The 72,089-nt window shown below is 33.0% G+C and overlaps 1 protein-coding gene across 1 annotated transcript; it reads right to left on the bottom strand.

The window, feature by feature from the left end:
* Positions 1-53,092: 53,092 nt before the first annotated feature.
* LOC131636056 (uncharacterized) lies at positions 53,093-55,364 on the bottom strand. Its single transcript, XM_058906699.1, has 3 exons — positions 54,803-55,364; positions 54,426-54,671; positions 53,093-53,217 (listed from the first exon to the last, which is right to left on the bottom strand). Exons 1-3 carry the CDS (start codon positions 55,362-55,364, stop codon positions 53,093-53,095), a joined length of 933 nt encoding a protein of 310 aa, XP_058762682.1.
* Between the last annotated feature and the right edge of the window lie 16,725 nt (positions 55,365-72,089).

The following is a 72,089-nucleotide window of genomic DNA, read 5'->3' as shown; positions in this document are numbered from 1 at the left end:
GATTTCTTGAGGTGCATAATATTATACCAAAGTGATGCATAATGTTACTCTCATTAACCAACATCTTTCAAAGTAACCTAATCTAAGAGAAATGTACATGCACTTTAGAGCTGCAAGTTGCCTTACAGCACCATTCTAAACAACCGGAAATATAATAGAAGAAAGAAAACAACTGATTAGTGAAAATTCAAAACTGCATGTACATTAAACACTATTGAGTACAAGGTAAAATGCCAAAAATCCTTTCCAACTCTGAATCAGATAATTAATTCCTGGTAGCAGCTAATTCTAAGCTTCAGAGAAGATCTATAGACCACTTCAGCTGGTGCTAACATCAACTCCTCGTTGCTTCAAATATTCCTTGGCCTCAACAATATCCTGAAAAGTAACAAAATAAGCAACATTCTTTGGCATTCTTCGTCAGACAAAAGGCTTTTTAGAATTTGAATAATGATTCAGTATTATGATACAATCATCTGGTCATAATTATTCTGTAATTGCTTAAGGGTGTCATTTAGGAGGATAAGTTGGCATTTATATGACAATTGGAGTTAAGATTCAGTATTTGAATAATGATTCAGTATTATGCTACAATCATCATGCTCTTCTTCTCCACCATTTTTCATCGAATTCTTCTTCATATTTATCTCCACTTCCTTCCCCTTCTTGTTCCTTTTTTCCCATCATTACCTCCACTCGCGTCATCCCCTAATTTTTTGATAAAATGGTGTGTCCATATGGTACTTTTGACAATAACAAGGCCATGGGTTCAACCACTACTAAAACTTTTAGAAATAAAACTAGATAGAATTCAGGAAAGAGAACTACCAAAACATTTGGTTTAGTTTATAAAGGACATAATAGCAGGAAAAAATTTGAGAACTACCGTAACTTATCAATTTCAAGAATCTGTTAGAGAAATATTTCAACCACAACAAATATAATCATGTAAAGTATTTGAATTCATAAAACATAAAACATCAATAACATAAAATATATATTAACGAATCTTTAAATTTTCTATAAAAATTTATTTTATTACTTAATTATACTCTCATTATATTTATGGAAGCAAAAATAGTTTATCCAATGGCAACATCAAAGCGACTAATATATTTAAAATATAATAAAAACCTTCACTTTAGAGCAACCAAATATTCTTTGACAACATTAGTGTAAAGTGTAATTTTGGTTCTTATTAAGATAACAAATTAATAGAATATGAGAAGTGTAATAAGTAACAATTGAAAAAAGAAAGATCATTTATGTGCCAATAATCCATCCAATTTGGGCTAAAACTCATAGATTTACAACATAACCTAGGAAGATGAAAGCATATCTCATAAAGAAAATCAGAACATATTATAACGAGACGTATGAAAAGTGTTATATGAGAAGATTATATAACTGCGTTATGGAAACAAAAACATAATATAAACTGATTTTATTTTCATTAGAATGGGCTATGCGTTCATCAGAATGAGCTATGTTGTCAATGTTATGAACTATCCCCCAATTTGAATGGATTGTTGGCCCATAAAGTATCATTTCTTTTTAAATTATTACTTATTATAATTTCCATCTTCTCTTCACTAATTGTTATAATAAGAAACACAATTAAATTAATGTTGTCAGAGAACATATTGGAGCTTTAAGTTAAGGTTCTTAAATTTTTTAAATATGTTAATCATTTCGGTGCGACCATTGAATCAACTATAACTTCTATAAAAATAGTACTCTCAACTTCTGATAAAAACTCAACATATTCTCAATTGCCCAACAATAACAAGCAGTGCAATAAATTTTCTACAAATTATTTAATTGTTACATAACAATCAAATAAAACTTTAACAACGGAGAAATAAAATCACAATTTACCCATTAGTCACCTATACTCCAAAAATAAACACAGTAATAATTTGTCTACAGAACCTTAAATAACTCAAGTTCAGCTCATTCACTAAAGAATTCAAAATTTTCAACTCAAGATGAACTCAAAACTCAACTAATTTATTTTAATCTAATTAACTATAAACACAATGCAAGTATTATAATATGGAAATTAATAATTATTATTTGACCCTTTCATATAATTTAATTAACAAACGAAACTAGAAGGAGAATGTCATTACAAAAGCTGAAACAAAATGAAATTCAGCATGAGAGCTATATGTATTATAGAAAATAAAACCACATTTAAAATTGTTCAATGTTGGGCCTGAAATTCTCTAGTTTGAAGGAACAGCGAGAAAACAAAAGTGATATTACGTCTATCACAATATTAAACTATAGAATTAAAGATTTATTAGAGAGATTGGTAGAAAACATAAGTAAACAATCATATCCTTCAACAAAAATACAATAAAGATTTTGTTTACTCTGCCATCTCTGTTTCATCGAATCTTTGTTGACTTTGTGTTTTTTGGCAATTTGGTAGAACATATTTGACTATTATTTTTAATTGTTGTCTAAATATAGAAGGTATATTGTAGCCCAAATATAGAAGGTTTATTTCTATATTTAGACCACAATTAAAAAAAGTAGCCAAATATATTCTACGGAATTAAAAAAAATGCAAAGTCAAGAGAGATCCGATGAAACAAAGATGGCACAGTAAAATACAATGCATTGATGCATTTCAAAATAGTTGTAGGGCCATTTTAAGAATAGTAACAGAAGCATTCACAGAAATGAACATGTTATATATCATATCAAAGAGGATAACAAGGTTGAAAATATACCATTGGATTAAGTTCTCAAAACTCACTTAGAGCAAAATAGGTTTTTTTTTCACTCAAATTCAGTTCTGCAAATGTATCGAGAGATTGAATCATCATTATATTTGAATATCCAATTGTGCAATTGATGTATTTTGGAATTCAAGCTTTCACAGTTCTTATTGTGATGGTCATAATGAACGAATTAAATAATTAACTTTGGTTGAGAGAGAAGCTAGGGTTTCTTGTGGGCGAGAGTGAGTTGGACAACAGTTTCTCGTCAATGAACGAGTTTCTAGGACGCGAGGGAACGAGTTTTAAGGGAGTGAAGGAATAACAATTAATATTTAATAATAATATTAAGAAAAACGTACTGTAAAAAAATAATCATAAGAAAAGCTTTATCTCCGTTTTGTAATGTTTTTTTAAAGAGTATAAAAAGTTTATATAGTAAGAAATAAAGTTTTTTTATCGAGTTTTAATGAAATATTTGTTGTATGATAATAAAAAATATTCACATTTTTTATATACAAGTTAGTTTATGTTAAAAAAAACTAGCGTGATACCCGTGCGTCCGCACGGGTACCCGTTGTGGCCGTGTTATTTTGTTCAATATATATTATTCTAGAGTTAGATGTCATAAAACCAGAGGTGTAAAATATAGAAATTTCTTTTTAATAGGTTGGGGCAAAGTTTGGGTTATTTTCATCAATAAAAATTATTTTATCGTTAATATTCAATATTTCGATCAGTAACTTCATGTTCCCGTAAATATTTAATATGTTTATCAATAATTCATGTTCTCGTTAATATTGAATATTTTATTCAGTAACTTCATGTTCCCGTTAATATTCAATATTTTGATTAGTATCTTCATGTTCCCACTAATATTCATTATTATGATCAGTAACTTCGTATTCCCGTTAATATTCCAAACTTGTTCCCGCTAATATTCAATATTTTTATCAGTAACTTCATGTTCCCGTTAATATTCTTTATTTTGATCAGTAACTCCGTTTTTCCGTTAATATTCGTTATTTTGATCAATAACTTTGTGTTCCCGTTAATATTCAAAAATTGGATCTGTAACTTAATGTTTCCAATAAAGAATACACAATGTCGATTGTACAATGCAATAAACTTAGTCACATTTACTTTCAACGTATTTCAAATTTGTTCCCGTTAAAATTCAATATTTTTATCAGTAACGCATGTTCCCGTTAATATTCATTATTTTGATCAGTAACTCAGTGTTCCCGTTAATATTGAAAAAATTTATCAGTAAGTTAATGTTTCTGTTGATATTCAAAAAAATTATCAGTAACTTCGTGTTCTCGTTAATATTCAATATTTTGTCAATAACCCCGTATTTCCGTTAATATTTATTATTTTGATTAGTAACTTCGTGTTCCCGTTAATATTCAAAATTTTGATCAGTAACTTAATGTTTCCGATAATATTCAAAATTTTGATCAGTAACTTCGTGCTCCCGTTAATATTCAATATTTTAATCAATAAGTTTGTGCTCCAGTTAATATTCAATATTTTGAATATTAACGGGATACATGTTCATTTTCACTGGGACCAGTGTGGTAGGCTCATTTATTTTAATATTAAATATTTTGATCAATAAATATTATTTTCCCGTTAATATTTAATATTTCTATCAGTAACTTCATGTTTTCATCAATATTTTTGTTTTAGAATTATTTATAAAACTATTTAAATCAATTGTAAACTTATTATCGTTATTATTCAACATTTTAATTAAATGTGTTAATATCAGTATCATATGCGTGTACCATATAATTTCTCGTTATTATTCAACATTTATTATCTATTTGGATAGAATATTTTAATGTATTGATTCTATATCAATTAAATTATCCCCAACGTAATGATTTTAAAGTATGGGTCGTTAAAAAGGCTTTTATATCTTACAAAATTAGATAATTTTAGGTAAATAATACAAAAGTACAATATTTTCAGAAAATTATATTTTTTTTAGGTAAGTCATACAATATTGTAAAAACAGTATAATTTTGTAAGATATAATAGTACAATATTTTCTCAAATCTAATAATTTAAAAATACATGTGGTAAGTATTATATTTTCTTATAATATAATACATTATCTTTCGTAATCTTAAATTTTTAGTGCATTTCACCCATCTTATCTTATGCCTCATTCTATTAGTATTTACATATAAATAAAAACAAAATTATATAAACAAAAGAGTTTATTATTTTTTAAAGAAATATAGATTTTTCTGTCAATATAGGTTAAATATTTGAAAATATAATGTTATGTGTCAATATCAAAATGTTATCTAGTATCTTTATAAGTAATGTTATGTTGTCCTTAATATTCAATAATTAGTGATAGTAAAATAATTAATAATATTTCATATTATCAAATAATTTTGATATTAGTTAATTCAAAAATTATTTATGTAATTATTATAGATCACAATACTATACTTTATAATCATATCAAAAACTAAACAAAACAAAACAATTATATACTTTATACTCGTCACTAAACAACACTAATAATTATTGTCGAGAAATAATTATTTACTAAAAATAACTATCTACTATAATTATTTAAAATTAATTGAGTAATTTAATATTTTTGAAAATTGAAGATAATATTAATTCAATTTGTATATTTAAAAGATTACAAATATATTCAATTCTATAATTTGATGTTATTAATTGATAAATTTTTCCTTAAAAAATTATTTAATATGATTGATTAGAATTAATTATGTAAAACAACGATTGATTAAAATTAATATGATTGATTTTTTCTTTCCTCAAAATGAAATATTTATTAAAAAATATGAGGTATAACTTGATGACTTTTAAACTTGATTTTCATTGCAAAAAAATTAAGTGGGAGTAAAAAGTCAGTGTTATGTCTAAAAAAGGGCAAGGAAAATTAAATAAATAAGTATTTATGACTCTTAACATAACATATTTATATAATTTAAATAATATAATATAAATAAATATTAAAAAATATAAATTAAAAATTAGAGTAATATTTATGATAATTAATTTAAATGATTGTAAGTAATTTTTTTATAACAAATATGGAAATTTTTTATTTTATAACTAATATGGTTATTTTAAAAAAAATTAGAGTATATATAAATAAGCATTATATAGAAGTTGAAAAGTTAGCTGAATAACAAGACACGCGTCTATAATTTTTTTTTATTTAAATAATATCTGAATCACTATTTTTAAAAAAATATTTGTTCCCCATTTATAAAAATAACATTGTCTATATTTTATTTTTTATATAAAATAATTTTTTATATAACATTTAATAATTTATTTTTAATTGAATGTAGCATTTAATATTTTTAAAATATAAAAATGAAATATATCGTAGATATTAGAAAATTTTAAAAATAACTTATTATCATTTAAAAATAAAAAAAATAAAAAAGAAAACAAATCAAATGCATATTATATTATTGTTTCGTCGATTTTGCTGTCTAATAACACTATTACATTAACAAAATGCTAAATATAGACAAATTAATAGACCTATATGGATAATTATGTTAAAAAAATTAATTTTTAGTTTAAAAATAAATCTTATAACTATTAAATAATACGCATAAAAAATTAAAATTTATAATTAGTTGTTTATCAAAATATAACACATAATAACAAGTTATTTACAATCTTATCTCCATTCACTCATAAAATCATGTTGTGTCTCCCTAAATATTTTTGAAAAATCAAATTTATAAATATTTATCCATTTTAGAGTTTAATATAGCAATAATAATAATTTTACAAATAGAATTCTCAACTCAAAAATAGAAAAAAAAAATTATGTTTTATGTCTATCTTATTTATAATTTAAATTACTTGAATAATAACATAAAAGCAATACTTTTTTTCCGTTTATTTTTCTTATTTTAACTTTTTTTATTTTTGATTTGGATTTTGTGGATAATATTTTTTATTTTAGTTATTTAAAGTAAAATCTAATTTATTTAGGTTAAAAAATTTATAAATAAATAATTTGAGATTAACTAAATATATAGTTTATTAATGATCAAATCGTAATTATGCATCAGTAACATATATAGAAATAATAAAACAAATAAAAATTCATTAGATATAATGGATTAAATTTTATTTATTCTTTGTTGTTTTAGTCCTATTCTTTTTTTTCTTCTTTAAATTCTATCAAAAAAATATATCAACAACAACTGTGACCCAATATCACTGCAATTCCAGAAGAACTGGAAGAACGAATCAACACATTGCAATTCCAAAAGAACGGGAAGAACCAATAGTGAGTTGAAAAGACGGATTTATAATTCTAGAAGAACCGGGAGAACCGTTCAACAGTAAAGTTGGAAAGATGAGACTTATAATTACAGAATAACAGTTGAACAGTAAAGTTGAAAAGATGGGACTTTTAATTACAGAATAACCGGAAGAACCGTTCAAAAGTAAAGTTGGAAAGATCAGGTTTATAAAAGTGGAATCATTTCTAAGTTAAAACCAACGGAACTGTTCAACAATAAGATCAAAACAACGTAAAAAATGAAAATGAAAACTCATTAAAACCAAAACAGTAACAAACAAACCACTTCAATGAACCATATACAATCACTGTATAATTTATCTATTCTAATTTATCTATCCTCTTTTCAGCCTATTACAAAAATTAATTGCACTCTGATTACAAAAATTGTAATTACATCTGTATTAACCTCTATTTCTTACCTACTCTATCATTGTACTTACAAAAATGACAGAAATCAAATAAAAATAATGATTTGAAAACACTGATGGCAGTTCTACCCTTGTTCAGATCAGTTTTGATGAGTTTTGATGAAAACCCTAACAAATTACATAAATGTAGAAAATTAAACCAAGACGTCAGTTGGTTTGTTCGGATGATGCTTGATCTCATTCCACCATCGTATCTAAACAACATAAGACCAAAATAATAAGAAAAAAACTCATCAAAATCAAAACAATAACAAACAAACATACCTGATGAGTTTTGTTGAACATACCTGATGTCAGTTGGTTTGTTCTGATGTCGTTTGATCTCATTCTAAACAACATAAGACCAAAATAATAGAATATAAGAAAAAAAACTCATCAAAATCAAAACATTAACAGATTACAAAAATTGCACTTTCATCTGATTATAAAAATTATACCTAATTTTTTAAACAGGCCACAGGTTTGGCATGTTTGAGTATTTTGTGCGAAAGAAAATGATATAGAGAAACACGTATGAAGGGATATAAATATTAGAGTCATGATGAATTGGATGGTTGAAATATTAATGGGTACATAATAGTAAACTTTTCATTTGTGTAACCGTTGCATGTGTAATTGCTGGAAAGTGGAAGGTTGAGGGAGAGAAGTTGAGAAATCAGCAGCGATGTGGAGTCTCCAGAAACAAAGTTGAAGGATAAAATTCTCTTCTCACATGAAGCCACTTGGCAGAAGAAAGTTCAAAAAGATAGAACTTTCTTATATTATAGATATTCACATCTTATTTTTATACAAGTTGGTTTAAGTTAAAAAAAATATTCACATTTTTTTTTATACAAGTTGGTTTTAGTTCAAAAAAAATATTCACATGTTTTTTCTATACAAGTTGGTTTAAGTTCAAAAAAAAAAATTCATATTTTTTTATACAAGTTGGTTTATTTTTTTTTAATTTTTTTTAATAGGCAAATCCATTTAAAGGGAGCATAAGCGATACTCCACTCAAAGAGATTACAAAAATTTACTCTCTAAAGCAAAAGAGAGGATTAGTGTTCCAAAATTTTTTTTTACAAACACCTGAATTGTTACATTAAGAGGACATCCAATACCAAGACCTCGAAACAATAGCGGTCTTACAATCAAGGAAGTTGAATTTGGTATTGTTGAAAATAACATCCGTTTCGGTTCAGCCACAAACACCACACAATAGCGAGCCAAACAACCGCCACGGTTATTTTGACGTACTTGTTACCCACTTTGGACCAATTATCAAAGAAATTTGTTACCCGCTTTGGGCCAATTATCAGCGAAATTGTAAAAAAAAATATTTAAATATTTACCTTCATTATTTTTCTATATTAGGAAATCAATGAATTATAAAATACTTAAAATATCAATTGTAACCGATTATAAATGAATTATAAAATCCTTAAAATATGGAAATAAAGGAAAAGGTAAAAGACTTTAGAAAGCTTACATAATTTAAGCATTGGGAAACAGAAACAAGCTTAATATTTTATAAAGTATTATAATTTTTTTTTTAATAGAGTGGTATTCTTCCTTCCGTGCTGACTAATCCACACGAGAGAAGTTTTTTAGGCTCCTCACGTAGCCTCCAAAAGTTGGCCCCGGGCTCCTTCGAACTCAGGACCTCAAAGGAAGCACGCCCTTGAGGCCCAAGCTCCACCTCTAGACCAAATTAAAATTTTAAATGTCTTCAAATTATATTTTCATATAACTATGTAATCCTAGTAGGGTTTAAATGTGCCTGGTATTAGATTCAAACTAATTGAATAGAAAAATAATAATAATAAAAACTTTTTAATGTACGAGTATTTAAAAAGAAAGACCATACCATCACTTAACAATGAAAATACTATTACTTTTTCTACTATATAAAAAGATATTTTGGCTGATAAATAAACCCTAGTAGGGTTTGGCACAATGCATAGCTATTTTTTTCATCAAAGTTCCTTCTCTTTCTCGTAAGAAAACTCAAAGACCATGAAAACAAGGAGACGAAATTACAATTTTGATGAAAATCGAGACAGACTCAGTGATTTACCTGAATGTATTTTAATTCACATAATTTCCACTTTGAACGCCAAACAGGCGGTTCAAACTTGCATCCTCAAAACGAGATGGAAGAATCTCTGGAAGCTTCTTCCTGTTCTTTCCCTGGATTGTGTTTACTTCAATTCTCTCACGAGTTTCAATAAACTTGTGTCTCGAATTTTGTCTCTTCGCGATGACAAAACAACTCTGCACGCTCTCAAATTTTATAGTAAGGGTCATACGAACCATCACCTGCTCAAAAGGGTTATAAGATATGCATTTTCCCACAATGTCAAGATATTAGAGATGACGATGGGTTGTTGTCGCAAATGCCTTCCACTTTTCTACTTTTCTTCTCATACTTTAACCTCTCTTACAATTACTTCTGGTACTGGTCCTTTTAGAGAATTTCAAAATTCTCTTAATTTTCCATCATTAACCAACCTGTGTTTACGGTTCTTTGCCTTTCATAGCAGTGATGATAAAGGCTATGTTGATCCCTTTTTGTCATTTAAATGTTTGAATACTTTGATCATTGATCGTTGTAGTGTTGATGATGAAGATAACCTCTCCATATCAAGCGTCACTCTTGTTAATTTAACAATATAAACATATGGTTCTTACAAATTTGAGTTATCTACCCCAAATTTGTGTAGCTTTGATTTTACGGGCAATCCTATTCAGAAACTCAACAAGAGCAATAACAATTTCTCTTCTATCAAACATGTACATATTGATGTGCATATAGGGTTATTTGACGAAAAACATCCTTTGATCCTACTCAATTGGCTAACCCAACTTGGTCTTATCGAATCATTGACGGTTTCTTCAAAGACCCTCGAGGTACTTTAATTTTGTTTATAAAACATATAACGTTTTATAGATGTGCTTGTGATTTTTTATTTATTTTTTGTTTAAACATGACTTGTTTTAAATTGATTCTAATTTACTCTGAACTCTCCTTGCTTAGATTCTCGACTTAGTTCCTGATTTACGGATTATTGATTTCCCTTGCCTATTTAACTTGAAGTCGTTGAAAATAAAAATGTACGGACCTTTTCCAAAACCTCATGGAGTAGAAAATAAAAATGTACGGACCTTTCCCTTGCCTATCAAACTATCTACCCCAAATCTTTGTACTTTTTCTTTTATAGGCATTCTTGTTCAGATATTACCCGAAAGCTATCTTAGTTCTGTTGAACATGTAGACATTCAAGAGGATCTATAAGTGCAAGGTAGTTATATAACGCCTCATTCATATCTACTTAGCTTTGCTAGAGTTTGCTTGTATCATCAAATTATTTTATCCTTAATAATGCTTCAAATATATTAGTTGGTTAGTCTTTTACTATATGAATCTAATTCTAAATTTTCATGATTCATTGGTGAGATTCTCTCCTTACTTACTGATTAATTAATAGTTGAGTTTCCTTCTTTTTGTAAATGTCATTCGTAATTTTTTAACGTACTATTCTGTCCCAATGATGCAATATGTTTGATTATAAAGAAAACTTTTAAACATAACCGAGTTTGAAATCAAGTGATATTTTGATGCTTTTTATCATTAATAGTTGAAAACTACTCCGATAAAGCATAGTGCAAACTTTCAACCACAACCGAAGCTGATTTATATTATATAAGACACATTCTAAAAAAAAAAAAAAACAACGTAAGAATGTACATGATGCATCTAATTCAAGATATTTTTTAATATATCTACTTCCTTTTTTATCTTCTATCCCAAAACAATATATTTCAATCACGGTTCTTTTTCTGAAATAATACATAATATCATCAAAATTTGTTAAATCTCAATTTAGATGTTTTATTCACAATACCTATAATCAATGATAGTTCCTCAAAGATCTTGATTATCAACATTATGTGAACCAAACACCATGTCGATTTCAAGACAAGTATAAACCGAAGAAAAAGAAAGCCAATCCTTATGTAAACAACTTCAAAATTTAGAGAAAATTCATTAAACAAAGAAAATTTCTTTATAGACCTCCCAACCTTCTAGGTCACCTCTGGTGAAAAATCCAAACTACTCCTGACTTCGGAGATGCATTTCCGAAATGCAAGAAAAATGTGTTTTTGGAGATGCATCTTCGAAAGAGCATTTGTTTTTTGAAAAAATTGTCTTATTTCGAAAGTTCATTTCCGAAAACAGCATTTCGGAAGTTCATTTCCCAAATACTGCGCGTTTTGCAGATTAAGCAAAACAGCCCCCTCCCCCAATTCATTTACCCTAAATCAACTTCAAACTCAACCGCAAAGAGATTTTTCTGCAAACCACTTCCAAGGCTACATTATATTTCACATCTAGTTGCTCTACTACATTCAAAAGCCCTCCAATCTATTCAATCGGTAAGCATTTTGATTTTAAGATCTATGATTAAAATTTATATTAGGGTGTTTACAAATAGCAAAAAAAGTATTAGGTTAGGTTTGTACTGATATTTAAGATGTTTAGAATGTGTAAACATAGGTTTGAAGTTTGATTTTGGGGTCTGCAATGGAAGTTGCAGAAAACTTCTGCGCATGGGTGTTTCGGAAGTTCATTTCTGAAAACACCTTCATTCCCAGTTTCGGAAATGAACTTCCGAATTGTATCAGAAGTACAACTTTTTTTAGTTCTTTATGTTGTCTCGCGTATTAATCGATTTCAATTGTTTTCAGGAACATTTCAGACAACCTAGCACGCATCAGACAGGGTAGAGAGACCCAGACTGCGTCGGTTAGACGCGAGCGGGCGACAGCGCAGCTGGCATCGACACAGGGACGGGGGCATGGCCGGGGACGATGTGTGCGAGTTCCCGTGGAGATGGACGAGGGTACCTCTACATCTGGATCGAGGAGTCGTTTGGCTCAGGTATCTTCTTCCCGCCAGCGAGAGGAGGAGGAGGAGGAGGAGGGGCAGCGTCATACCACGAGGCGGAGGAGGTACCGGATGTTGACCCTCCACTCGGGGAGGAGGATGAGCAGGAGGAAGGCTTCGCAGGAGGGCCCAGTGACACTTTAGTGCTTCTTACCTACCGCGATCACGTCGCTCGGCTTATCTGGGAGGGAGAGGTATTTTTTATAATTTGCCCGACTACATTATTTAACCGTTTATAATTTAGACGTTTATTCAATATTTTATTAACCGGTCTATTTAACCGGTCTATTTAACATACTTTTTTATTTGTTTTTTTGTAACAGGAGAGAGAGCCGTTGAAAATGGTGAATCACGCCCGGAAGATTTTTAATCTGTTTAAACCGAGGCAGTCATAAATGGATCGAGGTGTCGTTCATCAGGGCGGTCCAGAGGCAGTCGCCGTGATGGAGATGATTGTCACTGATGCGGGTCGTGCGGCGGCATACATGCGTCAGAGGAGGTCTCAGGGAGAGAGGGTTAGGCATACCCAGTAGTGGTCGGGTTAATTTTTTTTTCCAGATTGTATCTTTCGTACACTATCATTATTTGGATTTAGATCGGATCGGTTTGTATATATTACTATTCTTATCATATTAGTAAATTAGTATTTTCTGTTTATATATCGCTTATTTTATTTGACGTCTTCCTTTAATTAAAAATACGAGGCTGTTTCCAAAAACATAAAAAAAAACACAGTTTCTGCATAATTTGGAAGTTCATTTCCGAAACCCCCCAAAATCTGGAAAAGGTGTTTTCTGAAGTGCATCTCCGAAAACAACCCCCATTTTGTGTTTTCGGAGTTGAACTTCCGAAGTCTGAAAAAATTTTAAAAAAAAATACTTCGTGTTCTCCTCACAACCACACCATCTTGACCACCCCACAAGAAAAGAAAAAGTGCTTCGTGTTCTCCTCACAATTGCCACAAAGAATACAATTTAAGCTATCCACGGGAATAGACATACCTCTTATCAACAAGAGATCTATAGTAGGGAGTCTATTTCGGAAAAGTCTCTAACCAAACGCTTTCACTTTATATGGAACCTCTGATTTCCAAAGTAACCCAAACGCCTCATGAATTTTGTCATAAGGACCATAAGGTGTCCGAGCCCGCATAAAGTATTCGTAACACGAAGCTACCGAAAAGCTCGATTCAGTATCCGCCTTTCCCATCCACACCACGGAATCCCTACCTTCCTTCAAACCCCCGAATTCCACCAACCGGCCCTTTAGAATGCTATACATACTATCGGATTTGTCTTCCCCCGACAACCCTTCTTTCACACCTAAATCCCCCCACTTCCATCTTCCCTCCTCCCAACCTCCCACGGCCGCCACCGAGACCTTTTTCAAGCACGACTTATCAAAGATTACCGGAAATTCCTCTTTAAGGGGTCTCCCTTCCAACCAAGAGGATTCCCAAAACGGAGTGGAAAAACCATTATGCACATTAAATCTACACTTGTCAACAATGGGATCGTTAAAGGAAAAGGAACCAACCTTTAACAAATCCTTCCACCAAAAGCAACAAGTAGGAGAAACTTTACTACCTCTACCGTCTCCAAAGATATTAGAGGTTAAGTCACCGTACCTAGATTTCAAAACATTATACCATAAAGAATTACTCCCTTCAAGAATTCTCCATCTCAATTTACAAAGAAGAGCAAAATTAAACAAGTTGATATTTTTCACGCCTAACCCTCCATCCTCAAAAGGAAAATTAACATCGCTCCACTTCACCCAATGTATTTTCCTCTTTTCCTCCACACCCCCCCAAAGAAATTTATTTTAGATGCTAGTAAATTTCTTCACCACACTTGGCGGAACGTTGTAGAAAGACGTTGTGAAAATAGCTAAGGAGCTAATCACAGATTTCAAAAAAGTAATTCTTCCTCCTAAGTTCAAGAAACGGTTTGTCCAACCTTCCAATCTTTTCTTCATTTTAGCCACAAGAGGATTCCATGTAGATTCCTTCCTCGGATTACTACCAATCGGAATACCAAGAAAATAAAAGCTACTCTCCTCTCTCTTACAAGAAAGAAAGTGAGACACCGCATCCAAAAAGTGATTGTTAGAATTAATCCCAATTAATTTACTTTTATGGAAATTAATGCCTAGCCCCGAAACAATTTCGAAAGCCCTAAGTACCGCTTTCATAGCACGAACTAGTTTCCAATTCCCCTCTCCCACAATCAACGTATCATCCGCAAATTGAAGGATGTCAATACTACAAGAATCTCTTATAGTGAATTTTTGGAATTCTCCCACATGGATAGATTGTTTCACAAGACCCGTTAATCCTTCCGCCACTAACACAAAAAGGAAAGGATAAAGAGGGTCCCCTTGCCTTAACTCCTTATGAATAAAGAACTCCTTCGTGGGACTCATGTTCACAAGCACCGACATCTTACTATTAAAAATCAACAACTCCATCCACTTCATCCATTTAGCATCGAACCCCATACTTTTAAGCATGTACCTAAAAAAATCTACAATTAACTTTATCGTAAGCCTTCTCAAAATCAACTTTGAAAAGAAGGCAGTTTTTCCCTCTTTTCTAGCATAATCAACCACCTCATTCGCCACTAGAACACCATCCAACCATTGTCTTCTGGAAACAAAAGCACTTTGAGAATTAGAAATGATTGAATTAAGCACCCCCTTTAATCTACCCGCCAAAAGTTTTGCAACCGCCTTGTACAAGCATCCCACTAAACAAATAGGTCTATACTCATCCAAACTCAAAGGATTTTTGCACTTGGGAATAAGAGTAAGAAATGAAGAACACACCGCCCTGGAAATGGAATTTCCTTCGAAAAAAGAATTGAAGAAGTTAAATAAATCAACTTTAATAATATGCCAACACTTCTTTATAAATAAAAAAGAATACCCATCCGGACCCGGACTTTTCTCCCCACCACAATTCCACACCGCATCTTTAATCTCACTTTTAAGCGAATTCAAGGTGCTTTTCGTGTAATTTTGTTTGTACTTAATTTTTCATATTTTTCCAGTACTACACAAACCACAGTTAAGTCGCTATTTTTCATATTTTCCCACATCGCACAGACCAAAATTAGGTCGCTATTTTTCATATTTTCCCACATCACAAAGATTGTACCAAATAGCTAGGATATATATATATATATATATATATATATATATATATATATATATATATATATATATATATATATATATATATATATATATATATATATATATATATATATATGTGTGTGTGTGTGTGTGTGTGTGTGTAGTCTTCAAAATGAACAATTGATTTACAAAAGTATTAATCTAGGATACACATGTCGCACGCTCGCGAAAAATGAACAGAGTCGCCACCAATATATTTATCCCATAAGGGAAAGGAATATCAGAAAACCTAACAGAGGGAAGGAACAGGGTCTTGCGACCAGAGAATCTAGGTGCGGGAGTCGGTTACGCGAGGGGAAGGTATTAGCACCCCTCGCGCCCATCGTACTCGATGGTATCCACCTATGTTTGTTTCTATCTAAAGGGTGTATACTATGTCTATGTCTAAATGCGAAATGAATGCAAAATGTAGGGAAAAGAAGAATTGTACTCGCACGGGCCCTACCCCGCTGCCTACGTATCCTTTTCAGGAATCAGAGTTACCGTAGCTCGGCTCACGATTTTCTGTTTGTTTTTGTGTTTTTTAGTTGGGCGGAATTAACGCTCGCGTTCTTGCACAAGGGGACAGCCTAGGATGCAATGGAACGGAGATAACGATGCCCTTAAGAAGAAGAAAGAGATTGGTTTGTGTCTTTTAGGGTAGATGAGTGATGAACAGTTCCCAATACCGGGCCACTCACCACTTTCTCTACTTTGCTTTAGTCTGAACCATTGTTAGGTGTGTTGAAGTGTTTTCGGTTGTGTATTTTTTAAAGCGAATTTACTTTGCGACCCGAATCACATAAAATGTATATTGATCGAGAAGCAGATTAGGGAATGAATCCCACTCACTTCCATCCCATTATGTAATGTTTGAGAAACAGATTAGAGAATGAATCTCACTCATTTCTCTCCCATTACTTAATGTTTGAGAAACAGATTAGGGAATGAATCCCACTCGTTTCTCTCCCATTAAGTAATGACCGAGAAACAGATTAGGGAATGAATCCCACTCGTTTCTATGCCACTAAGCGATTGAGAAATAGATTAGGGAATGAATCCCACTCATTTCTCTATCACTTGCTTAATGTGATTCGCATCTTCCTTTTATTAATGTTTTAAAGAGTTGAAAAGAAAAAGAAAGCAATAGGGAACTAATCCTAAATTCTAATCTAAGTTGTCTACACAAGTCTAAATCCTAATGTTAACATGGGATAGATTCTAAAAGAAGCATACAAGTGGTACCAATAAAATAGGCCAAAAATATGGCCAAAAGCTAAGTAACAAAGTCACACAACAATTATACAAAACGAACATGGAAATAGTGCAAAAACGATTCAAGCATCAATGCAAAATTAAACTAGAAAACTACTATTTTTTATGACCTTTTTATGAAGGAAATTAAATGTCAAAATCTAACAATTAAACTAAAACACCTAAAATCTATTTAAAAAGGGGTGAATTTTATCATTTTGAAACTAAAAGAAATAAGAAAAAAAGGGAAAAAACTAGAGAACAAAATTTCAATTTTAATTTGCAAATTATGAGTCAGGGGGCGTTAATTTAAATGGTGGTGTGAAGAGCAAAGGCTCAGGGCCCAGCGAAACAGAGGCCCAAAGAGTTTTTTGATCACAGTGCTCAGCCAAAAAAGAAGCAGCATGGGCCAACAGGGGTGTATTCAGCGTTTTTGTTTCAATATCCTCTTCAGCAAAACAAAGAAAAAAGACGGATGGGCTTCTAGGGGGTACGCTATAGTAATTCAGTCTTGGCCCAATACCAATTTGATTCAGTCCAGATTTTTCAGATTCTTCTTTATTCATATTTTTGTAATTAAATTAAAAATGAAAGAAATTAAATTAAAATTAAAAAGGAAGAAAAAAAAGGGGGATTAGGGTTCACCAAGTTGTGACCATTAACCTTCACGTTCCTTTCTTTCTCACGAGAGCGGCGCAAGCGGCGGCGGCCGGAGATCCCTCGTCTCCGATTCTTTGAGCGACCGGTGTTCTCCTCCCTCGCTCATCTCTTTCGCGTTTAAGCTTTCTCTGATTCTCATTTCGTCTCATGTCTCTCCGAAACTCTCGGTTCTCGCATCGAATCACTCTGAATCAAGCTCTCATCAAATGAAGATTGAGGATGTCGATGATGAATTGTTGTGGTGTTGCGGAGCGTGCGACTCAGAGAAGATCTTGGGAGATCGATGAACTTTCGGAGACGATTCAAAGATGATGGACCAGCCTGAGGAGCATTGTGGAGGTGCGAAGATTGATGCTGAATGGAGATTGAAGATGATTATGTGATTGAAGCCGCAATTGCAAAGGATAGACACTCGACATGAAGGTGTTGATTTGCAGCCTCGAAGCAGGGAGGTTGATCGATGAGGATACTCCTTGATTGAAGGACGTTGCAGTGTAGAGAAGTTATTGAAGGTTGAACGATGGCTCTCAGATGATGAAGATTGAGTGTGGACTGAGAGAGAAAATTCAGAGCGTTTGTTACATCTTTTCGGTGAGTTTCTTTTCCAACTTTCTCTTTCGTTTTCTGTTCCGAGAACTCTTTTTCTTCTCTTCTGATTTTCTGTTCTTTTCTGTTGATGATGATGAGGTTGAAGAGTGGTGATGATTGATGGAGATTGTGCGAGCAATTGGAGAATTGTTAAGAGCAGTGGTGATGGTGATGTGAAGATGGTGAAGAGTTTTGAGAGTGTGGAGAATGAGATGATGATTTGATGAAGGTGAAGGTTGATGAACAAAAAGTGGTGGAAAGAAGGATGATGCAGATGAATGAAGTTTAGAGAATTGTGGAGTAGAGTGTGTGAAATGGTGTGAAAAAATGGAGAATGAATCGTGAAGAAGCAGAGAGTGAGAAGAGAGGAAAGATGAAGAAGATTGAGGGTGGAAAATGACGTGAACCTTTGAATTGTGGAGGGAGAGTGTTTATATAGAGAAGGTGAAAGTTGAGAACTTTGAATCTGAGTCATAGATTGAAGAATTCTGTTACAAGTTGAAGGGCGAGATTGAATCAGCTCTGAGGTTAGTTTTTGTTCTGATTTTCTGTTTTCTGATAATCCAATTCTTCTTCTCTTTTCTGTTTTTGAGTTATCCGTTTTCTGTTATTGGTTGTTGGTAATTCTGTTAGGAGGTTATAAAGCCGTTAGATGTTAGTTGTGGACTTAGGAAAGTTTGTTAGGAAATTCTGTTAGAGCGGTTAGAAGGTAGTTATGGAAAGTTAGTTATGAAAACAGTTAGGGTGATTGGACTGTTATAGAAATTGGTTAGGATAGGTTAGTAGACACTTAGTTTGTTATAGGTTGGTTGGGATTTGAGTGTGAGATGCAGTGAGGTTAATTCAAATTAGTTGAAGCTGAAGTCTTGTTGGATTCTCTTGTGAAGTGTATTGGCAAAGCTGTATGTATGTATAGATGTGACTCTGATTTGAATGGCTGTTTGTGATATCCCTGACTATTTTTCTTCTAATTTTTGTATTTAAAACTTGGGGCTGACTGGGTGGATGGGGTTTTGAACTGTTTGATTTGTATTTGGTTTTGTTGGGGCTGAATGGCTCAGTTACGGATTGGAGGTTGCTTGTTTGGGAATATAATTGTGCAGGGGCTATTTTTTGGTTCGGTTATGTTTTATATGGTGTGAATTTCGATGCTGACTGGTTTAATTGCAGGGCTTTAGTGCAGGGCTGCTGTATGTGAATGGTTCGTAGCACTTGTTCAGCTTGGTCACATTGTAGAGCTTCGGTTCGGACTTTTAACCAATCTGGTGCGAGTTCAATACCAATGGAGGATTTGAATTTATGCGCTTCAGCCATGAGGAACGAAATCTCCGCGACTACCGCCTGACTCTGAACTGTGTTGCTGCTGTAACTCGTAGGTCCTCTTCGAACTGCTTTTTCTTTAAATGAACTTGGTTAATGTACATGTAGTTGATGCGAACCGAGCATGTTACACTTAGAACACTGTTTTGAGATCTATGAACATGAATGCCTTTCCCCTTTTTGAATTATGCTGGAATTTAGTAGGGTATGCAGGGACTTTTTTGGTTTATATTATGCTGTCTGTTTTGAATGTATGGTTTTGAAAATTGTTAGAATGCTGATGTTGTTATAACTTGTATGTGCAGGTGTATTTTGAAGGAATTTGGAGTACAACATGTATGCTGTGGCTGGGACCTGAATAGCGCGTTTCTGACTCAGGAATTTCTTGGACGTGAATGGGAATGAAGGTCACCACTCAAGATGAAAAGAGAGAGTTTTAGGAGGGACTAGAATACATGGAGTCAAAGTCAAATATCTGAGGTCAATGGTCAACAGTTGACCGAAAGTCTACTATAGCATTTTATCTTCTTCTTTTTCTTTTTGTAATTCTTGTTGTAAGGCTTTGTAATGGTGTAATTTAGAATTTTGAGTTGTAATGGATATGTGATGACAGAATTTGAATAGTTTGACTTTCATGTAGATGTTGACTTTTGATTTGGGTGTTGACTTTTGTTGACTTTCCATGTGACTAGATTTTCAAGTAACCAATTCAAATCCTCCGGAATCTTTGTAATCTTGAACTTTACCTCCATTATGCCTCACTTAAAATTTCAATCTTCATATTCTTCCATTAGCCAAACTTGAATCAAGTGATAAATTTGTGGCGTCATATCTTCATCTTGCAAACTTGAATGAAAAGCGATGACGAGGCTTGAGAGGAAACAACCCTGGCTCATAAGATGCTCAGTTGAACCCTTCAATTTCATAGTCTAATGCCCAAGAGTAACCAGATGAATCACGTTGGATAGAAGTAGAAATTCTAATTCCCAAGATCCCTGATCCCAAGCCAAATTTATTGATTAATGATGCATGATGTGTTAGATGACCTAATAAAAGATATTTACATGAATGCAAAGTCTAAGCCAGTTAAAATTAAAAGGGTAGGACAAATTTGGGGTATGACAACACACAAGTGTACAAAACAAGTGAAACCATACAAAAATATCCAACCGTTTATAAGTCCTTCCGCGCACTTGAAAGTCAACTTCTAAGTGTTTTTCTATCCTTCAATTGGCATCAGAGCGCCGGTTCTAGGTGCAAATACTTAACCGTGTTAGACAAAAGATTCAGGGAGAAAAACACAAAGTCAATATGGTTGCAAGTACTTAACCGTGTTGACAAAAGATTTAGGGAGAAAAATACAAAGAAGTTGTTCATACTTGCATTCTGTCCACACTATGGCGAAATCTCTAGAAGTTTCTTCCAACTCTGTCATTAAGCTCTTCACAATTTAGTCGTCACAAAAGTTTCACAGAATTTGTTTATCAGATTTTGTCATTACGCGATGCCTCAGCCTCACTATACGCTATTAATCTTCACTCTCCCATTTTCATGAAGCGTCGTGTATCTGAAAGGATTTTAAATTATGATGTTTCACACCATGTCCAACAATTAGATATCCATGTCCAGTGTAATATTCAACTCTTTCCATCTTGCTTTTTATCACGCCACACCTCCCTAGAGTTTCAAGGCGGAGCCAATCCTTTTTCTGCATTTCTCAAGTTGAGTACTTTAGAGATTTCTCATTTTGAAATTCAAGGAGAACAAATTATATGCATATCAAGTAGCACCCTTCTCAACTTAACAATACAATCATATTCTTAACGGGGCACCATCCAACTATCTACTCCAAATCTTTGTACTTTTTCTTTTATCTACATTCCTATTCATATATTACCTGAAAACTATCTTAACTCTGTCGAACTTGTAGACATTCAGGAGGATCTATAAGTGCATGGTATATTACCTGTAATCTTGTATAAAATCACTTAACCCTTAATAATGTTTCAAATATATTAATTGGTTAGTCTTTTAATATATGAATCTAATTCTAAATTTTCATGATTCATTGGGGAGATTCTCTCCTTACTTACTGATTAATTAATAGTTGAGTTTCCTTCTATATATAAATGTCATTTGTAATTTTTTAAGATACTATTTGTTATTTTTAATGATTTTTTATTTGATTACTATTGTGTACTTAACTCATAATCTTACGTTAGTATCATATAGTTTTTAAACTATTTAGTGGCAAAACCCTGACACATTAAAGATTGAAAAAATGTGTAAACCTAACTTCTTTTGCCAATAGTGAGAACCTACATGAATATTTTATTTTTTTTAAACAGGATATATAGAAATGGGACAAAAGCCCAAACACGATTACAACAGAGGATTAAACAAGCTAAATGGAAACAAAATTACACACCAAATCCAACCTAAAATAAGTATAGGGTTTTTCTAAATTCGTAGAAGTTGCAATTGTGATGAGTAATATTTCCTATGTAAGACCATCTCCAAATAAAAGTTTTACAACCCCAAACGACGTTTCTAACATTCGAAACACTATCATTAAAAACCTGCTGTTAAATATATTTGCTCGCAAAATTAATAAAATAATAAATTTAATAAAATTATTATTTTCTTATATTTAATTATATCAATGATTTCATAAATGAAAGATCTCGCAATATTTTTTTATTAAAAAAAAAGTTACAGATTAAGTTGTGTGGGTTGGGGCTCTTGCCAATCTTAAATTTTTTTCTAGTCAATTGCCATTTATGAAATAGTGAATTACAAAACGTACAGTATATATCTTTTGCATATTTAATGTTATTATTTTCATTTAAAAAAATATTTCTACTATTCATATCTGGTTAATTACAAATGCATTTGATTATTTATTGAAATATTTTGTAGATAATATTTTAAAATCGCAGTGTTAAATATTTATAGATTTTTAAATATGTTAAATATTTAAAAATATTTTAATATAACTTGTATTTAATAGATAAATTGATTAAGATCATAGTATTTTTTTATTGAAGATTAACATCATAGTTTAGATTGTTAAAAAGTTATATTATAAAAAATTTATTTGAAAAGTTTCCTATTAATATTAATAAGCAATAATAATATATCATATTATTATCCGAAAAATAATAATGCTATAGAAGATCATAGGGTTAAATGATTTTTTCCCCCATGCCATATAGGCGTGTTTTAATTTACCCTCTTATAAATATCATGTCTATTTATAAATTAATAAATTTACAGCTTGATGCTATGACTTTTTTTGCATATCTTAAATATGTTGCGGGGGTTTTGAGCCTCCATAAAGCAACCTCCCCAATTTATTCACCAGCGGTCGCTCAAAACCTCGGCTAATAAATTGTGGGAATCATATAAGCGGCAGCTTTTAAAACTCCCGCAAAATATTAAGCGGAGGTCAAAAACCCCCGCTAATTTGAAAGATAACCCCTGCTATCCAGGCGCGTTTTTTGTAGTGTTTTGAGTAGTAGGAACTTTCTGTTTTGTTTTCGGACGGAGTATCCCTTATACTCCCTTGTTTAGTTCCATTGTCTATTAAAAAAAAAACTCAAAATTTTCACGTAGCAAAGATAAGACATTGTGGTTTTCACAAGTTTCACAAAGTTATCTGAAAAAAAATTAAATTCAAATGTCGTTGTAATCCAAAGCGATCATAGAGGTGAATTTGAACACCACATCTTAGTTCTTTCGTTTATTTAATCTGGATTACACAAAAAAACATCCATCTCAAAATTACGGATACTCAAAAGAGGATTGGAGAATTTTCCAAAATAAAGACAGGCAAACAGTAATTCATATCAGAATTGAGGATTTTCCAAGCCAATTAGCTCAGCTGTGCAACATTGAATACTTTACAATTTCCGCTCAGCTTTGGAATTTTAGATAGTTTTCCAAATATTTATATGCACTTTGTATCATTTTAAAAAATTTTATAACATAAAATAAATATTTAAATAATTACCTACATTACTTTCTTTATTAGGAAATAAATAAATTATAAAATATTTAAAATATCCATTCTTTTTCTTTTTTGACAGCAAGAAACTAAACCATTTCATTATAAATAAGGTTATGAATACATGTAGGAACATCGTTAAAAGTATGAGAACTAGCATGAAATGGAGCCGCCTTAGCCAAAGCATGAGCAACCTCATTAGCTTGTCTTCTAATGAACTTAACCAGAAAGTTCTTAGTAGGGTGAGTCAAAAGCTGATAACATACTCGAGTAATGGCGCCGAAATCTGAGTCGTTTGGCTTGGGGATAGTCACACTATCCACTACAGTTTTTGAATCCGACTCGAAATCCACATTATCATAGCCCAGCACCAAAACCCATTTAATAGCAGCCAATAGACTTTGAGCCTCGCCAATATCAACATCAGTAATAGGTGAAAACCAATCTGTCCTAGCTGCAATAAACCTCCCATCATTCTAACCAATTATTTATATGTTTATTTGATGTCAAAATAAAAAATAATAATAGAAAAGGTATAAGACTTTATAATGCTTACATAATTAAAGCGAAAAAATTGTCACGAATCCATCCATAAAACAAAGTAACAAACTTATATTTTTTAACATAAATTTTTATTAAAAAATATTGAGTCTAAAATATCACTCTCATATCGATTAATTAGTCTTTAAGATATTAAAACTAATTTAAATGTCTTCAAATTATATTTTCATCTAACTATATAATTCATCACTTAAGTTTTAGATACTAAATAATTGAATAGAAAAATAATAAAAAATACTTTTATCATATTAGTGCATACAAGATCACTAGATCCGAACTAGGAATTTCTTTAGATCAATCATACTATGTGGAGAAGATCTTAAAGAAATACAAATACTTTGATTGTAAACTTGTATGCACACCATATGATCCAAGTGTGAAATTGTTTAAGAACACTTGTGAAAGTGTAAGACAAACAGAGTATGCGAGCATCACTGGCAGCCTTAGATATGCCACTGATTGTATTAGACCCGACATTGTGTATGTCGTAAGATTGTTATGCATATTTACGAGTAGACCGAGTAACGAGCAATGACAAGCTATTGAGCGAGTCATGAGGTACCTTAAAAGGACCATAGATCTCGGCCTACATTATCAGAAATTTCCTGTTGTACTTGAAGGATACAGTGATGCAGATTGGAATACCTTGTCAGGTGATTCCAAAGCTACTAGTGGCTATGTATTCAACATAGTTGGAGGAGCTGTATCTTGGAAATTAAAGAAACAGACTATCCTGGCTTAGTCCACGATGGAGTATGAAATTATAGTATTAGCAAATGCTAGTGAAGAAGCAAGTTGGTTAAGATGCTTGCTAGTTGAGATTCCCTTATGGGGAAAACCTATGCCAGTTGTGTTGATCCACTGCAATAGTACCGCAGCTATTGCAAAATTTGAGAACCGTTATTACAATGGTAAAAGACGTCAAATAAGAAGAAAGAACAACACTCTTAGAGATTGTATCTCTAAAGGGGCTGTAAGAATGAATCATGTACGCACTGATGAAAACTTAGCAGATCCTTTGACGAAAGGATTAGCTAGAGAGAAAGTCCATAATACATCTAAAAAGATGGGACTAATGCTTATACAGAAATGAGTTGCTCATGATGGTAACCCGACCTAAATGACTAGAGATCCCAAGAAATAGGTTCAATGGGTAATAACAAGTTGTGAGTAATATGAAGCGATCATGCTAGAGTAAATAAAAGAAGCATGAATCCTGAAGTAAAAAGAGGATGAGATAATAGAAACTCTTAATGAGATCTATACTTTATATGAGGGAGTACCTAGGCTACAGGAGTACTCTTGATAGACTCACCTATGTGATTGTGGAACTGAGGTCGGTTCCTATGGAATTTCGAGGCAGAATTCCTAGAGCCTTCACTAAACCGGGATACACGTGCAGGGCCATTGAAAGCACGAGCTATTAAGAATACACCTTAAGAAAGGCTGTGTGCGGGTCTGATGTCTGAGATAGAGTTCAAGACAATAGTGTCACTCTTATTGAATCGGAATCCTACTTGTTACGCAAAGGTTCAAGTCGTAGATACCTTTGCTTATGCACAATCTTAGAAACGTTTGACGTTACTTCTGAAACACTTTTTTTAAATTCAAGTGGGGGATTGTTGGAACATTATGAATATATTCCAATATAGGGAGATGAATTGAAAAAGTTAAAGTCCCACATAGATGAATTGAAAAAGTTAAAGTCCCACATTGATGAATTGAAAAAGTTAAAGTCCCACATTGTATGTTAGTTGAAAAACCTCTTTAGTCCCACATTGCTTAGATTAGAAATCTTGGCTAGTTTACTTCATTATATAAGGAAGTCATTTGTTTCATTTCAAAACACCCCAAAAAACTTATTTTGAGTTTTTCCTTCCTCATTCTCATAACTCTGCGTCTTTCGAATTGTCGAAGCGCCAACTTCTCCCCCTTTCTTTCTACTCGTTGAATTTTCCGAGTACCTTCTTGAATTCTCCTTAGAGAATAATGTTAATTTCTCCTCGTTTGAGTTGAGAAATTATAAGTATAATTTTTCTTGGATTCTCTCTAGAGAATTATTGAAATTTCTCTTGGTTTGAGAAATTACTACGACTGGTCGTTATACCAGATACTAAGATGGTATTCATACCATATTTGAATGGTCCTAGTACCATTTGAGGGTGTATTTCTAGACCGATTATCTATCGTGCAAATAGTAATCGTATAGTATAGAACTGGGCTGTTTTATCCTGGAGGCGTCGTGGTTATTAAGAGCTACTTTGCATAATTTTGGCAGTACCGCGAAACGTCTTAAAGAAAGCGTACCGATCCGCGACTCGACCCGGTAATTTCTTCGGTGGCAAACTTGTTAAAATCGTGATCCAACACTTCGGTATGCACATTTACTAAATATAAAATGATAAATATCTGCAATTTCCTTTTGTCTATGACATTGTAAGTAAAATACATAAAATTAGTAAGATTAAACTAGGATTAATGAAACAAAGTAAATAAAGATTCACATTGACGGTGGTCAAGTTATGACAACAATGTAGTCATCATGCTCTTCTTCTTCTTCACCATTTTTCATCGGATTCTTCTTCGAATTCATCTCCACTTCCTTCCTCTTCTTGTTCCTTTTCTTCAATAGCCTCATCATTACCTTCACTCACCTGATCTCCTAATTTTTTGATAAAATGGTATGTCCATATGCTACTTTTGGCAATTGCAAGGCCATGGGTACAACCCCTACTCAAACTTTTAGAAATAAAACTAGATAGAATTCAGCAAAGAGAGTAAATAAATAAGGAGAGAAATGATCTTTGTGTCTAATACCAAAACCAATGGTTGAGTACATAAAGGACATAATAGCAGGAAAAAATTTGAGAACTACCATAACTTAATAATTTCAAGAATATGTTAGAGAAATATTTCAACCACACCAAATATATTCATGTAAAGTATTTCAATTCATAAAACATAAAACATCAATAACATAAAATTCATATTAACAAATCTTTTAATTTTCTATAAAAATTTATTTTATTACTTAATTATAGTCTCATTATACTAATGGAAGCAAAAATAGTTAATCCAATGGCAACATCAAAGCCACTAATATATTTAAAAAAATAATAAAAACCTTCACTTTAGAGCAACCAACTATTCATTGACAACATTAGTGTAAAGTGTAATTTTGGTTATTATTAAGATAACAAATGAAGAATATGAGAAGTGTAATAAGTAACAAATGAAAAAAGAAAGATCATTTATGTGTCAATAATCCATCCAATTTGGGCTAAAACTCATAGATTTACAACATAACCTAGGAAGATGAAAGCATATCCCATACTAATAAAAAGAAAATCATAACATATTATAACGAGACGTATGAAAAGTGTTATGGAAACAAAAACATAATATAAACTGATTTTAGGATGAGCTATACTTTCATCAGAATGGGATATGTTGTCAATGTTATGGACTATCCCCCAACTTGAATGGATTGTTGGCCCATAAACAATCATTTCTTTTTCAATTATTGGAGCTTTAAGTTAAGGTTCTTAATTTTTTTTAAATATGTTAATCATTTCGGTGCGACCATTGAATCAACTATAACTTCTATAAAATTAGTACTCTCAACTTCTCATAAAAACTTAACATATTCTCAATGCCCAACAACTTGCAATAAATTTTCTACAAATTATTTACTTGTTACATAACAATCAAATAAAACTTTAACAACAGAGAAATAAAATCACAATTTACCCACTAGAAAAGTTGTCTACAGAACCTTAAATAACTCAAGTTCAGCTCATTCACTAAAGAAGTCAAAATTTTCAACTCAAGATCAACTCAAAAGTCAATTAATTTATTTTAATCTAATTAACTATAAACACAATGCGAGTATTATAATATTCAAAATAGTAATTATTATTGATCCCCTTCATATAATTTAATTAGCAAATGAAACCAGAAGGAGAGCTATATGTATTATAGAAAATAAAACCACATTTAAAATTGTTCAATGTTGGGGCTCAAATTCTCTAGTTTGAAGGAACATCGAGAAAACAAAAGTGATATTACATCTATCAGAATATTAAACTATAGAATTAAAGATTTATTAGAGAGATTGGTAGAAAACATAAGTAAACAATCATATCCTTCAACAAAAATACAATAAAGATTTTGTTTTCTCAAAATAATAGTATCCTATTTTACTTTGCCATATCTGTTTCATCGGATCTCTCTTGACTTTGCGTTTTTTGGTAATTCGGTATAACATATTTGACTATTATTTTTAATTGTTGTCTAAATATAGAAGGTATATTGTATACCAAATATAGAAGGTTTATTTCTATATTTAGACAACAATTAAAAATTAAAAATAGTAGCCAAATATGTTCTACCGAATTAAAAATAATGAAAAGTCAAGAGAAATCCGATGAAACAGAGATGACAGAGTAAAATACAATGCACTGATGCATTTTAAAATAGCTATAGGGCCATTTTAAGAATAGTAACAGAAACATTCAAAGAAATGAACATGTTATATATCATATCAAAGAGGATAACCAGGTTAAAAATATACCGTTGAATTGAGTTCTCAAAACTCACTTAGAGCAAAATAGGTTTTGTTCACACAATAATCACATCCAGCGATATTTCAAGCTTCTGCAAATGTATCGAGATATTGAATCATCGTTATATTTGAATATCAAATTGTGCAATTGATGTATTTTGGAATTCAAGCTTTCACAGTTTTTATTGTGATGGTCATAATGAACGAATTAAATAATTAACTTTGGTTGAGAGAGAAGCTAGGGTTTCTTGTGAGCGAGAGTGAGTTGGACAACAGTTTTTCGTCAATGAACGAGTTTCTAGGGCGCAAGGGAACGAGTTTTAAGGGAGTGAAGGAACAACAATTAATATTTAATAATAATAATAAGAAAAATAATCATAAGAAAAGCTTTATCTCCGTTTTGTAAAGATTTTTTATAGAGTATAAAAAGTTTATATAGAAAGGAATAAAGTTTTTTTATTGAGTCAAATTAAGTTTAGTTTATTTAATGAAATATTTGTTGTATGATAATAAAAAATATTCACATTTTTTATATACAAGTCGGTTTATGTTTAAAAAAAAATGTTCACATCTTATTTTTATACAAGTTAGTTGGTTTAAGTTAAAAAAAAATATTCACATCTTTTTTTATACAAGTTGGTTTCAGTTCAAAAAAAATATTCACATATTTTTTCTATACAAGTTGGTTTAAGTTCAAAAAAAATATTCACATTTCTATATACAAGTTGGTTTACTTTTTTAATATTTTTTTAATAGGCAAATTCATTCAAATGGAGCATAAGCGATACTCCACCCAAAAAGATTACAAAAATTTACTCTCTAAAGCAAAGGAGAGGTTAGGGTACCAAAAACAAAATTTACAAACAACGGAATTGTTACAGTAAGGAAACATCCAATACCAAGACCTCGAAACAATAGCGGTCTTGCAATCAAGGAAGTTGAATTTGGTATTGTTGAAAATAACCTCCGTTTCGGTTCAGCCACAAACACCACACAATAGCGAGCCGAACAACCGCCACGGTTATTTTGACCTACTTGTTACCCACTTTGGACCAATTATCAATGAAATTTGTTACCCACTTTGGCCCAATTATCAGAGAAATTGTAAAAAAAAAAATTTCAATAATTACCTTCATTATTTTTCTATATTAGGAAATCAATGAATTATAAAATACTTAATTCAATTGTAACCGATTATAAATGAATTATAAAATACTTAAAATATGGAAATAAAGGAAAAGGTAAAAGACTTTAGAAAGCTGACATAATTTAAGCCGAAAAATAGTGTTGTTTCTTATTCTGCTTTTAAATTATAAACATTGGGAAACAGAAACAAACTTAATATTTTATAAAATAAATTTAATAAAAAATATTGAGTCTGAAATATCACTCATATAGAGTAGTCGTTAAAGTATTATAACTTTTTTTATTTATTTTTTAATAGAGTGGTATTTTTCCTTCCATGCCGACTAATCCACCCAAGAGGAGTTTTTTAGGCTCCCCACGTAGCCTCCGAAAATTGGCCCCGGGCTCCTTCGAACTCAGGACCTCAAAGGAAGCACGCCCTTGTGGCTCAAGCTCCACCGCTAGACCAAATTAAAATTTTAAATGTCTTCAAATTATATTTTAATATAACTATGTAATCCTAGTAGGGTTTAAATGTGCCTGGTATTAGATTCAAACTAATTAATTGAATAGAAAAAAAATAATAATAATAAAAACTTATATCATACTACCTGTATTTAATATTAAGGGTCATACAAACCATCACCTGCTCAAAAGGGTTATAAGATATGCATTTTCCCACAATGTCAAGATATTAGAGATGACGATGGGTTGTTGTCGCAAATGCCTTCCACTTTTCTACTTTTCTTCTCATACTTTAACCTCTCTTACAATTACTTCTGGTACTGGTCCTTTTAGAGAATTTCAAAATTCTCTTAATTTTCCATCATTAACCAACCTGTGTTTACGGTTCTTTGCCTTTCATAGCAGTGATGATAAAGGCTATGTTGATCCCTTTTCGTCATTTAAATGTTTGAATACTTTGATCATTGATCGTTGTAGTGTTGATGATGAAGATAACCTCTCCATATCAAGCGTCACTCTTGTTAATTTAACAATATAAACATATGGTTCTTACAAATTTGAGTTATCTACCCCAAATCTGTGTAGCTTTGATTTTACGGGCAATCCTATTCAGAAACTCAACAAGAGCAATAACAATTTCTCTTCTATCAAACATGTACATATTGATGTGCATATAGGGTTATTTGACGAAAAACATCCTTTGATCCTACTCAATTGGCTAACCCAACTTGGTCTTATCGAATCATTGACGGTTTCTTCAAAGACCCTCGAGGTACTTTAATTTTGTTTATAAAACATATAACGTTTTATAGATGTGCTTGTGATTTTTTATTTATTTTTTGTTTAAACATGACTTGTTTTAAATTGATTCTAATTTACTCTGAACTCTCCTTGCTTAGATTCTCGACTTAGTTCCTGATTTACGGATTATTGATTTCCCTTGCCTATTTAACTTGAAGTCGTTGAAAATAAAAATGTACGGACCTTTTCCAAAACCTCATGGAGTAGAAAATAAAAATGTACGGACCTTTCCCTTGCCTATCAAACTATCTACTCCAAATCTTTGTACTTTTTCTTTTATAGGCATTCTTGTTCAGATATTACCCGAAAGCTATCTTAATTCTGTTGAACATGTAGACATTCAAGAGGATCTATAAGTGCAAGGTAGTTATGTAACGCCTCATTCATATCTACTTAGCTTTGCTAGAGTTTGCTTGTATCATCAAATTATTTTATCCTTAATAATGCTTCAAATATATTAGTTGGTTAGTCTTTTACTATATGAATCTAATTCTAAATTTTCATGATTCATTGGTGAGATTCTCTCCTTACTTACTGATTAATTAATAGTTGAGTTTCCTTCTTTTTGTAAATGTCATTCGTAATTTTTTAACGTACTATTCTGTCCCAATGATGCAATATGTTTGATTATCAAGAAAACTTTTAAACATAACCGAGTTTGAAATCAAGTGATATTTTGATGCTTTTTATCATTAATAGTTGAAAACTACTCCGATAAAGCATAGTGCAAACTTTCAACCACAACCGAAGCTGATTTATATTATATATGTGAGATTTTGGATCGAACTCTAGTATGGCCGAAGGGTAGCTTCTTGGTTCGACAGGGTTAAGCATGAAGTCGAAGGTTGTTCACATGCTTGTGTCGAAGATGCTAGGGTTGTTAGCATGTTAAATTAGGTTTTAGTGTTTAAACCCTAATTTGTTAAGTTAGCTTGTTTATTAAGTTGACTTGTATAATGGGCCTTGTGGAAAAAGCCCATTAGTTAGTATGTTACGTTTTATTATAAATAGCATACTAGTCTCTCATCATTGCTAAGCTGCAAATCCTAATTTAGGGTGAGAGAGGTTATTTGTTATTCTTGTAAACTTGTAATCTTGTTTTAAGAGAAAGTAAAAGAATAGCAGTTATAACCAATTCTTGTGTTCTTATTCTCTTCCCTAATTCCCTATTATACTTTGTTATTGGTATCGTTTTTCACAACAAATTGGTGCGGTGAGCGTGGAGAAGATGCCTTCAACAAAGTATGAGATTGAAAAGTTCACCGGAGTGAATGATTTCGGTCTGTGGCGCTTGAAGATGAAAGCCCTACTGGTTCAGCAGGGTTGTTTGGAAGCGTTGAAGGGAGAGGCAGCCATGAATGCTGCATTAACGGCAGCGGAGAAGACAACTATGATCGAGAAAGCACACAGCGCAATTCTGTTGAGCCTTGGTGATAAGGTTCTCCGGCAGGTATCAAAGGAGACGACGGCATCAGGGTTATGGGTGAAACTTGAAAGTTTGTATATGACCAAATCGCTGGTAAATCGACTCTACCTAAAGCAAGCTTTGTATTCATTCAAGATGATTGAAGACAAAGTATTGGCTGAGCAGTTGGATATGTTCAACAAGCTGATTCTTGATCTTGAAAATATTGATGTGAAGATCGATGATGAAGATCAAGCGCTGTTACTATTGTGCGCTTTGCCTCGATCACATGCTCACTTCAAAGAAACTCTCTTGTATGGAAGGGAGTCCCTGACGTTTGAAGAAGTTCAATCAGCCTTGTACTCTAAGGACTTGAATGAACGAAAGGAGCATAAACCTTCGACTGTTGGCGAAGGTTTGGCCGTTAAAGGAAAACTCTTACGAAAGGATGGTAAGTTCGACAAGAAGAAAGGCAAAAGCCAGTCGAAGACTTACAGTGGCGAAGCATCTGGCATTCGATGCTACCATTGTAAGAAGGAGGGTCACACAAGAAAGGTGTGCCCTGAACGCTTGAAATATCATGGAGGTAAGGATAATGGCAACGCTGCCATTGTTCAAGATGATTTCGAATCATCTGATGTTCTTGTGGTTTCAAGCAGTGACTCTAAGAAGGAGTGGATTATGGATTCAGGTTGCACTTGGCACATGACTCCAAACAAAGACTTGTTCGAGGAATTATGTGATCAAGATGGTGGATCAGTATTACTGGGAAACAACAAGGCTTGCAAGATTGCAGGTGTTGGATCTGTGAGATTCAAGCTCCATGATGAGTCAATAAAGTTGTTGACTGAAGTCAGGTATGTTCCTGATTTGAAGAGAAATTTGCTTTCTCTTGGTGAATTCGACAAGAAAGGATATGTTTTCCAAGGAGAGAAAAGTATCCTAAGAGTCATGAAGGGTTCGAAGGAAGTCTTGAGAGGCGTGAAGAAACAAGGCTTGTATACCCTTGAGGCTGAAGTTGTAAGTGGTTCGACAAATGTTGCATCCACGAAACCTTTGTCGAAAACAGAAATCTGGCACATGAGATTGGGCCATGTCAGTGAAAGGGGTCTGGTCGAATTAGGGAAACAAAATCTGCTTGGTGGAGACAAAATCGAAAAGCTGAAGTTTTGTGAACCCTGTGTACTTGGAAAATCTTGCAGAGTGAAGTTCAACAAAGGCAAACAAAGAACACATGGATCCCTTGATTACATCCATGCTGATCTTTGGGGGCCTGCAAGGTGTCCATCACATTCAGGAGCAAGGTATTTTCTATCCATAGTAGATGATTATTCCAGAAAATTATGGGTATTCATCCAGAAGACTAAGGATGAAACTTTTGAGAATTTCAAAAGTTGGAAGACTCTGGTTGAAAATCAGACTCGCAGAAAGGTCAAGAGGTTGAGAACCGACAATGGCCTTGAATTTTGCAATGAGGCATTCGACAGTTTTTGTGCTGCCTCTGGTATTGCAAGGCATAGAACTACTGCAGGTACTCCACAGCAAAATGGTTTGGCTGAAAGGTTTAATCGAACTATTTTGGAGAGAGTCAGATGCATGTTGACTAGTGCGGGGTTAAAGAAGGTGTTCTGGGCTGAGGCTGTTTCGACAGCAACATATCTGATAAACAGATGTCCTTCGACAGCGTTAGATATGAAGACACCTGAAGAAGTTTGGTCGGGACATCCACCAGATCTCGATAAACTGAGAGTATTTGGCTGTGTAGCCTATGCTCACATTAGGCAAGACAAGGTCGAACCTAGAGCTCTGAAATGCATGTTCATGGGATACCCTGAAGGAGTCAAAGCTTATAGGCTATGGTGCCTAGAGCCAGGTCACAGGAGGTGTATCACCAGTCGAGATGTAGTTTTTAATGAAGCTAAAATGGCTTTTAAGAAAACTGATGATGTTGGTCGAAGTACAGAAACATCTGACGAAGAGCTGGAACAGGTAGAGATTCCTGTTGAGGTGGAGCATGTTGATGCTGAATTGCATATCCCAGATGAAGTCGAAGAAGAAGCAGAAGATGCTGAAGTTGAGGAAACTGACGATGACTACCTATTGTCGAGAGATAGGTCGAGAAGAGTCATCAAGCCACCTCAAAGACTTGGATATGCAGATCTTATAGCTTATGCCTTAATCTCTGCAAGTGAGGTTCTAGACGAAGAACCTAGAGACTATAAGGAAGTTATGAGGAGTCGAAATAAGACTGAATGGCTGAAGGCCATGGATGATGAGATGAAATCTCTTCATGATAATCATACTTGGGAACTGATCAAGAAACCTGTTGGGGCAAGGTTAGTCAGCTGTAAATGGATTTTCAAAGTTAAGGAAGGAATTGAAGGAGTGACGTCGAAAAGATACAAGGCAAGGTTAGTTGCAAGGGGTTTCACTCAGAAAGAAGGTGTCGACTTCAATGATGTGTTTTCTCCTGTTGTGAAGCATAGGTCCATTCGAATGTTGCTTGCCATGGTGGCACAGTTCGATCTTGAACTGGAACAGATGGATGTGAAGACTGCGTTCTTGTATGGTGATCTAGATGAAACGATCCTGATGAGGCAACCTGAAGGGTATGTCGAAAAGGGGAAGGAAGATTATGTGTGCAAGTTAAAGAGATCTTTGTATGGGCTGAAACAATCTCCTCGACAGTGGAATAGGAGATTCGACAAGTTCATGGCACGCATAAGTTTCATTAGAAGTCAGTTCGACCACTGTGTTTACTTCAGATTTCGACCTGGTAATTCATTTGTTATTTTGTTGCTTTATGTGGATGATATTCTCATAGCAAGCAATAGTGTCGAAGATGTGATGAGGGTGAAGGCTGAACTCAATAAGGAGTTCGATATGAAGGATCTGGGAGCTGCTTCTAGGATTCTTGGAATTGACATTCAAAGAGATAGAAAGAAGTCGAAGTTATGCCTATCTCAAGAGGCATATCTACGGAAGATTCTTGAAAAGTTTGGTATGTCGAATTCGAAGCCAGTTGTGACTCCAACAAACCCTCAATTCAAGCTGAGTATTGATCAGTGTCCCAGTACTGATGTGGAAAGAGCCTATATGAATAGCATCCCATATGCTAATATAGTTGGTTCTTTGATGTATGCTATGGTTTGTACTAGACCCGACATAGCATACGCAGTAAGTCTTGTAAGCAGGTACATGGCGAATCCTGGAAAGGCTCACTGGCAAGCATTGAAGTGGATTTTAAGGTACATAAATGGGTCTCTGAATAGAGTCCTAATTTATGGTGGAGCCTTGGGTGAAGATGGTAAAGTAGTAATCGAAGGATATGTCGACTCTGATTATGCAGGTTGTATGGATTCCAGGAAATCTATTTCTGGATATGTTTTCACTATGTTTGGCACAGCAATTAGTTGGAAAGCAACACTTCAGAAGGTTGTTGCTCTATCAACCACTGAAGCGGAGTACATTGCATTAACTGAAGCTGTGAAAGAAGCATTGTGGCTTGAAGGTTTTGCGAAGGAGCTGAAACTTCAAGGTCGAGGTATCACTATTAAATGTGATAGTCAAAGTGCAATACACCTGTCGAAGAATTCAGCCTATCATGAGCGAACTAAGCACATTGATGTGAGGCTGCATTTCGTCAGAGGAGTAATCGAGCGTGGAGAAGTCCAAGTGCTGAAGGTTTCGACTGAAGACAATGCTGCTGATATGATCACCAAGACATTGTCGAGTTGCAAGTTTTTCCACTGTATGCAGTTGATAAAGCTGCATGAAGAAAGCTAGTTTGTTCCCTTGATGTTGTAGAGTTAGATCCAAGGTGGAGATTTGTGAGATTTTGGATCGAACTCTAGTATGGCCGAAGGGTAGCTTCTTGGTTCGACAGGGTTAAGCATGAAGTCGAAGGTTGTTCACATGCTTGTGTCGAAGATGCTAGGGTTGTTAGCATGTTAAATTAGGTTTTAGTGTTTAAACCCCAATTTGTTAAGTTAGCTTGTTTATTAAGTTGACTTGTATAATGGGCCTTGTGGAAAAAGCCCATTAGTTAGTATGTTAGGTTTTATTATAAATAGCATACTAGTCTCTCATCATTGCTAAGCTGCAAATCCTAATTTAGGGTGAGAGAGGTTATTTGTTATTCTTGTAAACTTGTAATCTTGTTTTAAGAGAAAGTAAAAGAATAGCAGTTATAACCAATTCTTGTGTTCTTATTCTCTTCCCTAATTCCCTATTATACTTTGTTATTGGTATCGTTTTTCACAACAATATAAGACACATTCCTTTAAAAAAAAAAAAAACAACGTAAGAATGTACATGATGCATCTAATTCAAGATATTTTTTAATATATCTACTTCCTTTTTTATCTTCTATCCCAAAACAATATATTTCAATCAAGGTTCTTTTTCTGAAATAATACATAATATCATCAAAATTTGTTAAATCTCAATTTAGATGTTTTATTCACAATACCTATAATCAATGATAGTTCCTCAAAGATCTTGATTATCAACATTATGTGAACCAAACACCATGTCGATTTCAAGACAAGTATAAACCGAAGAAAAAGAAAGCCAATCCTTATGTAAACAACTTCAAAATTTAGAGAAAATTCATTAAACAAAGAAAATTTCTTTATAGACCTCCCAACCTTCTAGGTCACCTCTGGTGAAAAATCCAAACTACTCCTGACTTCGGAGATGCATTTCCGAAATGCAAGAAAAATGTGTTTTTAGAGATGCATCTCCGAAAGAGCATTTTTTTTTTTAAAATTGTCTTATTTCGAAAGTTCATTTCCGAAAACAGCATTTCGGAAGTTCATTTCCCAAATACTGCGCGTTTTGCAGATTAAGCAAAACAGCCCCCTCCCCCAATTCATTTACCCTAAATCAACTTCAAACTCAACCGCAAAGAGATTTTTCTGCAAACCACTTCCAAGGCTACATTATATTCCACATCTAGTTGCTCTACTACATTCAAAAGCCCTCCAATCTATTCAATCGGTAAGCATTTTGATTTTAAGATCTATGATTAAAATTTATATTAGGGTGTTTACAAATAGCAAAAAAAGTATTAGGTTAGGTTTGTACTGATATTTAAGATGTTTAGAATGTGTAAACATAGGTTTGAAGTTTGATTTTGGGGTCTGCACTGGAAGTTGCAGAAAACTTCTGCGCATGGGTGTTTCGGAAGTTCATTTCTGAAAACACCTTCATTCCCAGTTTCGGAAATGAACTTCCGAATTGTATCAGAAGTACAACTTTTTTTAGTTCTTTATGTTGTCTCGCGTATTAATCGATTTCAATTGTTTTCAGGAACATTTCAGACAACCTAGCACGCATCAGACAGGGTAGAGAGACCCAGACTGCGTCGGTTAGACGCGAGCGGGCGACAGCGCAGCTGGCATCGACACAGGGACGGGGGCATGGCCGGGGACGATGTGTGCGATTTCCCGTGGAGATGGACGAGGGTACCTCTACATCTGGATCGAGGAGTCGTTTGGCTCAGGTATCTTCTTCCCGCCAGCGAGAGGAGGAGGAGGAGGAGGAGGGGCAGCGTCATACCACGAGGCGGAGGAGGTACCGGATGTTGACCCTCCACTCGGGGAGGAGGATGAGCAGGAGGAAGGCTTCGCAGGAGGGCCCAGTGACACTTCAGTGCTTCTTACCTACCGCGATCACGTCGCTCGGCTTATCTGGGAGGGAGAGGTATTTTTTATAATTTGCCCGACTACATTATTTAACCGTTTATAATTTAGACGTTTATTCAATATTTTATTAACCGGTCTATTTAACCGGTCTATTTAACATACTTTTTTATTTGTTTTTTTGTAACAGGAGAGAGAGCCGTTGAAAATGGTGAATCACGCCCGGAAGATTTTTAATCTGTTTAAACCGAGGCAGTCATAAATGGATCGAGGTGTCGTTCATCAGGGCGGTCCAGAGGCAGTCGCCGTGATGGAGATGATTGTCACTGATGCGGGTCGTGCGGCGGCATACATGCGTCAGAGGAGGTCCCAGGGAGAGAGGGTTAGGCATACCCAGTAGTGGTCGGGTTAATTTTTTTTTCCAGATTGTATCTTTCGTACACTATCATTATTTGGATTTAGATCGGATCGGTTTGTATATATTACTATTCTTATCATATTAGTAAATTAGTATTTTCTGTTTATATATCGCTTATTTTATTTGACGTCTTCCTTTAATTAAAAATACGAGGCTGTTTCCAAAAACATAAAAAAAAACACAGTTTCTGCATAATTTGGAAGTTCATTTCCGAAACCCCCCAAAATCTGAAAAAGGTGTTTTCTGAAGTGCATCTCCGAAAACAACCCCCATTTTGTGTTTTCGGAGTTGAACTTCCGAAGTCTGAAAAAATTTTAAAAAAAAATACTTCGTGTTCTCCTCACAACCACACCATCTTGACCACCCCACAAGAAAAGAAAAAGTGCTTCGTGTTCTCCTCACAATTGCCACAAAGAATACAATTTAAGCTATCCACGGGAATAGACGTACCTCTTATCAACAAGAGATCTATAGTAGGGAGTCTATTTCGGAAAAGTCTCTAACCAAACGCTTTCACTTTATATGGAACCTCTGATTTCCAAAGTAACCCAAACGCCTCATGAATTTTGTCATAAGGACCATAAGGTGTCCGAGCCCGCATAAAGTATTCGTAACACGAAGCTACCGAAAAGCTCGATTCAGTATCCGCCTTTCCCATCCACACCACGGAATCCCTACCTTCCTTCAAACCCTCGAATTCCACCAACCGGCCCTTTAGAATGCTATACATACTATCGGATTTGTCTTCCCCCGACAACCCTTCTTTCACACCTAAATCCCCCCACTTCCATCTTCCCTCCTCCCAACCTCCCACGGCCGCCACCGAGACCTTTTTCAAGCACGACTTATCAAAGATTACCGGAAATTCCTCTTTAAGGGGTCTCCCTTCCAACCAAGAGGATTCCCAAAACGGAGTGGAAAAACCATTATGCACATTAAATCTACACTTGTCAACAATGGGATCGTTAAAGGAAAAGGAACCAACCTTTAACAAATCCTTCCACCAAAAGCAACAAGTAGGAGAAACTTTACTACCTCTACCGTCTCCAAAGATATTAGAGGTTAAGTCACCGTACCTAGATTTCAAAACATTATACCATAAAGAATTACTCCCTTCAAGAATTCTCCATCTCAATTTACAAAGAAGAGCAAAATTAAACAAGTTGATATTTTTCACGCCTAACCCTCCATCCTCAAAAGGAAAATTAACATCGCTCCACTTCACCCAATGTATTTTCCTCTTTTCCTCCACACCCCCCCAAAGAAATTTATTTTAGATGCTAGTAAATTTCTTCACCACACTTGGCGGAACGTTGTAGAAAGACGTTGTGAAAATAGCTAAGGCGCTAATCACGGATTTCAAAAAAGTAATTCTTCCTCCTAAGTTCAAGAAACGGTTTGTCCAACCTTCCAATCTTTTCTTCATTTTAGCCACAAGAGGATTCCATGTAGATTCCTTCCTCGGATTACTACCAATCGGAATACCAAGAAAATAAAAGCTACTCTCCTCTCTCTTACAAGAAAGAAAGTGAGACACCGCATCCAAAAAGTGATTGTTAGAATTAATCCCAATTAATTTACTTTTATGGAAATTAATGCCTAGCCCCGAAACAATTTCGAAAGCCCTAAGTACCGCTTTCATAGCACGAACATGTTTCCAATTCCCCTCTCCCACAATCAACGTATCATCCGCAAATTGAAGGATGTCAATACTACAAGAATCTCTTATAGTGAATTTTTGGAATTCTCCCACATGGATAGATTGTTTCACAAGACCCGTTAATCCTTCCGCCACTAACACAAAAAGGAAAGGATAAAGAGGGTCCCCTTGCCTTAACTCCTTATGAATAAAGAACTCCTTCGTGGGACTCCTGTTCACAAGCACCGACATCTTACTATTAAAAATCAACAACTCCATCCACTTCATCCATTTAGCATCGAACCCCATACTTTTAAGCATGTACCTAAAAAAATCTACAATTAACTTTATCGTAAGCCTTCTCAAAATCAACTTTGAAAAGAAGGCAGTTTTTCCCTCTTTTCTAGCATAATCAACCACCTCATTCGCCACTAGAACACCATCCAACCATTGTCTTCTGGAAACAAAAGCACTTTGAGAATTAGAAATGATTGAATTAAGCACCCCCTTTAATCTACCCGCCAAAAGTTTTGCAACCGCCTTGTACAAGCATCCCACTAAACAAATAGGTCTATACTCATCCAAACTCAAAGGATTTTTGCACTTGGAATAAGAGTAAGAAATGAAGAACACACCGCCCTGGAAATGGAATTTCCTTCGAAAAAAGAATTGAAGAAGTTAAATAAATCAACTTTAATAATATGCCAACACTTCTTTATAAATAAAAAAGAATACCCATCCGGACCCGGACTTTTCTCCCCACCACAATTCCACACCGCCTCTTTAATCTCACTTTTAAGCGAATTCAAGGTGCTTTTCGTGTAATTTTGTTTGTACTTAATTTTTCATATTTTTCCAGTACTACACAAACCACAGTTAAGTCGCTATTTTTCATATTTTCCCACATCGCACAGACCAAAATTAGGTCGCTATTTTTCATATTTTCCCACATCACAAAGATTGTACCAAATAGCTAGGATATATATATATATATATATATATATATATGTATATATATATATATATATATATATATATATATATATATATATATATATATATATATATATATATATGTGTGTGTGTGTGTGTGTAGTCTTCAAAATGAACAATTGATTTACAAAAGTATTAATCTAGGATACACACAAGTGTACAAAACAAGTGAAACCATACAAAAATATCCAACCGTTTATAAGTCCTTCCGCGCACTTGAAAGTCAACTTCTAAGTGTTTTTCTATCCTTCAATTGGCATCAGAGCGCCGGTTCTAGGTGCAAATACTTAACCGTGTTAGACAAAAGATTCAGGGAGAAAAACACAAAGTCAATATGGTTGCAAGTACTTAACCGTGTTGACAAAAGATTTAGGGAGAAAAATACAAAGAAGTTGTTCATACTTGCATTCTGTCCACACTATGGCGAAATCTCTAGAAGTTTCTTCCAACTCTGTCATTAAGCTCTTCACAATTTACTCGTCACAAAAGTTTCACAGAATTTGTTTATCAGATTTTGTCATTACGCGATGCCTCAGCCTCACTATACGCTATTAATCTTCACTCTCCCATTTTCATGAAGCGTCGTGTATCTGAAAGGATTTTAAATTATGATGTTTCACACCATGTCCAACAATTAGATATCCATGTCCAGTGTAATATTCAACTCTTTCCATCTTGCTTTTTATCACGCCACACCTCCCTAGAGTTTCAAGGCGGAGCCAATCCTTTTTCTGCATTTCTCAAGTTGAGTACTTTAGAGATTTCTCATTTTGAAATTCAAGGAGAACAAATTATATGCATATCAAGTAGCACCCTTCTCAACTTAACAATACAATCATATTCTTAACGGGGCACCATCCAACTATCTACTCCAAATCTTTGTACTTTTTCTTTTATCTACATTCCTATTCATATATTACCTGAAAACTATCTTAACTCTGTCGAACTTGTAGACATTCAGGAGGATCTATAAGTGCATGGTATATTACCTGTAATCTTGTATAAAATCACTTAACCCTTAATAATGTTTCAAATATATTAATTGGTTAGTCTTTTAATATATGAATCTAATTCTAAATTTTCATGATTCATTGGGGAGATTCTCTCCTTACATACTGATTAATTAATAGTTGAGTTTCCTTCTATATATAAATGTCATTTGTAATTTTTTAAGATACTATTTGTTATTTTTAATGATTTTTTATTTGATTACTATTGTGTACTTAACTCATAATCTTACGTTAGTATCATATTAGTAAATTAGTATTTTCTGTTTATATATCGCTTATTTTATTTGCCGTCTTCCTTTAATTAAAAATACAAGGTTGTTTCCAAAAACATAAAAAAACACAGTTTCTGCATAATTCAGAAGTTCATTTTCGAAACCCCCGAAAATCTGAAAAAGGTGTTTTCTGAAGTGCATCTCCGAAAACACCCCCCATTTTGTGTTTTCGGAGTTGAACTTCCGAAGTCTGAGATAATTAAAAAAAAAAACTTCGGAAGTTCATTTCCGAAGCAGGGGTAAACTGGGGTTTTCGCTGGGGGTGACCCCCATAGGGAGGTCGGTAAAGAAAAAATCTTAAACAAAAGATAAGAAAAGGAAATTAAAACAAGTAAAGAAAATCTACTACCAATTATGTCACCAACCTATAACATATAAGGTCATTTTCGAAAATTCTAATTCAATCTAATCCAACATGTGATTCAAGATTCATCAAGAATCGTTTTTCATAACTTCAGAGTTAAAGTTTTCTTCAACTAACAATCTAGTATGAACTAAAAGTTAATTCATTCTAGTCATACATACATACATGTTAGAATCAATATACAAGTTATTTCCCTAACTAAGGCATTTGTAGTTATGATAATAACATATAACTAAAGAGACCAAGAAAAACACAATAAGAGAAGCCATAAATCAAAGAAAATTAAATATTTTTCAAAAGTAGAATACGCATTTCAGCTTTGCAATAAAAAACCTCTAACGGAATTGAGTTTTGAAGCAAAAAGTCAACTACTCCATCAGATATTATGAACATGCGCTACTTTGTCATCTATCAATATGGTTGGAAGAGGAGATTTTATTTTAAAAGAGAAACTTCGTCTTTTAAAAGAGAAACTTAAGAAGTGGGATAAGGAAGTGTTCGGGAAGATAGACATGGAAATAGAGGAAGGTGTCCGAGAGATCAATATCGCCGATTCAAGGTTAGATCACTTATTCGATCTTTCTTTTTTCGATGCGAATATTGCTCTTAGAAAGGAAGCGTCTGGTAAAATGTGGAGGAATTTGAGGATAAAAGAGAATATGCTTTTACAAAAGTCTAAATTGAAGTGGATGAAAGATGGGGATTCGAATAGCGGTTTTCCATAAAGTTATGGGGGATAGAAGAAGGCGGAATCATATTGGACCTATTCTAACATCGGGTCATGTGGTGGAATCGGTTGAAGAGGTGAGGGAAGCGGTTTATAATCATTTCGGTAACAAATTCATTGAATCGGAGTAGAATAGACCGTTGTTGGATGGAATTCCTTTTTAGACGATTAGTAGGGAGGAAGCGGAGAGTCTTGAAAAACCTTTTCTAGAGGAAGAAATTAAAGCGGCGGTATGGGAGTGTGGTGGCATGAAGAGTCCGGGGCCGGATGGGTACTCTTTCCTTTTTTTCAAGAAGTTTTGGCATATCATTAAAAAGGATTTCATTATTTTCTTTAATTATTTCTTTGGCGGTTCTTTTATCTCTAAGGCGATTACGTCGTCTTTCTTGACTTTAATTCCAAAGTCATACAATCCCATATGTTTGGATGATTACCGTCCCATTTGTTTGGTGGGGTGTTTATACAAGGTGGCGGAAAAGCTTTTGGCGGAAAGGCTTAGAGGTGTTCTTAATTCCATAGTTTCTTCTAACCAAAGTGCTTTTGTCCCCGGTAGGCAATTGTTGGATGGGGTTTTAGTAGCGAACGAGGTAGTGAATTTTGCTAGAAAGGAAGGGAGCAATTGCATTCTATTCAAGGTGGATTTTGAAAAAGCTTATGATAAGGTTAGTTGGAACTTCTTACGTTACATTTTGACTCAGATGGGGTTTGGTGTTAAGTGGAGGCGGTGGATGGAGTTATTGGTGTTTTCTAGTAATATGTCGATTTTGGTTAACGGTAGCCCTACCAAAGAATTCAAGGTCACTAGAGGTTTAAGGCATGAAGATCCTCTTTCTCCTTTCCTTTTTGTGTTAGTGGCGGAATGTCTTACGGGTCTTGTTAAAAAATCGATTGAATTGGGAGAATTCCAACCTTTTGTCATTAGAGAGTCTTGCAAGGTAGATATTCTACAATTTGCGGATGACACCCTTATCGCGGGGAATGGTAATTGGAAACATGTTTGGGCGATAAGAGCGGTTCTTCGGGCTTTTGAACTTGTTTCGGGTCTTGGCATTCATTACCACAAAAGTAAGTTAATAGGTATTAACTGCAATTCTCGTTTTTTGGAGGCGGCATCCTACTTCCTATCGTGTAAATTGGAAGATAGCAATTTTCACTTTTTAGGGATGCCTATTGATTTCAATCCAAGGAAGGAAACAATGTGGAAGCCCCTTTTAGAGAAAATGAAGAAAACTTAATCAGTTGATTTTATATTTGCTTAATCAGTTGAATTATAAAATAAATATTTGCTTATATCTACTTATTAAAAAAAAGTTGATTATTTATTTATTACATGCTAAAAATGAAAAATAAAAAAGTGAAAGACTTTGTAAAGGCAAATTTAAGCACAAAAATAATATTGTTTGTTCTTATTTTTGTATAAAAAAAATGGAAACTACGTTAGACTATTTTATTTTAAAAATTTTAATAAAAAATCAAATTGGCCCCAAAAGTAAAACTATCACAGTCTTTTAACTATTAAAATCAATTATATTGTGTTAAAATCCAATTGCAATCAACTATTTTCGTTTAGTTATATTTTAGAGGCTAAATAATCGAATACAAAAAGTTTTAAAAGAATTTTAGTTGATTTTCATATTTAGAGATTAAACTAAGAAAAATAATAATATAAAGACTAAACTGATTATTCATTCTTAAAGATTTTGTAAAAAACTAAAATAAATGATTTAACATTAAAATTCTTAACGAAACTTAAGAATTGCAAAATTCTCGCTTATTGTTGAAAGATATTTGCTGAATCATCTTTAAACGAATCCTATTCTAGCGGTAAACCCTAGTAGGGTTTTGCACAGTTATTTGTTTATTCATCACGTCGGTTATTTTTTATTTGCAGTAGAAATCCTTCTCTCGTTAGAAAATTCCGAGAGAATGAAAACAAGGAGACGGAATTACAATGCCGACGAAAATCGAGACAGACTCAGTGATTTACCTGATTGTGTTTTAATTCACATATTGTCCACTTTGAACACCAAACAAACCGTTCAAACTTGCATCTTCTCCACAAGATGGAAGAATCTCTGGAAGCTTCTTCCTGTTCTTTCCTTGGATTGTGTTTCCTTCAACACTCTCACGAGTTTCAATAAACTTGTGTCTCGAGTTTTGTCTCTTCGCGATGACAAAACAGCTCTGCACGTCCTCAAATTTTATAGTAAGGGTCATACGATTACGAACCATCGCCTGCTCAAAAGGGTTATAAGATATGCATTTTCCCACAATGTCAAGATATTAGAGATAGTGATGGGTTATTGTCGTAAATGCCCTCCACTTTTCTACTGTTCTTCTCATACATTAACATCTCTCACAATTACTTCCAGTATGGATGGTTTGAGAGAATTTCCAAATTTTCTTAATTTTCCAGCATTAACTAACCTCTGTTTACGGTACTTTGCCTTTGGCAGCAGTGGTGATAAAGGCTATGTTGATCCCTTTTCGACATTTAAATGTTTGAATACTTTGATCATTGATTATTGTAATGTTGATGATGAAGATAACCTCTCCATATCAAGTGTCACTCTTGTTAATCTATTGAAGTTGCTACAAATTTCTAGAGTATTCTTAAATATAATATGTATGAAAATATAGAACATCCTAGAACTATAAGTTGTATAAATATGGTAGATCAATCTAGAACTATAAGTATATAAAAATAATAGAAGAACCTAGAACTATCATGATACTAAACTATCATGAAAAATCTAGAAAGAACTAATATAGTGGAGAAACATTCACCACCATTGAGAGGTTGGTGATTTGAGCCTATAAATAGGCACTTGCTATCTTGTAATTCATCATCCAAGAAATCAATGACATAGCCTTCTTTCTAAACAACTCTCTAAAACTATCTTTTATCAACTATCAACTAATCAACTACTAACAGTGGCATCAGAGCTACGTTCGGTCATACATTGGGCGTAGTTATATTACCTACCTAACATTCCAAATTCCTCCCAACTACTTCAAAAATTTCCTTAATTTGTGATATTAACCCACTTCAAAAACAATTTCTAAGCTATGGATAACACCACTCAATCATCATCTATTTCTGTCCCTATTTTCAATGGTGAAAATTATGATTTCTGGCGTGTTAAAATGGAAACATATTTTTCATCTCAAGATTTATGGGACATAGTAGAAGAAGGCTTCACTGTTCCCGCGGATACTTCAACTCTTAATGCAACTCAAGAAAAGGAGTTGAAGAAAAATAAACAGAAAAATTCAAAGGCGTTGTTTACCTTGCAACAAGCCGTGACTGATGCAATTTTTCCAAGAATTATGGGAGCTAAGACTGCCAAAGATGCGTGGAACACATTGAAGGAGGAGTTTCAAGGAAGTGATAAGGTACGTGCTGTTAAACTTCAATCTCGAAGAAGAGATTTTGAACTATTGAAGATGAAGGATTTTGAGACAGTTAAAGATTACTATTCTAAAGTCAAAGAAATAGTTAATCAAATGAGAGCTTTTGGGGATGATATTCTTGACAAAAAAATTGTTGAGAAGATTCTAATTACTATGCCCCCAAAGTTTGACCCAATTGTGACAACGATTGAGGAAACCAAAGATTTGTCCACTCTATCAGTGACAGAACTGATGGGCTCTCTTGAAGCATATGAGCAAAGACTGAATAGGCATAAAGAAGATACGCTTGAAAATGCCTTCCAATCAAAGCTCAAATTTCGGCCCCAAAGCAAAGAAGATGAAGGAAAAAAGAGTTATGGAGAAACTTCCAGAAGAAGAGAAGCTTCTAGAAATTTCTTTAAGAACAAGCCAGATAAAAATCCTCCATGCAATATATGCAAAAGACCAGGCCACGCAGAGAAAAATTGTTGTTACCGTAATATGCCACAATGCAACCATTGCAAGAGGTTCGGGCACATAGAGAAAAATTGTCGCAACAAAGATAGGCATCAAGCTAATATCGCAGAGGAGCATGATCAAGAACAATGTATGTTCTATGCCACTCAAGACTCAATGAATGAAAAAGGAGGAAGTTGGTACTTGGATAGTGGATGTAGCAATCACATGGCCAAGGATGAGACTATTTTCAAAAGCATTGACGAGTCTGTCAAAGTGAAAGTCCGACTGGGAAATGGTAGTGTGGTTGAATCAAAAGGCAAAGGTACTGTCATGGTGGAGACATATAAAGGTACGCGACTCATCCATGATGTCTTACTAGTTCCCAGCCTTAAAGAAAATCTTCTAAGCATTGGTCAAATGATGGAGAGAGGCTATACGCTTCACTTTGAAGGAGGTGTATGCAAAATATTAGACAACAAAAATAAAAGGGCTGAGATTGCCCAAGTGAAGATGAATAAGAGCAATAGAAGTTTCCCGCTAAATTTAAAATATGCAACTAACATTGCCTAAATAAGAAAATAATGCATTGTTCATATCCATGAAATCATTATACATTAACTAATAGTAAGAAATATGAAAGATTATCATGGTTAGAAATTATATCTACTCTCATTTATATATGTAAAATACGAGTTGTGCATTCATCTCACTTACGTTTTCGCTAAAAAAGTATTTTTTTTTGAAAAAGCAAAAGTATATTAAAGTAATATCTCAGCACAAGTAATAAAGTCAAACTTTAAACAAGAAACTAATTCATGATTATTCTGTTAATTTAAAGATAATCACAATATTAATCATGAATAAGGGATTCAAAAGATTAAATCTTTTATCATTCCATCATTCTTGATTGTCAATAACCTAATCTTGTGATTCATTTGGACTTGCTTTTCCAATCATTTATGCCATTCTTCGACTAACAACTTGAACAAACATACACAAATCATTTCAATTTTTTAAACAAGTATTCATACAAATCATTCAAAACTTTTAAAATATTCACAGGTGTTTTGAAGTGTAGGCTCAATTTTAATCTCTTTTGCATTCCATCCCCTGTTGAGAATCATAACATGTCCTAAAGACATAAAAAATAAGGTTCGTTTTGCGGACATCCTTGCTAAGCTAAGAAATTCTCAGTATGTGAGTTTCTAGCAGAAAAATTCTCTTAGCGCACAACATAGCTCGCTTGGCAAATTTCCCGCAACTTTAATCAATACATGTTGTACTTGTTCATAATCAACAGACATTCATAGAAAAAATAAAAATCCATTCAACAATAATGACGTCCCAACAGATACTTTGATGTTTGAAAACTTAGACATGCTCATGTACTAAATACAAAATGATCAACATCTCTAAATTCCTCTTGTCCATGGCATTATTAGTAAAATATTTAAAGCACACATAAATTATTGAAAAACTACTAATATTAAACAACGAAACAATGAAACTAAAGTAAATAAAGATTCACATTAACGGTGGTCAAGTTATGACAGCAGTTTAGTCATCATCCTCTTCTTTTCCACCATTTTCTCGCATTCTTCTTCCTATTCATCTCCACTTTCTTCCTCGTCTTCTTTAGCCTCAGCATCACCTTCACCTACCACATCCCAATTTTTTTGGATGAAGTCGTATATCCATATACTTTTGCCAATAGAAAGGCTTGATTAGAATCTTGGATACAACCCTTACTAAAACTTTTAGATATAAAACTAGATAGAATTCATCACACAGGTTAAACAAATAAAGAGATAAAGGATTTCCATGTATAATACCAAAACCAATAGTTGGGTACATGAAGGACATAATAACAAATAAAATTGAGAACCACCATAGCTTATCAATTTTAAGAATATGTGAGAGAAATATTTCAACCATTCCAAATTTAACCATGTAATATGACATGATTTATTGACATTCCCTCACCTTCTATGTAAATAATTGCATGTTTTAATTGTCATTATAAATAAATTAAACATAAAACATCAATCACATAAAACACATATTAACATATCTTTACATTTTCAATTAAAATTTATTTTATTACTTAACCATACTCACATTTTACTTACGGAAGCATACAGAGTCTATCTAATGGCAACATCAAAACGATTAGTATATTTAAAAAAAAACCTTCACTTTAGAGCCACTAAATATTCCTCGACAACATTAGTGTAAAGTGTAATTCTAGTTCTTATTAAGATAAGAAATGAAAAGAATTAAATTAGTGTTGTCATGGAACATCTTGGAGGCTTTAAGTTAAGGTTCTTAAAAATTTTAAATATGTTAGTCGTTCAGGTGCTGCCATTGAATCAACTTTAAATGCTTCTATAAGCATCAATATAGTTACTTAATAAAATAATATATAATTAAAAAGTTATTGTTGTTAATATGAGTCATATGTAAATTGATCTTTTAATGTTTAATTTACTTAGCAAGGCAATTAAAAGAAGTAATTGTTTAATTAGCAGTGTAGAAATTGTAAATGATCCATGTCATATCAAAGAAATACTTTACACGATTTCATTTGGTGTGGTGGGAATTTTTCTATACCAAATTCCTAAATTTGATAAGCACTGGTAGTTCTCAACCTTAATGGCTAGTATGTCATTCACATATTCAACTATTTATCTTGATGTAAGACAGAGATATCCTCTCCCTCCTTAGTTATTTATTCTAGATACAACTCTTACTTCAACTCTTTTATGATAATAGTAATATTTACCGCAACTTCTTTTTTTAGAATAAAATTTTATAACAGGTGCTCATAATAAAAACACGGCAGCAAATGGCTTTTTATTAGCTTAGTCAATCCATTCTTTTTGTCGAATTGTTAATCTCTCTATCCAATGGTTATCCTATGTTGAGTTGAGGTAATCTAATAAGATCCTATGCCAGAAAAAAAAATTATTTGTAAAATTTAAAATGGTATAAGTACTTACATTATTGTTTTACAAATGTCTAGAAAAATAATATTAAATTGTGATTGATTAAAAAAATAAGAAATTTAAACACTTTGAATTAAATATAAAGATTATATCTCATATAATGACATTGCATACTTGATTTAAATGGATAACACCAAGAAATAAAGTCAAAGGATAAAATTTAGAGAGAGATGTGACATACTTTTTGATCACTTGAATGTCTTTAAATAACAAGTTGATACTTGTTTCTTCTACATATTTTTATAGTCTCTCCTCCACTCTCTTTTTCAACTCTTTTTCAATGGTCCTCAAGTTTTTTCCATAGGAGAAATTGTCACTTTGGAATCCTCTTATTAAGATAGGAACAAAGAAATGATCATATATATTAATAGTGAAGGATACTTGCATAAACAAACAATATAAATATTCTATAGTAACATGGCAGGGTTAGTTTTTGATAACAAAGTAGATAAAAAAGGAAATCAATACTAAACATATTCCTAATGCTCAACAATAACAAGCATTGCAATAAATTAACCATAAATTATTTAGTTGTTACATAACAAGCATTATCAATAAATTATCCATATTGTTGTTAATATGAGTCATATGTAAGATCAACTCAAAATTCTTCTAATTTATTTTAATATAATTAAATATAAACACAAAGTGAGGATTATAATATTCAAAATAAATTAATTCTTATTCATCCCTTTCATGTAATATACAGTGATGCATTTCTCAAATATACAGTGATGCATTTTAAATAGCTGTAGGGCCATTTTAAGAATAGTAACAGAAACATTCAAAGAAATGAACATGTTATATATCATATCTAAGAGGATAACCAGGTTGAAAATATACCATTGAATTGGGTTCTCAAAACTCATCTAAAGCAACATAGGTGTTTTTCACATCAACAATCACATCCAACGACTCAAGCTTCTGCAAATGTATTATGGACCAGTTATAATCTTAGAATCAATTTACAGCATAATTGAACTAAAGCCTCTGCAAATGTATCCAGCGATTGAAGCATCATTATATTGAATATCCAATTGTGCAATTGATATTTTAGAATTCAAGCTTTCACTGTTCTTATATTGATGGCCATAATGAACGAATTAAGTAATTAACTTTGGTTGAGAGAGAAGCTAGGGTTTCTTGTGGGCGATAGCGAGTTGGACAACAGTTTCTTGTCATGGAACGAGTTTTCAGGGAATGAAGGAACGAGTTTTCAGGGAATGAAGGAACAACAATTAGCATTAATATTTTATAAAAATAAGAAAAACTTACTGTAAAAAAAATATTAATAAGAAAAACTTTGTCTAGGTGTTGTAATGTTTAACTTAAATTATTTTTTTTAAGAATAAAAAAGTTTATATAACAAAAATTAAAATTATTTTATTTAGAAAAATTAATTTTTATTTTTTTAATGAAATTTTAGTTGTTTGAAAGTAAAAAATATTCGTATCTCTATCTTTTTAATTTATATAAACGTAGGTTAAAGTTAAAAAAAAAAAAAAGAAAAATTATAAATGGGTTGACATTTTACTCAAGAAAATATTCTACTATGTTTTGATGTACGAGGGAGGAAAACCTATCAGTAAAGTTGATAGATTTATGATTAGGATGAAAAAGACCTAAAAAGCAACAAAAAGATCTATATTATCATAAAAAAATCGATGAAAAAAAGACTATGATTTCGAAAAAAATTGTTAACCGTTTGATCAAAATGGCGGAGGGTGGAAGCTTTCTTATTGGGAGGTCGAAGGAATACTATGGGGATCACATGGAAGAATCTGATATTCAAAGAAACAATGGGAGGCAATGGGAATTTGTGAACCGAGACGTGGGAGATAAATTATGGGCGACCATTGTTGCTTTGGGTGTTGTTGACGTGGAGGGGCAGAACAAGTTAGTGAGTAGGATTGTAGACTTGGAAAAAGGGAGCGAAACCGAAGAGGAAGGAAGGAAGGTGTTACATAATGTTTATCAATGATTATCAGATCATTAAACATTAGAGGGGAAGTGAACGCATTCAAAAGAAGGAGAATTAGTTCCATCATTACTACAGGTAAAGAGGATATCTTTCTTATTCAAGAAACGAAGGTGAGTAGTATGAATGAGATTATTGCTAATAGTTTTTGGAAATCTATGAATATCGGTTTCTCTTTCTCGAATTCGGTAGGAAGATCGGGTGGTTTGATTACCTTGTGGAAGAATGATAGTATGTCGGTGTTGAATAGTGTTAAAGGCGATGGCTTATTGGGAATCAAAGTGAAATGGAAGGATAATCTTTATTATGTGGTAAATGTTTATTCTTCGTACAATATTTATAAGAAGAGATCTATGTGGGAAGAGTTAATTGAGTTGAAGAAGATTTTCGTAGATGGTGAATGGATCTTGGGTGGTGATTTCAACGCTATCAACAATTGTGGAGAGAGGAGAGGTAGGGGGTTTTAGTTAATAAGAAAGACGCGGAGTTATTTTCGGAATTTATTATCAAGAGCGATTTGGTGGACGTTCCTTGTAAAGGAAAAAAAATTCTCTTAATATAGTGGGGATGGTAAGTCAAAAAGTAGGATTGATCGGTTTCTTTTATCGAGTGTCGTGGTGAATAGATGACAAGTGATCGGTCAATTAATTGGTGATAGAGACATACACAGAATGATTAAACACATGACAACCAAAGATATATAATTATGCAAATTATGTGAAAGTAGAAAAATAAAATGTATGAACAATAATTTAGTTAAACAAGGAAAAATAAATTTTAGAAATACTATCTAACTAGTGAAAAGATTTCTCTAAGCAAAAATGTTACTCTTGCTTCAATGTATGCACCTCAGATTCCTCTTGCTTCAATTTGTTCATTGTTCATCTTGCCACAAAAAATGTCCAACTTTAACTTCAACCAGTTCTCCTTCTTGTGTTTTTGTCCAAATAATGTTAAGTAATTCACCAATATTTCTGAAATACATAAAATCATCAGGTCTAAATTAGATAATAATTTCACAAAACATATTACTACTGATGCGCTTGCAAACTTGTATTATTGGATTTTACATGAACTAAAAAAACTCACTAAATAAAGAACAAAACGTCAATTCTTATGGGTAGGGGGAATCGAATCCCAATATTCCATCTAGGGCCCCTCTCACATAACACCTAAAGAATATATGTTTAAAGCTTATGCTTATGAACAAAAACGAATGTATGAGCGACGTTTGATAAGTGTCAATGCTTGACAACAGACACGATGTCACATGTGATTATATTAAGTTTGTCTTCTTCTTTTTTTTTTTAAATTATTCATATTAAGTTTATGTCTTCTTTTAAATTCTTATTAATATCGATGTGTCAGTGTTTTGTCAAATGTCTGCATAAACATACCAATTAAAATAAAATGGAAAGTAAGAAATTAACGAGACTATTCCATAACTCTGGAACCTATCATTAATTGAAACAAGGAAAAACACATGAGAATTTGACATAGAAACATTTTCTATAAGGTAGAAGTTAAATCATAAAACATGTTAGCATCCAAGTACAATCTAGAAGCTAGAAATTAAATCATAAAACATGTTAGTATTCGAGTTTAATTTGTTCCTCTACATATGATAATAAATTATAATTATAGAGACAAAGTGAAACAGAAACAAATGAAACAAAATTAAAGCAAAAAATCTTTCTTTCCTTAGTTTAATCCACATTTTACCTTTGTAATGAATTTAGTGAACCGAACATTTGGTGAAGGAAAGTTTTGAAGAAAAAAGTCAATTACTAATATGGCATCTATTAATCTATTAATCTATGGGATAATCCATATGAAGCTGGTCTTATTTCTACTTCCAGTATCTTCAAGTTACATAAGGAAGGGAACTCAAACTTCAATACATCATGAACTAAGGAGAGAACCTAAGCAATAAAGGACAACAATTAATCATGAATTTAATCAAACTATAAGTTTTTTTAAAAAAAAATCGAAATAAATTGACATATAATGCAAGCATGTAAATATTGTAAGAAGGATACAAAAAATTTTAAAAAAATATTCATACAAATTTTGTAAATACTCCCCACCAAGCAAATTGGACGATATTCATACAAATCTTGACGATTTTTGCTCTTAGAAATCAAAGTTAGAAAAGAGGAAGTTATAGCTTTCACAAGAGTACCTTTAGAATGGAAATCATTACAAAGAGCCATTAAATCCCCTTTTAGAAAAGACCAAAATCTCTTGAAGAACTCAAGAGTGAAACCGTCTGGGCCCGAATTTTTGTTCCCGTCACACGACCAAATAGCCTCCTTAACTTCTTCCTTCGAAAACGGCCTCTCCATCTCCATTGATTCATTCGGCAGTAAAGAATTCAGACTAATTCCATTAGGCTCCGGCCTACAACCAACTTCCTCCTTAAAGAAATCTTTGAAATGAGCACAAATGAAGTCTTTAACATCTCTAACTTCTTCCAATCTGCCCTATTTGAGCCTATAGAACACAAAGAGTTTAACCTCATTCTCTCCCTCAAATAATTATGAAAAAAGTGGGTATTACCATCTCCTTCAGATAACCAAAGTTGTCTAGATTTAAGCCGGAGAATACTTTCCTTTTTGTTAAGATTATCCCAAAAATTCGCCATCGCCTTAGATATCTTCAAAACCACCTCCTCCGGAACATTACCCGCAAAATGAACAAACAAGTTATCTAAAAGTTGCATCTCCTCCCCGACTTTCTCAATGTTAAGGTCGATCCAACCATAAACCTCTTTGTTCCACGAAGATATCCGCTCCTTAAGAACTTTCAACTTCTCTACCAAGCAAAAATCACCTCTCCCCTTTTTACTTATGGTTGCCAACTTCTTCTTCACAAAAGAGGAGAAATCTTCATGATTGAACCAAGAGTTGTTGAATTCAAAAGGTTTAGGTCCCCAATTCTTTCTATTAACTTTCAACCAAATCGAAGCATGATCGGAAATGCCCCTTTCTCCAATAATTTGTCCTTCCACCTTCCAATCTTCTATAAATTCTTCTGATAGAAGGAATCTATCAATCCGACTCATAGCTTTATCATTACTATTAAACCAAGTGAATTTGCCTCCTATTGTTGCCTCCGACATCTCCTTTATATAACTCCTAACGGATTTACCTACCCTTTCCTCCAACGAAGAATGGAATTGAAGTCCCTTCCAATGCACCGAGCTCCCTTAGCACTACTCTTCTTAAACTCCACCACCTCTTCCATAACTTCAATCTACAATTGTTATCACACGAGGCGTAGACATTAATGAAGTAGATCAATTTTCCTTCCTTTTCCACGGAAAGACCAAGAAAACCTTCTCCTCTAAAACTATAGACCAGATTAAAAAGATCATTCTTCCACATAGTTAATATGCCTCCCGACGCCCCAACCGCATCTAAGTAAGACCATTCCACCATATCATCATCCCACAACTCTCTAACTACACTACGGTTCAAACCACTCATCTTAGCCTCTTGCATGAAACATATGTCAACTCCCCTTTAAGACCATTCCAATATCTGGTTGTTTTTGTCAATAGTAAGAACCTACATAAAAATTAAATCTGCTATAAAATATTTCTGCTCTCCACTTTGTGATAATAATAAATTTCATAAATAATTATTTATATCAGTAATTTAATAAAAGTAAAGATTTTGATTAAATAAAAATAAACAATAGAATAATTACCTACTTTTTCTTTATGAAGAGTTAATTATTTATATAAATTTTTAGCAATAGTTACATATATTTATTATTAATAAAATATTTTCTAAATTAAGTAATTTGTATTTTAATATTCCTAAACCCAAATAAGAAAAGTAATAATAGAATAAACAAAACAAATTTTTAATTACCTTCATATATAAATATTGAGACGTTAGTTAAACATACTACTTTTTTTAAAATCATTTCATCAGTTTATTATTAATGAAGTATTTTTTTATTTTAGGAATTTTTATTTTAAAATACCTAAACCTTAAAAGAAATATTATAATAGCATGAACAAAAAACATTAATTTACTACATTATATTAATCCAGCATTAATTAAATATACCACTTGTTAAGAATAATTACATATATTTATTATTCGTAAGATATATTTTAATTTAAGATATGTTTATTGTAAAACTCCTAAACCATAGTTCATTGGCCAATTGTCAGAACCTACATAGAAGTTAAACCTGCTATATATTTATTCTCTCAACTTTATGATAATAATAAATTTAATAAAATTATTTAATTTAATATTTTGTTTATATAAAAAACATAAAAATTAAAAATCTTGTCAAAAGAAAATTAATAATATATTAGTTAACTACTTTTTCTTAATGAAGGGTTAATTAAATATAGTAGCTCTTTACAATAATTACGAATATTTATTTTTTATAAAATAACTAGCGTCTAAACGGGCACTCCCGTGCCCGTTGAGAAAAATAATTACTCGTATATTTTTTATGAGGGTTTTATTGTAAATTGCATTATTAAAAATAGAGCTATAACACACAATTATATGAAATATATGGTTTAAATTTAATTGTTAACGCATGCACCTGTGAGATAGATATATAGTATATTTTTTGTTTAATTTTCAATCATTTATGTAATAAAATTTGTGATATGGATTTGGATTTAGTATCTAGTAAATGTGAAACAAAACTAATATAATTAAAAGAAAAAATCATATGCACAGGCGATGTAAAATAACTTTATATTCAACCAAGAGTTTAATTGTTATGCACTGTCAGTGTAAACTTTTTACACTATCAATGCATCACAATCACATAATTATATTTTTTTTTTAAAATTAAAATAAAAGTCAAACACTTTCAACAAATTAACGATTGTGATTCACCAATGCTGTAAAATTTCTTTACACTGTCAATATATTCCAATTAAATTCTTCAACTAATTACCATCATGTACTCTCTCTCCCTCCCTCTACTTCTTTCACATTTTGTTGTGTGTTTATATTGACCAAATACAAATAAATATCATTAAGAAATAGAGATACTATAAAAAAACAAAAATTGACAATGGAGCAACAATTAATAGTACTTTTGTAACAAAATTAATACACAATTTCTAAAAACTGCAATTAATTTGAAAAATAACAAAATCAGTCTATTATCACTAACTATCACACACACACATATATATATATATATATATATATATATATATATATATATATATATATATATATATATATATATATATATATATATATATATATATATATGTTTGTTATAGATTAAGAGATCATGTAAAAAATTAGTACAGTAAATAACACAAAAGAAACAAAAAATAAAGATAAATGAAAATTGTGGTATTTGAGTTTACTCTCTTTCTTCAAATGAAAGAATGCTTGAAAGAATGCTTGAGAGAGCAATTGTAGAACCAACAAAGAAGAAGATTTCGTTCATATGTGCATGGTTGAATAAAAATGCCACTATGAAAACATCCACTCGTTTTTCCTTTAAATTGTCAATGTAGTATGAAAGCCGGTGGCCCGCAAAATAATTGTTCCAAAATGAAAACGGTTTCTCCTTTAACTATTGCAGAATATATGTCAGTACATCCATGTGTTTAACGGTTGGCCCACAAGATGTACATATATACTCTCTTCCTTAATTTTTTTTAACAGATGGAAGAAACTTTGGCAGTTAACACTCAACAGTGCTCTCTTTCATTTGCTTCTGATGGGAGTAATATAAGAACCTTTTGATTGTGTTAAATAGGAAGGAGAAATTTACAGTTTTAGAAACCGTATAGCAGTTCTCCGCAGCAGTTAGGGGGCAATATTTTAGAACCACCAAAAAGGTGTATCCCCTTTATATATTGTTATAGATATATTGTTATAGATTTCTAATATAGTTTTTTTTCTAATTCCAAAACCAAAATAAGAAAAATAATAAGAGACTAAACAAAAAAGCATATTAATTACCTACTTTCTTTTATGAATCCATAATTAGTATACTACTTTAAAAATTACTTACATATATTTATTATTAATAAAACATTTTCTAATTTAAGGAATTTTAATTTGAAAATTCTAAAACCCTCAGAAAAATAATTATAGAATAAAATAAAAAAATATTAATTTCCTACCCTTTTAAGTGTAAATTAAATATACTACTTTTAAAAATTAATTACATATATTTATTATTATAAATAATTTTCTAATTTAAGGAATTTTTATTTTAAAATTCTAAACCCTAATTCGCAAAGAAGCATGAAAAATAAACATAGAGAGTGATATATAAATTCTTGTAGAATATCTTTTTGACACCTCCGAAGCACCTTATAAACGTAGAAGAATAGAGTTTTTTATAGCATTTTGTCAACAATATATTTCATTTGTCTTCATTAGAAGTGTCTTTTAAAAGATCAACGGAAAAAAATCCCAAAGCATCTTCTCACTCTTCTCAAAACAATACAAATGAAGATAGGTTAAATAGTTTACCAGTTTGTCTTCTTCTCCACATACTCTCATTTCTAAACGCCAAAGAAGTCGTTCATAGTTGCATTCTATCCACAATATGGAGAAATCTCTGGAAGCCTCTTCCAACTCTTTCATTAAGCTCTTCACACTTTACTCGTCGCAAAGCTTTTACAAAATTTGTAAATCAGATTTTGTTACTACGCGATGCCTCAGCCTCACTATACGCTCTTAATCTTCACTCTCCCATTTCCATGAAGCGTCGTCTATTTGAAAGGATTTTAAATTATGTTGTTGCGCATAATGTTCAACAATTAGAAATCCATGTGCAGTGTAATATTCAAGTCTTTCCATCATGCTTTTTATCTCGCCACACCTATCAAGAGTTTCACAAAATATTATTTCCCAATCCTACGTGTTTTCAAGCATTAACCAGTCTGCATCTAAGGTATGTCACATTTTTAGGCGGAGCAGATCCTTTTTCGGCATTTCCAAAGTTGACTACTTTGGAGATTTCTCATTTTGGAATTCAAGGTGAACAAAATATTTGCATATCAAGTAGCACCCTTCTCAACTTAACAATACAATCATATTCTTATCAGGGCAACATCAAACTATCTACTCCAAATCTTTGTACTTTTTCTTTTATAGGCATTCCTGTTCAGATATTACCCGAAAGCTATCTTAGTTCTGTTGAACATGTAGACATTCAGGAGGATCTATAAGTGCAAGGTAGTTATGTAACGCCTCATTCATATCTACTTAGCTTTGCTAGAGTTTGCTTGTATCATCAAATTATTTTAACCTTAATAATGCTTCAAATATATTAGTTGGTTAGTCTTTTACTATATGAATCTAATTCTAAATTTTCATGATTCATTGGTGAGATTCTCTCCTTACTTACTGATTAATTAATAGTTGAGTTTCCTTCTTTTTGTAAATGTCATTCGTAATTTTTTAACATACTATTCTGTCCCAATGATGCAATATGTTTGATTATCAAGAAAACTTTTAAACATAACCGAGTTTGAAATCAAGTGATATTTTGATGCTTTTTATCATTAATAGTTGAAAACTACTCCGATAAAGCATAGTGCAAACTTTCAACCACAACCGAAGCTGATTTTTATTATATAAGACACATTCCTTTACAAAAAAAAAAATCGTAAGAATGTACATGATGCATCTAATTCAAGATATTTTTTAATATATCTACTTCCTTTTTTGTCTTCTATCCCAAAACAATATATTTCAATCACGGTTCTTTTTTCTGAAATAATACATAATATCATCAAAATTTGTTAAATCTCAATTTAGATGATTAATTCACAAAACCTATAATCAATGATAGTTCCTCAAAGATCTTGATTATCAACATTATGTGAACCAAACACCATGTCGATTTCAAGAGAAGTATAAACCGAAGAAAAAGAAAGCCAATCCTTATGTAAACAACTTCAACATTTAGAGAAAATTCATTAAACAAAGAAAATTTCTTTATAGACCTCCCAACCATCTAGGTCACCTCTGGTGAAAAATCCAAACTATCCCTGACTTCGGAAATGCATTTCCGAAATGCAAGAAAAAGGCGTTTTCGGAGATGCATCTCCGAAAGCGCCTTTTTTTTTTTGAAAAAATTGTCTTATTTCGAAAGTTCATTTTCGAAAACAGCATTTCGGAAGTTCATTTCCCAAATACTGCATCTCCGAAAACGCCTTTTTTTTTTTGAAAAAATTGTCTTATTTCGAAAGTTCATTTTCGAAAACAGCATTTCGGAAGTTCATTTCCCAAATACTGCGCGTTTTGCAGATTAAGCAAAACAGCCCCCTCCCCCAATTCATTTACCCTAAATCAACTTCAAACTCAACCCCAAAGAGATTTTTCTGCAAACCACTTCCAAGGCTACATTATATTCCACATCTAGTTGCTCTACTACATTCAAAAGCCCTCCAATCTATTCGATCGGTAAGCATTTTGATTTTAGAATCTGTGATTAAAATTTAGATTAGGGTGTTTACAAATAGCAAAAAAAGTATTAGGTTAGGTTTGTACTGATATTTAAGATGTTTAGAATGTGTAAACATAGGTTTGAAGTTCGATTTTGGGGTCTGTCATGGAAGTTGCAGAAAACTTCTGCGCATGGGTGTTTCGGAAGTTCATTTCTGAAAACACCTTCATTCCCAGTTTCGGAAATGAACTTCCGAATTGTATCAGAAGTGCAATTTTTTCAGTTCTTTATGTTGTCTCGCATATTAATCGATTTCAATTGTTTTCAGGAACATGTCAGACAACCTAGCACACATCAGACAGGGTAGAGAGACCCAGACTGCGTCGGTTAGACGCGAGCGGGCGGCGACGCAGCTGGCGTCGACACAGAGACGGGGGCATGGCCGGGGACGAGGTGTGCGAATTCCCGTGGGGATGGACGAGGGTACCTCTACATCTGGATCGAGGAGTCGTCTGGCTCGGGTATCTTCTTCCCGCCAGCGAGAGGAGGAGGATAGGGTGGCAGTGCCATACCACGAGGCAGTGGAGGTACCGGATGTTGACCCTCCACTCGGGGAGGAGGATGAGCAGGAGGAGGGCTTCGCGGGAGGGCCTAGTGACACTTCAGTGCTGCTTACCTACCACGATCACGTCGCTCGGGGTATCTGGGAGGGAGAGGTATTTTTTATAATTTGCCCGACTACATTATTTAACCGTTTATAATTTAGACGTTTATTCAATATTTTATTAACCGGTCTATTTAACCGGTCTATTTAACATACTTTTTTATTTGTTGTTTTGAAACAGGAGAGAGAGCCGTTGAAAATGGTGAATCACGCCCGGAAGATTTTTAATCTGTTTAAACCGAGGCAGTCATAAATGGATCGAGGTGTCGTTCATCAGGGCGGTCCAGAGGCAGTCGCCGTGATGGAGATAATCGTCACTGATGCGGGCCGTGCGGCGGCATACAGGCGTCAGAGGAGGTCCCAGGGAGAGAGGGTTAGGCATACCCAATAGTGGTCGGGTTTATTTATTTTTTTTCGGATTGTATCTTTCGTACACTATCATTATTTGGATTTAGATCGGATCGGTTTGTATATATTACTATTCTTATCATATTAGTAAATTAGTATTTTTTGTTTATATATCGCTTATTTTATTTGTCGTCTTCCTTTAATTAAAAATACGAGGCTGTTTCCAAAAACATAAAAAAAAACACAGTTTCTGCATAATTCGGAAGTTCATTTTCGAAACCCCCGAAAATCTGAAAAAAGGTGTTTTCTGAAGTGCATCTCCGAAAACACCCCCCATTTTGTGTTTTCGGAGTTGAACTTCCGAAATCTGAGATAATTAAAAAAAAAAAACTTCGGAAGTTCATTTCCGAAGCAGGGGTAAATTGGGGTTTTCGCTGGGGGTGACCCCATAGGGAGGTCGGTAAAGAAAAAATCTTAAACAAAAGATAAGAAAAGGAAATTAAAACAAGTAAAGAAAATCTACTACCAATTATGTCACCAACCTATAACATATAAGGTCATTTTCGAAAATTCTAATTCAATCTAATCCAACATGTGATTCAAGATTCATCAAGAATCGTTTTTCATAACTTTAGAATTAAAGTTTTCTTCAACTAACAATCTAGTATGAACTAAAAGTTAATTCATTCTAGTCATACATACATACATGTTAGAATCAATATACAAGTTATTTCCCTAACTAAGGCATTTGTAGTTATGATAATAACATATAACTAAAGAGACCAAGAAAAACACAATAAGAGAAGCCATAAATCAAAGAAAATTAAATATTTTTCAAAAGTAGAATACGCATTTCAGCTTTGCAATAAAAAACCTCTAACGAAATTGAGTTTTGAAGCAAAAAGTCAACTACTCCATCAGATATTATGAACATGCGCTACTTTGTCATCTATCAATATGGTTGGAAGAGGAGATTTTATTTTAAAAGAGAAACTTCGTCTTTTAAAAGAGAAACTTAAGAAGTGGGATAAGGAAGTGTTCGGGAAGATAGACATGGAAATAGAGGAAGGTGTCCGAGAGATCAATATCGCCGATTCAAGGTTAGATCACTTATCCGATCTTTCTTTTTTCGATGCGAATATTGCTCTTAGAAAGGAAGCGTCTGGTAGAATGTGGAGGAATTTGAGGATAAAAGAGAATATGTTTTTACAAAAGTCTAAATTGAAGTGGATGAAAGATGGGGATTCGAATAGCGGTTTTTCCATAAAGTTATGGGGGATAGAAGAAGGCGGAATCATATTGGACCTATTCTAACATCGGGTCATGTGGTGGAATCGGTTGAAGAGGTGAGGGAAGCGGTTTATAATCATTTCGGTAACAAATTCATTGAATCGGAGTAGAATAGACCGTTGTTGGATGGAATTCCTTTTGAGACGATTAGTAGGGAGGAAGCGGAGAGTCTTGAAAAACCTTTTCTAGAGGAAGAAATTAAAGCGGCGGTATGGGAGTGTGGTGGCATGAAGAGTCCGGGGCCGGATGGGTACTCTTTCCTTTTTTTCAAGAAGTGTTGGCATATCATTAAAAAGGATTTCATTACTTTCTTTAATTATTTCTTTGGCGGTTCTTTTATCTCTAAGGCGATTACGTCGTCTTTCTTGACTTTAATTCCAAAGTCATACAATCCCATATGTTTGGTGGGGTGTTTATACAAGGTGGCGGAAAAGCTTTTGGCGGAAAGGCTTAGAGGTGTTCTTAATTCCATAGTTTCTTCTAACCAAAGTGCTTTTGTCCCCGGTAGGCAATTGTTGGATGGGGTTTTAGTAGCGAACGAGGTAGTGGATTTTGCTAGAAAGGAAGGGAGCAATTGCATTCTATTCAAAGTGGATTTTGAAAAAGCTTATGATAAGGTTAGTTGGAACTTCTTACGTTACATTTTGACTCAGATGGGGTTTGGTGTTAAGTGGAGGCGGTGGATGGAGTTATTGGTGTTTTCTAGTAATATGTCGGTTTTGGTTAACGGTAGCCCTACCAAAGAATTCAAGGTCACTAGAGGTTTAAGGCAAGGAGATCCTCTTTCTCCTTTCCTTTTTGTGTTAGTGGCGGAATGTCTTACGGGTCTTGTTAAAAAATCGATTGAATTGGGAGAATCCAACCTTTTGTCATTAGAGAGTCTTGCAAGGTAGATATTCTACAATTTGCGGATGACACCCTTATCGCGGGGAATGGTAATTGGAAACATGTTTGGGCGATAAGAGCGGTTCTTCGGGCTTTTGAACTTGTTTCGGGTCTTGGCATTCATTACCACAAAAGTAAGTTAATAGGTATTAACTGCAATTCTAGTTTTTTGGAGGCGGCATCCTACTTCCTATCGTGTAAATTGGAAGATAGCAATTTTTACTTTTTAGGGATGCCTATTGGTTTCAATCCAAGGAAGGAAACAATGTGGAAGCCCCTTTTAGAGAAAATGAAGAAAACTTAATCAGTTGATTTTATATTTGCTTAATCAGTTGAATTATAAAATAAATATTTGCTTATATCTGCTTATTAAAAAAAAGTTGATTATTTATTTATTACATGCTAAAAATGAAAAATAAAAAAGTGAAAGACTTTGTAAAGGCAAATTTAAGCACCAAAATAATATTGTTTGTTCTTATTTTTGTATAAAAAAAATGGAAACTACGTTAGACTATTTTATTTTAAAAATTTTAATAAAAAATCAAATTGGCCCCAAAAGTAAAACTATCACAGTCTTTTAACTATTAAAATCAATTATATTGTGTTAAAATCCAATTGCAATCAACTATTTTCGTTTAGTTATATTTTAGAGGCTAAATAATGGAATACAAAAAGTTTTAAAAGAATTTTAGTTGGTTTTCATATTTAGAGATTAAACTAAGAAAAATAATAATATAAAGACTAAATTGATTATTCATTTTTAAGAAACTCAAATTTGAGTTATCTGCCCCAAATCTTTGTCGCTTTGATTTTACCGGCAATCCTTTTCAGAAACTCAACAAGAGCAATAATAGTCTCACTTCTATCAAACATGTACATATTGATGTGCATATAGGATTTTTTGACAAAAAAAATCCTTTGATTCTACTCAATTGGCTAACCCAACTTGCTCTTATCGAATCATTGACGGTTTCTTCAAAGACTCTTGAGGTACTTTAATTTAGTTTATAAAATATTTAAATTTTTTTAGAAGTGCTGTGATTTTTTAATTATTTTTTGTTTAAACATGACTTGCTTTAAATTGATCCTAATTTACTCTGAACTCTCCTTGCTTAGATTCTCGACTTAATTCCTGATTTATGGATTATTGATTTCCCTTACCTACGTAACTTGAAGTCATTGAAAATAAATATGTACGGACCTTCGCCAATACCTCGTGGGGTAGATGACTTCTTGCTTCAAAATGCACCGTCCGCAAAGAAATCTGTCATAGATTTGTCATAATAAATTTGCATTCAAATTTTGTAAGTAACTTGGATATAGAATTGCAAGTAGTTTTGTTTTGGTAGAATGTACATTATATGTCTAACTTCTTTGTATTTCATGATTCCTATTTCCTTTTCATTGGTTTCTATTTAAATTTTCGATTTGTATATTTATGCAGTAAAGGCACGGTGGAGGATACTGCCTAGATTTTCTTTTGGAGCATTAGTTTTCCCAAGAGATTGGAATAAACTTGAATGCAATAACTACCAAAATTTTGTTAAAGGAGATATATCCCTAACTAGAGAGCATGTTTAAGATTTTCTTTATTTTCCTACAACTTGATTTACTTACTGAATTATTGTTCTTATTGTAGTTATTAAGAGGATTTATATACCTAAACATTTTTATGTGTTTGATTCTGCTATGTAGAATTTTGTGATGACTACATCAATGACTGTTTATAAAAGAATCATTGGCATTCATCAAATTTATAAGAGAGCTGTTGCTAGTTTAGTATGGTTTTAGAGTCTAGAATATTTTTGTTGAACCTTTCTAGAATAATTTTATTTATCTGATTAGTTTTAAGAATGAGAAAGTAGTTAAAATGATGATTTATTAGATGCTATTTTTCAATAATTAGTCTACTGAATTTCTTGTTTTTAAACATCTTAGAGTTTTGGTTGATACCTTTATGGGCGAATTAGGACTCCAAATCTACAGTGTGACGATTTATTAGGACTCTACACCAATAAAACACAATTATTCTGTGTTGTGATTCTGGTATCCTAAATGCCAAAATATGCTGCTAACTGAAATTCATCAGCCCCTATTCCAGATTCTTACATGCATGTTCTTTTTCTTCGGGTTTGTGGAATTTGTTTTCTGCATTTTGTAGTACTATTACTTTACTTGTTTCCATATAACTGATGTGTACTGAAAAATCACAGATTCATTGTCCTCTAAGATATAACTTATGGGGAATAAATATTATAAAAATATTATATACAAAACTTTGACAGTGACACTCTGATAGAAATTGATAGTAACACTTTGATAGAAATTTTCGTCACTTTGATTAACAATTGCAAATATAAATTTTCTTAGTTGAGGTTTCTTTTGCCATTTCTAAGACGATGATGAACTTTACTATTCTAAACATAAAATTTTTCTTGAAGGATAACACTTTCTTTTACCCACCTATATGAACATGACCACAAAAGTTGTGGTTTTACTTTTGTATATGAAATGGTTTTACTTTGATGAGATGTTTACATTTGATTTGAATGAAATTCACTTTCAACATTAACAATCAAAATGTTATGCAACAGATAGTCAGGTCATATGCTATTTTAATTTAAGCCCTATTGAAAATGTATATACCATCGTTTGTATATGTCACTATTTTCCAAGAGCTAGAAGGTGATTGAAAATGTATATATTACTGCAGTAGTTGGCTCATGATTGGTTCACTTTTCACTATTAAAAATTAAGGTGAACCTTCTGCACATGTGGTCAATCAATTAGAGAAGGATCTTGATTTTTTATGATCTTCATTTGTTTTAAATTTTATTATTATTATTTTTTTTTGAATAGGCAATGGAATTACTAGAGAGCATAAGGGGTGCTCACCCGTGAATACAAGGCGGAAAAACTTCTACCGCTCAAAACAAGAGAGCGGAAGAATATTCCAAGAAAAAAAGTTACAACAAGACTTTAGCCTATAATAGGAGCAAAGCCGTCTGTGGTATAAATGTTCAAACTAGGCCGCATGAGTTCTCTTAGTTATTTGAGACTATATGCATTTCACTGTATTTCAAAGTATAGATTGCATGTTTAAGATTTATTTTCTACCTTCATCTAACTATGTTATCAATTCAAAGAGCATAATGGGACCTTTTTAGCTTACAACGCTTCAGGTGACACACCAGTATTATACTTCCGTCGTAGCAACGCATATCATAGTTTTGACATAGAATCAGTTATGTATGGTAGTCACTGTTATCTAATAGAAAGCCGTCAATCTGCCGTGTCATTAAAATTGTTTTTAAATAAAATAATTGTTTAATTGGATACATGATAGTGATTGGTTGACAGTGAAAAAATATTTTATATTGTCAGTGCATCACCCCTTTTCTCAATTTCATATAGTCCCCTATAATGTCAAATTACAACCTTTTATAACTTGGCATGTAATGTCATATGATGCGGTGTGTATCATAAGCGGTTTAAGGTTCTGGAGAAGATAATTTCAAAACCTCTGTTAAGGAATATTCTTTTTAGGAAGAAACATGCTTCAATGTTGTTTGTGAACTTTTGTTTCTGAATGTAATTGACTTAATAATATGGAAAATCCTGTTATCTCCAAACTCGGATTCTAGAAACTAAATCAAAGTGTTTGTTTGAATTTGTCATTTATGCTTTGCAATACATTCCATTTCTTGTTTTGGGTGATCACTGTTTAAGGAACAAGACTCTTTGTAGACTTGTTGAACTTTTAATTAGTAGATTTTGTTTCCAAATATCAAAATCAAAACCTTCTTTGTCCCATTTATTAAGCCCTTAAAAAATATCATTACTAGTATATATTTCCCTTTCACCACAACTTAAAGGATCCTCACTGTTTTCTGATTTCAACATCCTCCATGGAATTACTAAGGTTTTGCGTTCATAGTGTCCTCCAATGAAAATCATAAGAATATGTATTTTGGACTTGAATAAATGGCCAGAGATGACCATGATCAACAAAGATTCTACTGGAACCAGGTGCCTCTTTTTATTATACATATATTCAACAATAATGATGTCCCAACAGATACTTAAATGTCTTGAAACTAGGACATGTTCGTTTACTAAATACAAAATGATTAAGATCTCCAAATTCCTCTTGTCCATGGCCTTGTAAGAACAATACATAAAATACACATAAATTATTGAAAAGCTAATAAGATTAAATTAGGAATCAATGAAACAAAGTAAATAAAGATCAATTATTGAAAACCTTTTTTTTTTTAAACCGTGAGCGAGGCCACGTTATGTAACACCCATAATTTTAGTTTATTAATTTAATTTGGTTTTAAATTAAATAATTGGAATTTTAGAATTTTAAATTGGATTTAATTGGAAAATGATGGAGTAAGAGCTATTGGACTTATGGTGTGGTGATAGTAAAAGAGGGGTGCTAATTGGTTAGGCCTTTTTCTAAGTTGTGGTTAATTTATTTTATTTTATTTTTCATAAAATAAGGAAAAAAGAACCATTTGGGGAGAAAGGAAGAACACGTGAAAAGAGCAAGAGAAGAGGAAGAGGCAAGAACGTGAAACCGGAAGGAGAGCATTCAAGAAATTCATCGAGGTAAGGGGGAACTCTTCCTTTTAGTATCTCTTATGTGGTCTTAGGTGATAGGTAGATTGATGTATGGTTTGGTTCAATTAGATATTGGGATTGTTAGGTTAGGGTGTTATAATTGAATTGAATTGATGATTATTGTGTGGACTATTTGGTTAATAATGAGTTTGGATGATGTTTTATGGTGTATAATTGAATGTATGATGATTGTATGCCTGTATGTGATGTCTGGAATCGGTTTTGGGTGGAAAGGATGTGAAATCGCAGGGTCTGTCGCAGACTTGGGGTTTGCTGAAATCGCAGGTCCGCTGAGCGGAGGGGGGTCCGCTGAGCGGAGGTCCCAACGTAGTTCGCTCCTGTTTGACGTCGCTTGAGGTCCGCTGAGCGGGGATCTGAAGGATTTCGCTTCTGCCTTGCTCCACTGAGCGAACCTTGCTGTGTGTGAATTTTCCCAAACTTCAAAATAACGTATCTTTTGATCCGTGAATCATTTCTTAGTGCCGTTTTGGGCGTTGTGCAAGTAATTAAATGTTTTATATGATGAATGATGAATATTGGTATTAGCCAACTTTATTTCTTTAAAAACTCGATTTAATTACTTGATGAGAATTGAACATTGTGTGCATATGAGATAGGTGTGACAATGTGTTTGATGTGATGATGAATTGGTTGTGATTTCTTATTATGATTGTGATGGATGCATGACTATTTGAATGATGTTGAAAACATGTATATACTTATTCGGTGATGTGGTGTTGAGATGAGTTATTCATCGTGATTCGGTGTGTTTTAAGTATGTTATATGTGTTTCATTCATTCATATGCATTGATGTTGGATCCCGCTGATGTTTGGATCGTTGGTGGACATATTTCCCATTGTGTGAAAATTGTGTCGGTGGACCGTATCTCGATGAGGCGTAGATCGGTTAGGTGGATTGATTCCACGATTTATTGGTACCACATGCATAGTGTCAGTTGTGTCATATGCATTTTGTCATAATATGATTGTATGGATTTCTGTAGTATGTGTTGTAATCTATTATTGTGTGAATTAATGAATAATATATGTGAATCTGAATATGTATAATTGGGTGAACGGTATATTATGATGCTTTGTTGCTTATGAATTGCATAATATTTACTAATTGAGAATGAGACTCACCCTTACATGTTGTCATTTTCAGATTGAGGAGTAGCGGCATTAGTGCTTGGTGAGGATGACTCATAGAGTTTATCCGTTTATGTTGGGTCGTGTCGGTCATGCTCTGATCTGTAACACTGGGGAACGATAGTTATAGAGTTTTATGAAATTAATCTACTTTATTTGGTGTTGGATTATGATTCCATTGGATGTAACTGATAATGTTTCTTATTCCGCTGTGATAAACATAATTACGATTTGGTGAACCGTTTCCTAATGAAGCATGACTTGACCATGATTGGTTTAATTATTTTATATAATTGTGGCACCCTTGTGTTTATGTTTTACTCTGATATAATTGTTTAGAAATTGCCGCGGGGTTTAGAAGGGTGTTACACGTTACAACCCGTAAAAGTCCTAATTGAAGCAGGGTTTATTTTGAAAACATACTTCAACAAGATAGTGTTTCTGACTCCCAGAAGGTTATGCTAAGAAAACATGTGTTGGTATCATATGCATACAAAAAACAATGTCATCCCTTAACCAGTGATTTATTCACAGTATTTAGTGACATCTTTTCAATAAAACTTCAAGACTCTCTGGAAGCTTCTTTCTGTTCACATATTGTCCACTTTGAACACCAAATATGTTGTTCAAACTTCCGTCCTCTCCATAAGATGGAAGAATCTCTGGAAGCTTTTTTCTGTTCTTTCCATAGATTATTCTTACTTCAAGAGTGTCAAGGGTTTCAATAAATTTGTTTTACGAATTTTGTCTCTACACAATGACAAAACATCAATGCACGCTCTCAATTTTTATCCTTGCCATTTCAACCATCAGCTGCTCAAACGGGCTATGAAATATGCATTTTCACACAAAGTCAAGATATTGAAGATATTGATGGGTTCATGTAATAAATCATTTCTACTTTGATTCTTTTTTCCTCATACTTTAACGTCTCTTAACATTACTATGCTTCATTGGAGGGGGACAATGTTTCCAAATTCTCTTAGTGTTTCAGCATTAACCAACCTTCTTAGAACATACAAAAACAATCAAGGTGTATCAATGGAGAAATTGGTTCAATTGAAGTAGATGAAGATTAAAGAAACGAAGATAAATTGAGAGAGAGAGAGAGAATAATTGAGGGTGAGTGATCAAATTGGCATTAACAACAATGAGGAGTAGTGAGCCCCTTTTACAAAACTGCTTTCAGTGTTTTGTGGTAAACAACTGCTAGTCTTCCAAATTCTTATATATATTTGTTAACTTACAAGATTGACTAGATTAATCCTAGGACATGTGCCTAAGTGATTATGTCTTCGTGATTCAGTTCATCTTGTATCTCTATTCTATTTGATAAAGGTATTCGAATTTACAATTGATATAAAAATAAAAAATATGTAACAACGAAGTTAAAGAGAGAATTAAAGGACTTCGACTGCAATCATAAAGGAAATAAATCAATAAAAGTATGTAAATGACTTGCATTAATGAAATGAAAACAACATTAAAAATGATACTGGTGTTACACGTACATTCTCAGCAAACACTTTCTCTCACACTTGGTACTTGAGTATTTTTGAGTAATTTTTGTACAAAATGAACACGCGAATCCTGTAACACCCTTCTAAACCCCGCAGAAAATTAATAAAATAATTCAGAGTAAAACATGAAAACAAGGGTGCCACAATTCCAATTAAAACAAATTTATCATAAATTCATTGTCATGCTTTCACTAAGGAACAATTCATCATAATACATAAACATCTCATGTTAACACAGCAAAAAATTCATCATACGGATAAGCATAACATCATCTATGCAATATCTCACAAATTACTCCAATAACAACAAAACAGAGTATCATCATAAACTCTAAACTAGCGTTCCCCCAGTGTTACAATATCAGAGCATGACACCGACACTATACTAAACAACTGACTCATGAGCTAATCCTCACCGAGCCAAAAGCCGCTATCCTCAATCTGAAAATATCAACAGTAAGGGTGAATCTCATTCACAATTAACAAATGTTATCGAATCCTAAACAATAACACATCATAGTCACATTATTCACCCAATTTCATTATATTCAGATTGTCAGGAAGTACTCATCAACACACAACAACAATTAGAATACATTACCAAAAGACAACACCATAATTCATCCAAACAAATCATAACAATTATACCATCTGAAAGGGAGGTTGTAGAAGAGGTAGAGAGGGAAACACCTATTGTTATTCCTCTTCCCTATACCCCACCGGTTTCTTTCCCGCAAAGTTTTGTGGAAGCTAAGGTAGACTCCAAATCCATAATGTATGTGAAGGTATTGGAAAATATCAACAATAATGCACCCTTATTTGAAGTCTTGCATAAAAAGATAAATTTAGACGACCATGAAACTAAGGATATCATTAGTGATAAGAGGGTAAGGTTAACCTTTGAGGTGGTGGATAATATCACTGAGCCCGAACTCGAAAAACTGATAC

This window comes from Vicia villosa, unplaced genomic scaffold (assembly GCF_029867415.1).
Source record: "Vicia villosa cultivar HV-30 ecotype Madison, WI unplaced genomic scaffold, Vvil1.0 ctg.001623F_1_1, whole genome shotgun sequence".
NCBI lineage: Eukaryota > Viridiplantae > Streptophyta > Magnoliopsida > Fabales > Fabaceae > Vicia > Vicia villosa.
This window is presented reverse-complemented; position numbering and strand designations above follow the sequence as displayed.

Excerpts from the sequence above, each read along its gene's own strand:
- LOC131636056 (XM_058906699.1), bottom strand. The coding sequence starts at position 55,364 with ATGTCGGAGGCAACAATAGGAGGCAAATTCACTTGGTTTAATAGTAAT. Across the intron at positions 54,672-54,802 it reads TTGGTTATCTGAAGGAGATG|ATTTCTTTAAGGAGGAAGTT; the intron begins GTAATACCCACT and ends CTCATTTCAAAG. Across the intron at positions 53,218-54,425 it reads TAATGATTTCCATTCTAAAG|AAATATTGGTGAATTACTTA; the intron begins GTACTCTTGTGA and ends TATGTATTTCAG.